At 42.7% G+C, this 72,089-nt stretch overlaps 2 long non-coding RNA genes and 1 pseudogene across 2 annotated transcripts in view; 2 read left to right on the forward strand and 1 right to left on the reverse strand.

Moving 5' to 3' along the window:
- Gm42136 overlaps window positions 1-148 on the reverse strand; it is a 2,174-nt gene extending 2,026 nt beyond the window's left edge. Inside the window, exon 1 of the long non-coding RNA XR_880494.1 lies at window positions 64-148. This is a non-coding gene — a long non-coding RNA (predicted gene, 42136). The remainder of the gene's footprint in view (window positions 1-63) is intronic.
- Gm17978 (predicted gene, 17978) lies at window positions 37,885-38,647 on the forward strand (annotated as a pseudogene).
- Gm46947 (predicted gene, 46947) lies at window positions 53,683-56,588 on the forward strand. The gene is made up of 2 exons (NR_168518.1): window positions 53,683-53,759; window positions 55,941-56,588. It is a non-coding gene; the product is annotated as a predicted gene, 46947 (long non-coding RNA).
- The last annotated feature ends 15,501 nt before the right edge of the window (window positions 56,589-72,089 follow it).

Raw genomic sequence — 72,089 nt, forward strand, 5'->3', positions numbered from 1 at the left:
CCACTTCTGATCCTCCGGCCACCATTTCCAGAGTTCTGGGCTTTCAGGCATGTACCTACTCACCTGATTTATGTGATCTGGGGATAGAACCCAGAGCTTCACACATGCTACACAAATACTCTTCTGAGCTACATCCTCAGCCCCTTGTCCACATTTTAATTATTTGACAAACTAGAATGTAATGTGTTAAACATGTTCTTAGAACTTAGAAGGCATCGAGTCATTACATTCTGATACCCAGCGTTCTTTACACGACCCCAAATGTTCTAACCATGTGGGATCTCTTTCCTTAGTTTCCTTGGATTCATGAGGATTCCCAATTCTAGGGATGCTAGGAAGCAGAACCAGAGGCACGACTATCCATCAGCACAGCTTCAATTTTCTTGGGGCTCAGATGTCCTTTGTGCTGGTTGCTTTTCTTATCATTGTGACAGAATAAATACACAGCAGAAGCAGCTCAAGGGAAGAAAGGCTTATTATGAATCACAGTTCATAAGGAATAGCCACCGTGATAGGGAAGGCCTGGCGCTGGGGCTTGCTTCTGTATATGGTGGAAGTGTGGGGTAGTTGGTCATATCATGGCAGCAGTGAAGAAGACAGACTAACCTGGAAGTGGGTCTGACTGTAGTCTGATAGGGAAGGCCCATTTCTGTAGCCTATAATAGCTAGCTAGATTTCCTGTTTCGATATTTCAATAGCCTCTCAAGACAAGGTCACAATCTGGGGACTAAGTGTGTGCACACATGAGCCTATGCAGGCATCTCACATCCAGCTAGTAACACTCTCTTGTTTCCTGTGCTTCATAAGTAACTACTCTCCATTTTCTGTCCCTTACAGTTTGGTTGTATCTCATGTGCACTGGCTCCTGTGATAGACATTCTCTATTAGTCTCTCCAGATCTTTCTCCCCGTTTCTTTCTTCTTTAGCCTGTGTCAGGATGGGAAGATGTTTTAACTACTACAGTAATGAGCTTCTGCACTCTCTGGTCTTCAGTTGAGTTTGGCCAATGAATGACATCAGTGGGATATGAGGATGTGGAAGGAAGACAATGTGCCCCATGGTTCATTCTGAAGGCTTCCTGTTTGGACACAAATGGGCAACGATTTTGTTTCCTATGTAGAACCCTAGCTGCTTCTAGGCCTAACAGGTGTTGGTTCATGGACTTATTCAAGGAACTCATTCATTTCATACACTGTTGCATGGTTCCTTGTTGCAGTTCCCTTTTGCAACTGTCCATATGTTAATCTCCCCTTTCCATGTGTTTTAGGTGGGTATGAGGAACTTGGATGGTGTAGTTGCCCATGCCAGTTTCTTCCTTGTACGTGGATGTATTTATTGGGAGAAAAGAAGGTTATTTGGATAATCACATTGGAGAGATATAGACAAGGCAGAGCCTTCTGGGGGCTGGGAACCTCACCTTTTGCTGCTCTTCCATGATGTCACTACGTGTTCTAACTCTCCAAATTGTCTTTACTATAGTCATCACCTTGGTGGGACAATGTTGGAAGGGAGACGAGAGAAGGAAGAGCTTACGTGGTATCTGCCAATTCCAAGATTCTTAAGTCCACCGTTAGTCAGTAGAAGCTATAAAAGCTTGAAAGAAAGCTGTCTCTTCACTGACAGAGACTAAGGAAACTGTTGTGTTAGACCACAGGCATCCGATGAGAGTCTTCCGGCTTCGTTGTTAGGAAGCCCTAGAAATGCATCCTTCCCTCTCAGACACCCACAGCCATGCTGCATCTGCCTCCAGTCTTCTGTGTCTGCTCCATTATTCCACTGGTATCTATTTCTGTCAGCTCTCAAAGAAGCCCCAGATATCCAGGTCAGCCTTCCTCTTGTGTTCTCTAACCCCCACAGAGCACCATATGCTTGCATTCTGTTCTCTCTCCCGCTTCACTAATCCCTGCAAGCCTGCATTTCCCTGAAGTCTCCCAGCTCAGTTAGATGCAGTCTCCTGCCTGTTCAACCTATTGCCTGGAAATCCTTTCCCCGTCTCTCCAGTCGGAGGGAAACCTGGTTCCTTCAGTCTTCCTGTTCCCAGCTGTCTCAAACACTGGATCATTTCCCCCCTCCCCCTCCCCCTCCTCGCCCACCCCTCAGTGGAGACTTTACTGATGCTTCCATACAGCCCTTCCTCCCCAGAGGTTCAACATTGACTCTTCCGTTGTCATTTATTTCTTGTTATCTCTTATTTGCAATCACGTGACTCTCCATTCATTTCCTCTTACATAACTCCACTTTTATTTCCATCCAATATACTTTGACACCCAATATACTCATGATTCTTGCTAGTTTTAATGTGGACGCAAAGCCTTCCAAGAAACTGGTCCTAATTAGTTCTCCGAACATCTCAGTGATTGTTTCTTGATTGTCACAGGGTTTTGTATCCTAGACTTTGTGATGACCACTGAACCTGTAAAGCCTCCGTAATCTTAACTCTTTGCTCTTGAGTTCTCCAACCCAAACCCTATTCCAACTCACATCCAGCCTTTGACACCTCCCTCCTACTGCTATGGGATCAGCGCCTGTAAATATCAACCCTACCTCTGACATCTTCATTACACCAATAATTTCCTTCTCTCAGCCTACAGCTGTCTACCTCGATATTTCTGGAGGAAAACTTGACAGCACACAGTGACCATTCTCATGTTACGCTCGGGGTAAACCCCACAGGAGCAATCTGTGTGGACCAGCCTCATTTCCCATCCTCCTAGGCATCCATTTCATATTTCATACCGTCTCCCTTTCAACCTCTTCATCAGGAGAGCAGAAGCAAAAGGAACTTCTGTTACATTCTCACCCCATGTCTACCCATATCTAAACCCTCATGCTCTGCTTTGAAGTTTACACTTATAGATCACGATCTTCCATTGTCTTCTCCATATTTCGCCTTACACGTCACTAGGCTACTCCTGCCAATAGGCAGACAAAATGCTATTTCTCGAGTGCAAAGTCAAGTCTTTGCTTCCCTCTCTCACTGGTGACTACCTTTAGTCATGAATGTTCTTTGCTGCAGAACTTCTCAGAAGAGCTGTCATTGGGTCCTTGAAAGTTTTCCCTCCCCGGGCCATGTTCAGCTGGTCAGTTGTAGACTCCGAGAAGGAAATACTTGGCCCTGTTTTCCTGCGTCGCTGTGATGAAAGGCGAGGTGAATGAAAGCTGTCAAAGAAAAGATGAGACTGGAAACTGTTGTGAATGGTCATGAAATCAAGATAATGAGAAACACAGGGTAGATGTCAAAAGAAGAGGGGCTGTTGACAGGTGCCGCACGGCCCTGTCACGGTCTTGGCTTCTCTTCCGTTTATTATCCGGAGTCCAACCAGGGTGGTTCTCATGGCACACCAAAGAATTGATTCCTGTCAAGGTACAGTTAGTGTCACGACGCTAAATTTAGCGGTCCAGTCTGTATCCTTGCTTTATCTATCTTGTTTTGTCTATTAGGGAGATGGATGAAGGTGATCACAGGGGTTCCTCTGATCCACTTTCTTCATGGCATGCCATTACACAATACCCTGGGGCTCCTCCCACCTCTCTGGTGTTCCCAGTCTTCTCTGCCTCCTATCATATTATCAGTCATGCTGGACTGCTCCGAGACTGAGTTCTTTATTTCTTGATTCCTTTCTTTTCTTCATGTTCACTCACCATAAAGTAGTGCCTTCCTTTACACAGGACGAACAGGGTGTGAACATTAATTAGTCTGCCTGAGCAGTCAGCTAATAAACAGTAAGGCTGGGATGAATTCAGATCTTGTGATGTCTTTCCCTTTAACCACAACTCTATCCTCTCAAACTTGTTTTGAATTATGTTCATTTGCATCACAGTTAATGTGAAATGGTATATCACATAACCGTGAAGAAAGCCTTAGGTGGTTTTACTATGTTGGTTAGCTATCTTACAATCAGAGAAATTATTTGCCAATGGTCATGTGGGTGTTAGGTGATGTGGCTGGAGCTTGGACATCAGGAAACTGGGACCCCAGTACTGAGATTCTTAAACTTTAGAATGTCTGTTTGGAGTTCCCGAAGTCTGCAGGAAACACAGCACAAATCTAAGCAGCTCATATGTGAGTCATTTTTCTTTGAAAAATATGAAGGCTCAATTATCATACTGCTCGGTGCTATTTTGAGTAAGAAAGCCCCGCACACTACCCTGACGCTGCTACTTACTAGTTTTACTAAATGGTAAAATCAAGCCAAGGGGGGGGGGATATCCAGGTAAGGTTGTTCCTTAATACAAGAAGAACAATGTCTGCAAATACCTGGGTAAGGTATGGTGAAGAAGGCGCTGGGGAGAGGTTGTTACTGTCTCCTGGGATGGCAACGAAGGACAGCAGCATCTTTCCTGGTACAGATCAGAGGAGGTAGAGCCACACTGACGGCTTCATTCCTCAGTAGACATTATTACAAGTGCTGTGTGTTTCTTTTATCGCCTTCTAACACAGAAGCAGAAATTACCACAAAAGAAGCAGGCGCTCTCAAGAGTGCCTTTCACTTCCTTTGTTAATGACATGGCAAAGAGCTACTAAGCTTAGTGGAAGACTGAATTCCATTTCCTGGAAAAATCTCTGCCAACAGAAGACTGTAGGAGTCCATGATTTGAAAGTTCTAGAGGGACAGGAAGTGGCGATGGTGGGCAGAATCTGCTCCATTTTCTTGTAAAAGCTTCTGAAAAAAAAAAAAACGACACGCTATTGTGTTCTAGTTCTGTCTTAACATCTTCCCCTCTCCCCCTCCCTTCCTCGCTCTCTCTTGGCTCTCTTTTTGGCTTTTGTCTCTTTCGTCTACCTTCCTTCTCTTTCTTCATCATTTAACAGCGTGTATCTATTGAATTCCTGCTTTGAGTGATGCGCTGATCGATGGCTGGATATATGCATGCCGTGGAGGACAAAATAAGACCTGGTCTCCCATCCGTCATGAAGTCATTTGAATAAGTTTACAAATAAATGAACAAATACGTGGCTAGATAGGTGACGGTTGTGGTGGCGGCGGTGATAAATCATAAGAGAAATGGAGATTCAGGAGGCTGTGAGTGATAGCGTAGGTAGGGGGGTTAGCATCAATGCGAAAGGTGAGATCTGAGTGCAGAGCTGAGTACAGGAGCAAGAGGGCAAAGACTTGGTGTCCTGACTGTGCTTGGGAATGAAGAAGGGCAGAGTTGCTGCTACCATGGTGGGGCATGGGAGCAGGCTTTGGGAGCAGGTTGGAGGGTAGCTAGTCACTAGGACACACACCTTTTTATTCCAAGAGCCACAGGGTTCTAAACATCTGATCCCCATTTCCCGAAGGCCCTCTGGTGGCGGGATGGGGAAAGACACCCAAGGAGGAGGAGGAGAAGGAGGGAGAAGAGAGTAAGGACCACCAGAGCACCAAGTCCCCTTTTTAAGTATATTTATATTTTATTGCATCCATAACAACTTTCACTGGAGTGTACGAAGGGACTATGGACATTGAAAGAAGGGAGTTGTGGGAGAACCAAAACTGGCAGGGCCAAGAAAAGCAGGAAAATTAACGACTAAACGAACGCCGTAGGGTTAAATTTAAAGCCTCACAAAAATCTTTGCATTTTTAGATATCCGAAATGGCGCTCCACTGAGATTTTTTGATTGGGGGGGGGGGACACAGCACATGAAGCATAGAAGTTCTAAGGTGTGGGATTTAACTTTTTGGCTTCTCTGGGCCTTATCAGAAACAGAGGAATTGTCTTGGTTATCTATTAAACGTGCTAATGAAAGCTGATGGAAAATAAAGGTTTGTGAATAGTTTCTACGATACCCACAATCACACATAAGCTCCTTAGACAGTCATCATGCTCTGTGTCTGGCATCGCATCCAGTCTCCTAAAATCGTCAGCATGTTCCAAGGTTGTGATCTTGGACAGAATGAATTATATGTATATGTATATGTGCATGTGTATGTGTATGTGTATGTGTATGTGTATGTGTATGTGTATGTGTATGTGTATGTGTATGTGTATGTGTATATGTATATGTATATATTCTTGGTCTACTGGCATAGCATTGGGAACCAGTGCACCGACATTGGGTTGCGGAGAAGAAGCTGCGGTGCTTGGTGGGTTCGCCAGTGGCTCATCAGGCATTTTGTTTTTAGTTATAATCTCTCTCTGTGCTTCCTTCTTGAAAACAACCTTTGGCAAGCGTGGGCACTGCCAGAAAGCAACCGTGGGAAGATGGAATGGCGCAACTGTGAACTGAGGGACTTTTGTCTCTGGGAAGCTAGGGCCCCAGGTAGTAAAGACAATGTGACCAACGTTTTTGTTTTTTTTTCAAGTTAAATGCCAGCCTGGAGCCCTATGTGTTCCATTTGAAAAGAAGCGGGTAACAAGTTTACATCAACCCAAAGTGGAGTCTCAAATAATTCAGAATATTGTTTTCACTGAAATCTTGAGGTTTGTTTGCAAATTCTTATACTGAATGGAAAGATAACACTACTTTTTTCCCCCCTCCTGATGGGTGTGTTTGGTCCGTGTGTCAAGATGCATATCTGTGCCTTCTTTTGATTTTGCATAATTTTGGTTTCAGCTGGAATACTGTAATGATTTGAGACACTGTACTGAAGACTCAATTTAGTTAATGGAAATGAGCAGTTTCGGTTACTACACACGAGATATGCAAGCTGATTTTCATCATCAAGTTAATTTTGGTTTGGGCACCATTAATGATTTGATGGGCCATAAACCAAAAAATCTTTTCATAATTTGGTCTGGACTTAGCCATCTTCATGTGCCAATAATGTGGTCGTATTAAGCATCAATACTTTAAGGAATTCCTGGAACTGGAATCACATGGTCCTTAGGAAATTCAGCCTTGATGGAATTTTCTCAATGGCGTCAGTTTTTATTGTGTGGGTGCATGCTTTTTTTTTTTTTTTTTTTTTTTTGAAGTACTGTGCAGTAACATTTCCTTAGGTCTGAGTCTGGGGTTGCAGCTGCATTGTCTTCCGTTAATTTTGCAAGTCTCTCTTAGTTATCATCTTTGGGACACCACGTAGCTGTACCGGGCATGTTGATAACAGACAGAGAAAAGCCACTTTCACGGACCTCCTGCTGCTTCGTATAAACTTTTGATCTAGTTCTATCTTTTGATGGATGGGAGAAGCCATTTCTTCAGGGATGTTGGACTTGTAACCAGTACCTCTACTGTAAATGTCAGTGGAGCCACAGATGTCAATATATGCTGGCTTCTATCACTGAAGCAAGACAGCTAAAATTAGCAGCTCCCCTCTCCAGATTGATTGGATAGATTTTCCAGCTTCTTCACTTTGCCTGGCTCTAGCCTGCTGAGACAAACTGATTTTAAAAACATCCTCCCCCACCCTTTGTAGGGCATATTATATCTGTGGCAGCCTCTATATTTTCTCGACAAACTTACAGTCGATAAGCAGCTTTGATTTTGAGGGAGGATATTAAATATGGAAGTACACAACTGGCTTTTTACATTAGACACCATCTTTTAAAAAAGGGCCTTTTATTCTTGTGGCTAAGACCACCAGGTCATTCAAACAGCATCATGAGACACTGCTGTATAACATTGCCATCTACAAAACCCCCCAAAAACCAAAAACCCACTTTTGAAAGATCTACTCTTTTGTTCTATGACATATATTTGATGTGCACTGAATTTGCCAGCATGTTTATTGGTGACCTGTTGCATGTAGCTTTTGCTACCCCACCTAAGCTCCAGGATTGGGATTGGGCTGCGGTACTAGTCCCCACCCAGCTTCCCTTGAATACATGGATAAAAGACACACACACACACACACACACACACACACACACACACACACACACACACACAGGTTGTTCATTTTCAACTTGCCTTCTGATACAATTGCTGGGGCTACTATCTCCGACTTGGAAAAGCTTGCCCTTATCAATACTCTTATCTCTGCACCTCTCCACTTGTCTTAAACTTTAGTTGCTCAGTTACACCTGATCTCTGCTAAACTCCCTGACCACCCACCTGTAGGAGTAGCCTGTGTAGCCACTCCATTTTGCCATCTCACATGACTGGTCAGCTTTTCTCCATCTAAAACATGGGGAACACTCTTCTCCTCTCCTGGAGTCTCTCTGCTTGCCTCCAGCGATCCAGAAGTCCCACCTATTCCTTCTACCCAGCAATTGGCCCCTGGCTTCTTTACTAACAGGTCAAGAACCAATTGAGGAATAGCAGCTCAGTATCACTGCACCCACAGTGATTAGCAGGCACATGGCACCTTTGACACTATGGGCTTTGCATGCTTGCATGTGTCATTGACTTACTATTTACCTTGACAAAAAAGTAAAGTTACTGTATGTTCACTTGTTGAACATTCTTGCTTCACATGTAACTTTTATTTTCTATATTTTTTTTCCCTTTGAGATGTTGCAGAAGCCACATTGGGGGTTAGGAAAATAGCAAGAGAAAAGAGACTATGCTTCTTTCCGTTATGGAAGTCAATAGGAGAAAAAGAGAGAGCAGGGTTTGGCTCTTCCACATTGCATCCACTGGTGCAATGTGAAGTGAGAGGCAGACTGTAAAGCACAGTGGGCAGTGCTGAGGTATGGCTGACGTGTGGAAGTACCCTTAGCAATGGAATAAGAATGCACCCTGTTGGGCTGGAGAGATGGCTCAGCAGTGAAGAACACTGGCTGCTCTTCCCAGGGACCCAAGTTCAACTCCCAGCACCCACATGGCAGAAAAAAAAAGAAAGAAAAGAATACAACCTATTTCTGTTTACTAAATTACGTTTAGTACCTCTTATTTGCAACACCAGGCTGAAATATTATTGATAATCATGGGTTTTACTTTCTAAGCCATCATAAAAGCATAAAAATTCTTATGGTATCAACTTGATGTTTTGCACTTGGAAGATCACGTACTAGAAGCCACATACCACTATAGAGCTGGAGTTGCGTGTCTTAGTTAACTTTCTATTGCTGTGAAGAGACACCACAACCAAGGCTACTTATAGAAGACAGAGTTTACTGGGCTTTTTGTTTAAGGGGATGGGTCCATGGCTGTGATGGTTTGTATATTCTTGGACCAGGGAGTGCACCATTTGGAGGTGTGGCCTTGTTGGAATATGTGTGACCTTGTTGGAGTAGGTGTGTCACTGTGGGTGTGGGCATAAGATCCTCACCCTAGTTGCCCGGAAGTCAGTCTTCCACTAGCAACCTTTGGATGAAGATGTAGAACTCTCAGCTCTGCCTGCGCCATGCCTGCCTGGATGCTGCCATGTTCCCACCTTGATGATAATGGATTGAACCTCTGAAACTGTAAGCCAGCCCCAATTAAATGTGGTTTTTATAAGACTTGCCTTGGTCATGGTGTCTGTTCACAGCAGTAAAACCCTAGCTAAGACAATGGCTATCATGGTGGGGAACATGGCAGTAGGTGGGCAGGCATAGTGCCGCAGAAGTAACTGAGAGCTTGCAATCTTAATTCACATGCATGAAAGAGAGAGAGAGAGAGAGAGAGAGAGAGAGAGAGAGAGAGAGAGAGAGAGAGAATGCTATAATCCTTAAAGTCCACCCCCACCCCTGACATACCTCCTTAAACAAGGCCACATCTTCTAATCCTTTCCAGTTCCTGAAACTGGGGACCAAATATTCAAATATATGAGTTCTTGGGGGGGTCATTCTCGTTCAAGGCACCATACCACACAGGCACATAAATAGTATAAACACTGTCATTTACAAAGTTTATTCTCAAGAACAGCACAAGGAAATTCCAGAAACGATATCACAATGCTTAAGTAAGTTTATGCCTTGGTGTTGGACTGTTACACTAGGCTGCATGCAGGCTGAATATTCCTGAACAATAGTACTTAATGTGTTTATAGAAAGATAAAGATATATAAGGTATGTTCTATGGAGGTGTGGTGAGGTATGGGGGAAGGAGATGTCTCAGTGGGCCCATGTTGACACATCCCTTCCCCCTGAGGGACAGCCACATGATGGTATAATATAGAGTTTATTCAGGGCATGGGGAGGAGAGTTAAGACTGTAGTAGAGGTAGAGAAAGGCAGAGAGAGAGAGAAGTAGACAAGTAGAGGCCGGTCATGGCCATGAGCATATGAAGAGAGGGGTGGGGGAAGGGAAGAAGAAGGGGAGAGGAAGAGCAAGAGAGAAGGAAGAGGGAAGCAAGAGTAAGAGAGGCAAGAGAGAGAGAGAGAGGAGGGGGCAAGCAGCCTTTTATAGTGGGCCAGGTCTACTTGGCTGTTGCCAGGTAACTGTGGGGAGGAGCATACCCAGGTAAATGTGGGGTGGAATTTATATATAATGCTAACAGTGCTCAGAAATTCAGTTGGTCTTTTGGGGGTGAGTGAGGACTGTTATATGATAATGAAGAACGCTAGCACACCATGGTCTTGTGACAAGCACACATTTGCCATCTGATTTCTTATACAGCATGCTAGACCTGCTACCTTAGGCATTGAGCACAGGTGGATGGGCAGGAGATGGCAGCATCAGTGTCAGGCCCCTTGGTGATTCTTCACCACTGACATGTCCAGGAAAATGGTGGGAACCCATGTTCATGTCCTTGCCCTCTCTCCACCAAGATTCCCAGTGTGCTGTGTTGTGTGCAGACACAGAGCTCCTGCGTGTTTTGTGACATGAAAACGTCAAATAGCATCTTTGAATCAAGTTATCTGAGCGTGATTTCAGTGCATATTTTATCCTGGAGTGCTTGTGCCCCATGGCGGCATTTCCCAGGAGGGGACCACTGCTCTCACAGTGATTAATCAATGACTCACTCTGTAATTGGAAATACAGCATGTCTGCGAGCCATCATACAGCTTCATGCTTCTTTGCTTATTAAAAGCGGTCCATCATCATTTGAAAACGCTCCTCGTTCTGATGGGGACAAGGCCAGTGATGGCCACCGTTGTTCTAGAGGTAAGCAAGTAGAGATTGACTCACTCCTACAAGGTCACATCAGAAGTTATTGGCTTAGTCAGGATAGGGATCCAAAGTCTTTGTTTGCACAGACTAGTGACGTTCAAGTCACATAGTTATGATGACAAATGGAAGCTAGAGATACTGTGTTGAGAAGTGAGGTAGGAATAGAAATAATCGGTGCAGAAGGTGTGAAGACAAAAGGGAGTTGCCATGTGAGCGTAAAATACTCTACGCGGTGATGCGAAGCCACTGAAGACAAGTAAAGCAAGCTGTATCTCTGCTTCTTTTGCTGCTGTTATGTGCTAGGTCATTTCTCCGAAGCCTGTCTTTGCTTTTTCAGGTGTCAAGTGATTCTGAATTGACTCTGGTCCTTGGTAGGAGGCACCAAAGCAAGGCATGATGCTCCCATAAGCAGGGAGATAGTTCTGTAATGCAAAGTCAGAGGCAAAAGGAGAACGCATGATCAGCCAGCTAAAAGAAGATCAAATGCAACACCCTAGCCGTCTCCCAGCCTCCCATTGTGTTCTTTTCAGAATCTCAGGAAATACGGTCTGGTCTTCCGCAGAAAGGGAAGCCAATGAAAGAAACTAGCTTATTCGCTTACTTGGTTTTCTGGTTGGCAATAACAAAATGTGTCTTTGTATTTTAGGCTCACAGATTGAAGATGAAACTGAAGTGCAGTTAGAGCACGGGTTGGGCAAATCTAGAGAAGGAACTTGTCCGAGGATTTTTCCCTGTCCAATTACATTAGTGCAGAGGAGGTCTGATTGGACAGGGAAAAGGGGGCGGAGCTAAGAGTTGCAGAGACCAGGAGGTCACAGGAGGAGGGAAGAGGCTGACAGTGGTGTTATCAAAGGTTAGAATAATTGGGTTAAAGCTTTACCATTATTAATTGGCTCTGAAATTATTGTATTGGCATCTTGTAAATTGTGATTTTATTGATACACAAATCTAACTGGTTAACTATAAGCTTAAGAGTCTTGATTCTACCAGGTAATTAGGTGTTGAGATGGCTAACCAGGAGTGTGTGTGGCGTTACATGGAAGAGAGAGGAACATAGGGCCCCCATCTTAGAGATGGCTCACTGGGAGCCTTGTGGCCTCGGAGAGCCGGTGAGTTGGTGGGCCAAGAGACTGAGTGAGTGGGATCATTTTTTTTAATATTTCCCACAACAGGAACTTATTGTTGCTGGGTTCATGCAGAAAAAGTAGAAGGGATGGCCAGCCTCACTGTGTTAGTTCAACTGCCATCCTGCCCAGGAGTGCCAAGCGTGAACAAGGGCACTGACTCATTACAGAGTGGACTCAGAGATATGGTGCCCAGGGCTGAGAGTAGCAGGCCTGTGGGCAGACACAGGAGGGACTAATTGTAGGGATGATAACGGGAGGATAGGCTTTGCCTCTATGTCAGGAGTATAAGCGAGGTGAAGGATGGATGCATACTGAACATCAAGAGTCTTAAGTTGCAAGGTGCCATCGTGTGGTTCCCCCCCCCCCCCACTCCCAGAGGAGAAAAACATCTGTTAGATGATTCAGAAACAGCAGCCCAGTTTCCTGGAGTACTTTTCTGTATGTCTTGATAATTAGTCAAGTTTTTTAGAGGAAATCAGAAAACTGGTACGGCAGCTGTCTTCTTTGTTTTCCCACGGTGTCTCTTGTATCATCTACATAATGGTGTTTCTCCTACAGGCACAGTCTGTATGCATAGATACCTCTGTTTCCCTGAAGAAGTGAGTTTCTCTGAAGGCAAGGAAGGATATTGCTAAGCTTCTTGGTGTGTTGTCTCATTGGTACAGTATGTTGCAAGTCTAAAGGAAGGAATAGTCCAGTGGGGTAAGACTATGAATATAGGAGAAAAAGAACTGTACCTCAATCAAATTCCATTGGTATTCTTTTAAGATACAAATACTATGTAATTAAACATGCTTGCTTAGACACCATACCCTCTGCTGAGCTGCGCCATTACTTGGTGTCTCTAACATTTATGTGTGACTGGGGACAGTGAAACCCATTGTACTGGCTGTTTTGTGTGTCAGTCAACTTGACACAAGCTGGAGTTATCACAGAGAAAGGAGCCTCCCTTGACAGAATGCCTCCATGAGATCCAGCTGTAAGGCATTTTCTCAATTGGTGATCAAGCCTGGGAGGGCCCATTGTGGGTGGCACCATTACTCGGCTGGTAGTCCTGGGTTCTATAAGAAAGCAAGCTGAGCAAGCCGTGAGGAGCAAGTCAATAAGCAGCACCCCTCCATGGACTCTGCATCAGCTCCGGCCTCCAAGTTCCTGCCCTGTGTGAGTTCCTGTCCTGACTTCCTCTGGTGGTGAACAGCAATGTGGAAGTGTAAGCTGAATAAACCCTTCCCTCCCTAACTTGCATCTTTGTCATAATGTTTGTGCAGGAACAAAAACCCTTTCTAAGACCTATATATATGAGTTAGGCACTGAGTTTAGCTGAATGCATGAAAACCCTAAGAATAGTATAAATAGAGAAGAGCTTGACTGTAACTTGCTAATGTTAAGAGAGCAGGGAGAGGTGTTCCAAATATGTAAAGCATGCCTCTATGCAATCCTGACACTTTCTGCTCTTCCTGGGAACTGTCCTTGAGAGGTGTGAAGTAAGGTGTGTGTGTGTGTGTGTGTGCATGTATGTGCATGCATTTGTGTGTGTGTATGTATGTATGTATGTATGTATGTATGTATGTATATGTCTGCAGAGCCCAGAGATCAACATCAGACTTCTTTCTCAATTATTCCCTGCATTTCATTTGTTGAGATAGGATCTCTCACTGAACCTGAGGCTTACCAGTTGGCTAGCCTGGCTGGGCACCAGACTCCAGGAATTCCCCTCTCTGCTCCCTCTTTCATGTGTACTGTAACCAGTGCCAAAGCCCACACCAGCACAATCCTCCTCCTTCCAAGGAGATTCCTGTCTTTACCAAAACCTTCCATTTACAGCTCATTGGCCAGAATTTTGTCCCATGGATATCTCTTATCTGATTTGTATTCTTGGAAATGAGTTTCCTCTGGACATATCGCTAGCATCACACTTTTAGCATGATTTTGTTGGTGAATGGAGAAATGGAGACACTAGTCGGTGGGTAATTATCAAGACCAGAGCAGGTAAAGGTACATGGTGGCTCTCAGCAAGAATGGCTGTACTGACAGCTGTACTGACTGTACAGAGGAAGGTAATATAGCCCTGGAACTGGTGTGACAGGGAGTTGTTATCTGCCATGTGGGTGCTGGGAGCTGAACCAGAGTCCTCCGGAAGCCGCTAGTGCTCTTGACCACTGAACTGTCTCTCCAGCCCCATGACTTGATATAGAGGGAAGAGGTGCAGTCCTTAAACCTATCTGCTTCTTGATTCCCAGACTGTTAATCCAACCAAGATTGGGTCCAGGAACCCCATTTCGTGATTTCTCCTATTCTTGGAGTTTGGGAAGGGTTGTATGGTTTTTGACTTTCCAGTTACAGAAGACAGGGTGGAGAAGGAAGAGAAAACATCCGTGGCTCTGTATTCTAGCACCTCCTCTCCATGCCCACTGAGTTCTCTTTAACCCGCAAAGAGACAGGCCTCATGCAACTGGGGTGACAGGGGGAGCATCACACTGAGCCGTTAGGCGGTGCCAATGAAGACAGGGGCAGTGTCTTGCTGGATGCAGAAGCTGGCCATAGATAGAGCACAGCAGGAGTGATGCTGAGGATGTGTGGGAAGAAGGAACCTGGCCATCGTAGCCCATCTGATTCCAGTGTGTTGAAAGCCAGTCTTTCCTAGGATTCATCTCAGGCTATTCTTTCCTAGGATGTACCACAGGCTACCCCTCTCACTGTATGTGGGGAGACATGCATCCTCTTTTGCTCTGTCATTTGTTTGCCATGCTTCTCATGATTTTGGAACACCAGCAGCTAGCAACATCATTTCTTCTCTGGCGTGTGGGTCACTTCTGATGCCTCTATCTATCTATCTATCTATCTATCTATCTATCTATCTATCTATCATCTATCTATATATTATCTATCTATCTATCATCTATCTATATATTATCTATCTATCTATCTATCTATCTATCTATCTATCTATCTATCTATCTATCTACATACCTACCTACCTATCATTTTTGAGAAATGGTCTCATGTAGCCTAGGCTAGCCTTAGTTTCTGTATTACTGGAAGATAGCCTTGAACTTTTACTCTTTATGCCTCTACTTCCTGATCCTATAGGCATGCGTCACTGTATGTGGTCTATGAACAGCTGGAGTTCCAACCCAAGGCTTCATCCATGGAAGATTTGTCTCTGCCAACCTAGCAATATCCCCAAGCCATACTGACATTTCAGTTATCTCAACTGTGACTGAGACATGTATGGATAGATATAAACAGTGCCGAGGTAGATTGAACACTGGGGCGCTGGCAGGCAGCTTTGGGCTGTACCCCAGCTCACACACCATGATTCCTGTGCCATGATGGTTGCGTGGATGCTGCTCTTCATATGTAGCCTCTCATTTCATCTTTAAACACAACTCTAGGGATGGCCGTTGGTTTCATTTTGTACATGGGGAAATTAAGAGTTATCTGAGCCTAAGCTCAGTTCCTCTCTAGCTGGGAGGTCTTCACCACACCTGTCTTCTGAGTCTCTTCCGTCCCTCACAAGTGTAAGTGGAAGAGACTCACTGAGAGGAAAGAACTCGTCTCCCCTAAAACTCCCCCAGCTCACCAGATGGAATCTATAAACCATGGAGTCTTACAAACTCAACTAGACTTGTTGTGTCTCTGTGGAGCTGTGTTCAAAATAAGGAGAATAAAGAGCAGATGGTGATATTTCTAGACTAAAACCCAATGAGAGAGAGAGAGAGAGAGAGAGAGAGAGAGAGAGAGAGAGAGAGTATTGCCATTTTTCTGGCTGCAGGAAGTGCCTATTTGGGTGTCTCAAATACTATGACCATACTTGGCAAATGATATTTGTGAGTGAAGCATATGACATTCCATTCAAATATGCTTTAATTTAAGACTTCCTTCACAGAGAAAACTAACATTTTTATCATTCCTCAAAATTAGAATATGCTGCTTAAAGCCACATGTAAAACCAAATGATCACCAATAAGTCTGCATTTACTCAAGAAGACATAAATTATAATTGGACAGCATATATGTCTTAGTCAGGGTTTCTATTCCTACACAAAACATCATAACCAAGAAGCAAGTTGGGGAGGAAAGGGTTTATTCAGCTCATACTTCCACATTGCTGTTCACCACCAAAGGAAGCCAGGACAGGAACTCACACAGGGCAGGAAACAGGAGCTGATACAGAGGCCATGGAGGGATGTTACTTCCTGGCTTGCTTTTCCTGGCTTACTCAGTTTGTTTTCTTATAGAACCCAAGACTACCAGTTCAGGGATGGCACCACCCACACTGGGCCCTCCCAGCGATGATCACTAATTGAGAAAAATGCCCCACAGCTGGATCTCATGGAGGCATTTCCTCAACTGAGGCTCCTTTCTCTGTGATGCCTCCAGCTTATGTAAGCTGAATAAACCCTTTCCTCCCCAACTTGCTTCTTGGTCATGATGTTTTGTGCAGGAATAAAAACCCTGACTAAGCCAAATACTTACCAGCATGGTATGGCTCTTCTAGCACAAAGTTCCAAAGTCCTTGGATATTGGATATTTTAAAAGGATTGAACTTTTAATATGTAATAATTTGTAAAGACTGTGGGACATTTAAAGTTTAGATCTTGGGGATGAATAAGAACGTAAGAGTTGAGGCTTAATAGTGATGTGATGGTGTGTCAAGTTGACAAGGGGTCAATTGTACTGGCTTGTTTTGTGTGTCAACTTGACAAAATCTGGAGATATAACAGAGAAAGGAACCTCGGTTGAGGAAATGCCTCCATGAGATCCAGCTGATGCAGAGGCCATGGAGGGATGTTACTTACTGGCTTGCTTCCCCTGGCTGGTTCAGATTGCTTTCTTATAAAACCCAGGACCACCAGCACAGGGATGACACCACCCACAATGGGCCCTCCTACCCTTGATTACTAATTGAGAGAATGTCTTATTGCTGGATCTCATAAAGGCATTTTCACAACTGAAGCAATTTTCTCTGTGATAACTCCAGCTTGTGTCAAGTTGACACAGAAAACTAGCCAGTACAATACATATGTGTTTACATGTGTGTATTGTAACCACTTATGCTTATAAAAAACCCCTATCACCTTGGCTTTGGAAATCAGCAGGTAGAGAGTGAATGTCATGGTGGCACCCTCAAGGAAGACAGAGATGGTTCACACTGAGTGCTTATGAGGTCCTGAAAGGTAACTCTGCAAAGTCAGTCCAAAGAAAGCTAGGAGCCTCCTTAGAGATTTGATGCAGGTGACCCTAACACTAACCCTAACCCTAACACTAGTCTTAGCCCTAGCCCTAACCCTAGCCCTAGGCCTACTCCTAACCCTAACTCTAACCCTAACCCTAACCTTAACCCTAACCCTAATTCTAACCTTAACCCTAACGCTAACCATAATTCAATCTCTAACCCTAACTAGTTAACTAGGTCAGTCCAAAGCAAGTTGAGAGCCACCTAAGGGTTTAGGTGCAGGTAATTTAAGTGCAAACATGAACTTGAATGTGGAGGGAACAGTATTAACAGCTGGACTTAATAGCCAGTGGCTAAAAACCCATCAATATCGATCCTGTCTGTAAAGGCCAGAAGAGGTGGCGCCCACCTCCTTTTGACTCTCTCTTATCAACTTGCAAACAAATTAGCAGCAAGGTGAGAGGCACCTTCACTTGCTTCTGATTGGCTGCCTTTCCAGCCATGAAAGGAGAAGGAAGGGGACTCTCAGGTGGGCTATCATAGTGTTAATCTCCCCAGAGGAGCTCTAGGGGTCCTGCTTTTGGTTGCTCTCTCCTCCTGTGTGCTTGTGCGGTTCCTTAATGTGAACACACTGTGATTCCCTCTGTCCTTAGAGGCCTCAGAGGCCTTTTGTTGGGGTTGGTAGTGACAGCATTCAACTACATACACACACACACACACACACACACACACACACACACACACACACACACAGAGACAGAGGAAACAGTTTTCCTTGACTAGTTTGCTGTCTTAGGTGTAGGGCTCCACTTTTCTTTGTGTGTGGTCACACTGCCAGGAAAGTTAAGGCTGCCAAGCCCCACTCCCAACCCTCCATTACCCCTGTGTCATCTCCAGCATGTACTTTATGTGGCCTGGGGATCATTTGTTTCTTGTGGGATAGGGAAAACCCTATGAGGAAACAAACTCCCATTCACAAGCAGTGTTGTGTTATTAATGTTGTTGTTATGGGTGAATTATTACGGTCATACTCTTAGCTGGACGTACTCTTAGCTTAGGACAGAATCCACACTCATAGGATATTGACTTCATCTTCATTAGCGGAAGAGAGGGATGTCTTTCACCCTGTTCTTGTCATTGCTTTGTTGGTTTTGGAAAATGTGTGTGATGTCGTGAAGGTTTGTGCTTCCCAAAGCTAGCTGTGATGTACAAAAGAAGCCCAATGATCCTGTTCATTTATGCCTCTTAATTGAAGTTTTACTTGGTAGGCTATTTTTTTTTTATATTGTACAAAAGATATTCACTGATGATTTGAAATTTTAAAACTTCTGCTTTTAAAACTATAAACATTTATTGTCACTGCAGTGGGATTTTTGTCTAAGGGGATTCACATGCATTTCCATGGTAACAGAAAGAAAAATGCTAAATAGTTTCGAGGTGTCTGCTTTTCTGATGGCCAAATGCAAACAGTTTTTACACATCTTTGGACATTTCAATTCTTAATATTCATTTTACCCTGAGAAAACACACACACCTCATTAATTTGGATGATATTAATAAGCAATTTGTCATTGCTTAGGCTGTGCACAGCTCCCTACTCTGCCATTTAATCAATGAGAGAGTAAATGGGCTGAAAAGAACCTCAAAGATTATAGACAGAATGCTTGAAAGAGAAACGTGACTGCACTGTTGGAAAATAGGGTTCGTAATTGATCTCCCAATATTTTGGAAACGTATTTGTACTCAAACAAGTTGGTGGTTATAAAGCTTTCTCCTTGCTACCCTTCATTAGCAAATCTACACAAAGAAATCTAACTTGTGTCAAGAACTGTGCTCATTACAAGAAATCTACCATAAATTGAAGAGGTTTCTCCTTTCTGGGAGCTCAAAGTCTAGTGATGTACTAGAGAGAAAACAAAGAATTCACAGTAGACATATACAGGGCCAGCAACAGAGGGCCACCAACAGAGGGCTACCCACAGAGGGCCACCAACAAAGGAGGCTTTACTCAAGTGGCCATTGTCATCCTCATTTCTGTGGCAGGTCACATGGCTTTAGCGGATTTTTATAAACTATGTTTCTCTACTGCCTGTTCTGCATTCTCTCCACCAACAGCAAGCACCTCGGCAGGTCTTGGGTCTCTATCCAGGAGGGTGACCAATGCCTTCCTTCATTCTTGGGCCATTTATCATCTGGCCTGGATTGGGTTGTTGTACTTTTCCAATGATATTAATCACAGGACACAGTAACACAGACACCCATTCCCCCCACCCCCAAACAAAAGGAAACAAAAACCAAATGCCTAATAGGATGTCCTGCATTCCAGATACACTCCTTTTTTTTTTTTTTTTTTTTTTTTTTTTTACTTCCATTGAAGAGTCCAGTTTCTCCCTGGTAGTTTGGACAAATCAAACTCCGGGAACATATTTGCTCTCTTCTTATGTTGACTCCAGGGAGTCAGGAGCCCAATGTGGCCAGAAGAAGTCTTACATCACTTTTTAATGAGACATTTCTTTTGCCTCTTGGCAGAAGGATTATTCCACCCTTGAGACCAATTTCTGTTCCACTTTCAGGTCATAGTTACCACTGAGCAAAGTCAGGACAGGAACTCAAATAAGAATCAGAATCAGAAATCATGGAGGGATACTGGCTTCCTTGCAGAGCTAGCTTCCTTCCTTAGCTAGCTCTCGTAGGTAGCTCAAACTCTAGCCCAGTCCACCTGCCCAAGACATGGCATCTCCCAAAGTGGGTTGGGCTCTCCTATATCAACTGACAATCAAGCAAATTCTCATAGCCAGGCTCATGGGTCAAATGCATGCAAATAATCTCTTGATTGAGACTCAGGCTGTGTCAGGTTGTTAATTAAAGCTAATGACGATATTCCAATCATGGTTGATGTAAACTAAAAACTTCATGAAAATTCTACCTTTCAGGTTTTTTGGTTTTTTGTTGTTGTTGTTGTTTTTTTTTTTTTTTTTTTTTTTTTTTTTTTACTAGAAGCAAAAATAGCCTTTTCCTATGGAAGTCACATGGGATCTTTGAAGGAAAGATACAGAACGCAAAAGTGACTGAAAAAGACCCGTGTGAAAGCAACGATGGCAATGTCTTGCAACCCCCCCCCTAACCAAGTGAAGATGGGTTATTCAAAACAGCCTAACAGTTTTTGATAGTCTTTTGTTAGGTTAGAAAAAACAGTCCACGTTTCTAGGGACTCGGGATGGCTCAGTGAAGTGCTTGAGGCACAAGCATGAAGACCTGAGTTCAGAGTGTTCTGAGTTCACAGGAAAACAGACAAGGAGAAGCTCCAGCGCTGAAAGGCAGCAGGAAGTAGAGACAAGCAGATCCCTGCAACTCGTTGGTCTAGACCCCTAGCTGAACTGACAAACTCCAGTTTAGCTAGAGATCCTGTTTTTTTTTTTTTAAAGATGAATACCAAAGATGCTGAATAGTTTTGTGTTAACGCGACACAGGCTAAAGTCATCTGAGAGGAGAGAGCCTCACTTAAAATGCCACCATAATATAGCTGTAGGCAAGCCTGTATTTCATTTTCTTAATTGGTGATCAATGGGGGAGGGCCACGCCCATTGTGGGCGTGGCTACCCCTAAACTGGTGGTTCTGGGTCCTATAAGAAAGCAGGGTGAGCAAGCCTTGATGAGCAAGCCACTAAGCAGCACTCCTCCATGGCCTCTGCATCAGCTCCTGCCTCCGGGTTCCTGCCCTTACTGATTTTGATGAGTTATTCTATAGGACTGTGAATGAAATAAACCCTTTCCTCCCCAAGTTGCTTTTGGTCATGGTGTTTCGTCACAGTAGTAGTAACTGTAACTAAGACAATACCTCACATGTACCACAGTCATACATGAACACACCCATACAAGTATGCACACCACACACACACACACACACACACACACACACACACACACACACATACTTTAAACGTTTAAAAGTCTGAGAATTTCCTTTAACGTGATGAATAATTCCAGACTGAGTCTGGAGATCTTTTTCTTTCTGTTTGCTTGTGCTAACCGTGTCATGTGGTAGAGACAGAATAATGCTTTCTAAGGTTATTTCCTAAATCTCACAGCACTTAGTATTTTGGTATGAACCACTAGTTCTGTAGTAACCAGTTCATTATAGATTTGCTAACTTTAAAACAGGTCTAAGTTCCCAGAGAACTGTATTAATGGTTAGCCCGATACTTAAGGTTAAGGGCTGGCTTTGTCGTCTTTAACATACAAAGGAGGACTGACAGAGTCCACAGGACATAGGATGGGTCGTTCCCTGATGTTTCATGTATCTATGTGCCTTTCTTAGTTGTTTATCTCACGATTTCCCAGCAACTCTTTCCTTTCTGTGCATGATTCTAGTGGGGAATCCTTTGTCTTTAATTGCTGCCTGTGCTGATGTAAGTCGGGCCATGATGTGTATGGTTTTCAGTATCTATTTTAACCTGTAAGTAGATAATTACACCTAGAGACCAATTGAGGAAGTTGCGCTGTTGTTTGGACCATAGGTGTCCCTAAAAAGCCATTCGCTAAAGACTTGATTGCCAGCTGTCCTCACAGCAATATGCTGTGAAGCAATTGGGAAGTGGAGCCTAGAGGAAGTCATGCTACTGAGAACTTGGCTTCCTCTAGTCACTTCGGGTTTGCTCTGAGATGAGCGGTTTTTTGTTTTTTTTTGTTTTTGGCCACTTTTCTCCAGCAGTATGTCACAAAAAGTGAAGTAGCTAAGAGACCATGATCCCAAGGCTATCCTAGCTACACCTTTACTCTTGTAAATCCTCAGTGTTTTGTTCTGGAGACAGAGAACTGACCATCATTGGTTATAGTCATATTTTACAATGCTAATTCCTCAATTCCATGAGCACATGGATCTTTCCATCCACCGTCTAGCAGTTTCTTCAATTGCTTTCTTGTATTTTAGTTCTCATCGTAGAGTCGTTTGTCTTTTCTGTCCTTGGTTAGGATTATGCCAAGATTTTTATTTTGTTTGTGTGGATTTTCTTTTAGGTCATTATGAATGGGATTTTTTTTCCCTGATTTTTTTCTGAGCATATATGTTATTGGTATATAGGAAGGCTAACAGTTGTTGTATATTAATTTGGTGCCTTGACACTTTGCTTAAAGCATTTATCTGCTTTTACAGTTTTCTATGGATTTTTAGGGTCTCTTGTATAGAAGCATATCCTTTACAACATCTGACTTCTTTTCCTGTTTGTATTCTTCTCTTGACTTCCCTTTCTTGTCTTGCTGCTGTGAGACTTCAAGCATTATATTGAATGAAAATGGGACACAGACATTCTGCTCTCATTCTTTATCTTAGTAGAAAAGTCGCCGGCTTCTTCCCGTTTAGTGCATTGTTTGTGGTAGGTGAGCTGTGCACAGCCTTCATTGTGTTAAGGTGCATTCTTTCTATTCCCACTTTCTTCACTATTTTTATGATGAAGAAATATTGGTGACCTCATGGCTTCTGTTCTTGAGTTCATTTACTACACATATTGGCCTAGATATGTTGAACCATCTCTACAACTCTGGATACTAGTATGACTATGGGAAATGTTGTTTTTGATGTGTCCTTGACTTCAGTTTGTAAGTATTTTATTGACTTAAATTTTCTATCTATCAGGGGATTGGTCTTTTGTTGTTGTATGCTTATGTGGTTCTTGATGTATGTTTTGAGCTATTTTACTGGGATCTTGAGGTTCATTCTCAGATTGTACAATTTGTACTTTTTTTAAATATAGGCACTTTTAGCTACAAGCTCACCGTTCCTACCGCTTTTATTGTTTCCCATGGGTGTTGGTATGTTGTGATTTCATTTTTATTCACTGATCGGAATTGAAAAGTTTTCTCTTTAATTTCCTCGATGATCTGTTCATCAACCAGCAGTGTATTGCTCAGTGTCCCTGAGTGATGTATGTTCTGTTTTTCTCTTGTTGACTTCTACCTTTGTTCCACTGTGACCAGACAGAAGAGAAGAACTGGTTGAAAATGCCCTGCATTTGTTACGACTTGCTTTGTTCTGCTGTATGATCTATTTTAGAGAAGATCGTATGAGCTCCCAAAAGGAATGTGTAGTTTGTATTGTCTGTATGGAATTTTCTCTTTGGTCTATGATGTCATTTAATTCAAATGTTCTTCTACTTTTGTTGGAACGACCTGTCAGTTTGTGAAAGCAGGGTACTGAAATCACTCACTGATATTGTGTTATTGTTATTGTGTATTGTGTAGACATATTTATATCTAGTATTGCTTGTTTTACAAAATTGAGCACAGCAGTTTTGCGTGTAAATGCTTGTAGTAGCTTCTTGAATCATTCCTTTCCTAAGTAGAAGAGACCTTCTTTCTCTCTCTTCACCAAATTTGGTTCCAAGTCTCTTCTATTCAGTTACCAGTGCAGACCCCCACCTCCATCTGATTTCTGGTTTCATTTGCTTGGAGTGTGTTTCCCAAGTCTCTGTTTTTCTTTTTTTAGGCTCTCTGGCTGGGTAAGCCTGAAGGCTAGGAAGCCCTGGGGATGGCCAACCTGACATCTTACTGTGAAATCTCACCATTGTTTTAGTCAAAGAGAGATAAAGGGTGCAGGGAACTAAAAAGGGGGGCCTGGGGGAAGAAGGGGAAGGGAAAACTCACACCCCGCCAGAGTTTTACCTATTCTCTGGTCTGTCAGGCATGGGAGGTCTGCTATCTACCTTCCACTCATCCCCGGGTGGGCATCTAAGCCTCTGACCCACTCTTTGGAAGGTGGCAAGGGGTGGCCCTACCTGGGATTCTCAGAGCTACTTTGCTAAAGCCACCGGGGCTATGAGAGAGAGGGATGAGGGAAGAGGTTCCCAACACCTGTGAGAGTGAGTGCAGCGGATCTTGATGGAGCAGAGACTCTCTATGGTTTTAGAGCTTTATTGTAGAAAGGCAGGGAAAAAGAGAGAAGGTAGGAGAGAGAGAGAGAGAGAGAGAGAGAGAGCTAGAGAGAAAGTAAGAGGGGGAGAAAAGAGGAGAGAGGAAAGGAGAAGACAAAGAGAGGAGAGGGGAGAGGAGACAAAGAGAGAGGAGAGAGGGGGTGAGAGTGAGGGGTAAAAGGTAAGAGAGTGAGAAGTAAGAGAGACAAGTAAGAGAGCAAGGAGGGACTGAACAGCCCCCTTTAAAGTATGCTGTCTTATCTTATTGGCTAGGTAACTGGAGAGGAGTTTAGCCTGAAGGTCAGAAGTTTGGGCCATTGCCTACATGACTACTGACCATGCTTCTCTTGTGGGGGCTGTGGGGGGCGGTAACGTAGGCAGGAGCCATAGTTCCAGGAGCATGAGGGAACACCTACTATGTCATGAAGGTTAATTATCACCCTTTTCGGGGTTCAGTCCTCAGCTCAACTGAAGACCAGCCTGCGATTCTCCACAAAAGGGAGAAATAATAAAAATGGATCTTATTGGTACATTTGCCATGATAATTGATAATTATCTGTGTCCTTACCTCCTGTGTCATCTGGCCTTGCTACATGTTTTGCCCCACGAGAGTGACGACATTTACGGTTTGCAGAGTCAAGTGAGCCCATCAGTTCTTTACGCATTCGTGTTAGAGTGATGAGTTAGAGTCCTTGCAGTTGCACGATGCACCCTGTTGGTACTTAGTACTTAGCAGCCTTCAGACTTTAATTCTGGGAATTACACACCTTCTATGTCACACACCCACAGGACATGTACACACAACTGTACGGTTTATACATCTGTCAGCATGATCGCTGTAGACTGAATTGTGGTTTTCCAGAGTGCCCCTGTGGAGGAAACTGTATTCGGAGTAAAGAAGCAAGTTTAGGCCAAACAAAGTCATGACTGTGACTTTGAAGTGACACACACACAAGACAGCTCTGCCAATTGGGTCACAGGAAGTACGCAACCAGGTCAGCAGGTGAGAAAGAGCTCCCAGCCGGAACTACATTAGCTGCATCTAGAATTTGGGACTTCCTGGGTTTCAGATCTGTGCGGATTAAATTTGGTTGTTTAACTCTCCCAGTCTGTGATACTTTGCGGTAGCGACTTGCTAATCTGTAAAAGATTTCAAACTTGCCCACCATGCTCGAGAGCAGGAAAATATGTGGTTTTGCATTATTCTAAGAAGCAGCAGTGGCTTGTGGAGGGCCTGTCACCTGTTTATGCTGGGAGATGGCTTGGGAGAGCCTATGACTCCTGAGAGCAACCTTGCTAAACACACATCTGTCCGTTAGAGGCACAGCCGTCAAGTAGAAACGAAAGGGGACGTAATAACACGGCTGGACAAGAGACTGCAAATTAACTGTGCCTGATGGCATGGTCGACACTAGGCAATTAGACACCAGCTCTCGATATAGAATTTGCTTAAGTTTTTGTGATATCTCACATACGAATTCCCAGTGACTGCCCGTGGTGAAATGACTTAAAAAATTAGACAGTCAGCTGCCAACTTTTCATGGAGACTTACTAGCGGGAAAGAAAGGCGAATGGTTATTTGAATTCTTTGTGTTTTCTCCCGTTCTTCCTTACGCTGCGTTACTCGCTGGTACACACTCTCTTGTACCTCTTTTTAGACAGCGGAGCACCCAAAACCCAACCCCCAGAGTGCTTGCTCTTCACGACTCACGGGCCTCGCGGTGTTAAGTATAACCTCCGTCGTCGTGGTAATGGCTTGTAAACTCCCGTCTTGCTCTTTCATCTCTGACTGATTCTCATTGGCCTTCCTAACCGGTTCTCCAACCTTGCTCTGCACTTTAAAAATGAAATTGATTTCACTAATGTTTTACTCAAAAATTTTACTTTGCTTTATTGTGGGCACACGGGTCCATGCGTGCCACGGCACGCGTAGAGAGGAAAACTGCATGGAATCAGATCTTTCTTTCCTCTTTTATGTGCCTTCTGGGGATCCAGGGACCGAACTCAGGAGGGAAGGCTTGCAGGCAAGTCCTTTTATACACAGCCATCTCACTGGCCTCTTAGTTTGGTTTTGAACAGACTTTGCTTGTAGCAGTCTTAGGTTTGCAGCATGATTGACAGGATACTTTACAGAATGGCTCCACTCCCTGGTGGGCACCACAGATCACCCTAGTTGACTCATTGGCCATTCTCAGGTCCCCTTCCGGCTCTGCATTCTCATGCCATATTCAGAGTCCTTGCTGCTCTTCCCCTTTCAAGGCTCTCCTGAGGTAAAGTTCCCAAAGTTCTGTTTTATTATTGTTCCCCCCCACCCCCCTTTTTGGCTAAGCCCGTCAGCCACTTCTCAAACATGCTTATGTTGTGGATTGGTTCTAATGCTGTTTGTGTTACATCTGCCTGAAAGACTCTGAGAGTCCCCGCCCCCACTTGGCTTTGATTGGTGAATAAAGCTGCCCGCAGCCTATGACTGGGCAGGGAGACAGAGGTGGGACTTTTAGGATTCCTGGGAAGGGACAGAGGAGGAGGAAGAGGAGATTCTGCCCTGATGAGGGCCTAGGAGACAGGCCACCACCACCATGTAGGTACAGGGGGAAGCGACCCCAGGAGGGATGCCCAGCAAGGTTCAGGGCAGCAAAGATAAAAATAGAGATCTTAGTAAGTAACAACTCAGGAGTATCGGAGGGGAGTGTGCTTGCCACGTGGAGTTAGGAAGTGGCTCAGCCGGTGCACTGCTTAGGATATTTTAAAAATAAGGCTGCATGTCTTATGTCTTTCATCCGGGGATTCCAGAGCATTGGGTGGTAGCGAGAAGCACTCCAGTCATTAGCCGGGAGTCCAGAGTGGGCTAACTATTCACCGCGTCATGCTTAGCCAGTCTCCACTTTTAAATACCCGGGCTACCTGTTCGTTCTGCACAGGATACTGTTTTTCTCACTCTTAACCCCTTACTTACGTATTTTCTCATTTGTCAGTGCAGGGGAAAGTTTCCGCTACTTTCTTGGATGCAGTTCTCAGGGCAGACCTCTGGAGTGCGCTCTGCCTGATGGGGTAACATATTTGCTTCGTGATTATTATTTGTCAGCGGCCCTGTAGTACCAGCCCTATGGAATCAGGGACAAGCAACGCTTGTTTTCTATTGTGTCATCAGTTGCTCGCTTGGGTGCTTTGCACATAGTATGTCCACTCATCCAATTAGGATTTGGGTAACACCTGGCTTCAAATTACATAGACTGAAAATGGGAGCGAGCTGGGACCACAACATCCACCCCAAAGAAATGCTAACATCTCTTATATTGTGCCCCAGGCACTTTATGGCTAATGTACACTTGAACTATTGTATGTATGTATGCTGATACTTTGTAAATGTTTTTCTGTATAAGATGCAGAAGGTGAATGCTAACTCTTAGACTGGAATCCTAGACTGTCCTTACCTCACGCCTGTAATCTCAGCACACAGGGGCTGAGGGAGGAGGAGGGTTGCTGTAAATTCAAGGCCGGTTTGGGCTCCATAGTGAGTGAGACCTATTTCCAAACAAGAACAAGAACAAGACAACAACAACATCAAATAAACAAATAGGAAAGAAAAGGAAAAACTCTGTGATTGCAGTAGATTAAAGGCATTCCTAATGCTAATTTTTACGAAAGTCTGGTTTCGATCACTTAGATGGAGTTGCTCTTACCTTGAAGAGAGAAAAGAATTAGAGTCCTAACATAGTTAGGTTTTGATATTTGTTTTGATTGGCTCTAACCATCAAAATGAACCTTTCATCTAATATCATGCTATGAAAGACTCGCTACACAATAGCACTAGAGATGATCTCAGAATAATTGATTTATGTAGGGGACCAATCATTTCAAGAGCTGAAACCACAGGATGCTTGTCGAGCTGTCATACCACAGTACGTCACTAGGTGGCAGGAGCTGCCAGTTTACAGGCAAAGAGTGTGGCTTTAGCAAAGGATACAGGCTTCCTTTTGCATGAGCTCTTGTAAGCTATCAGTCAAAGAAGATGAAATCCATGTGGGTCTTTATTCGGGTTGTATGCGACAGAGAAAAAAGAAAAGACATTACGGGTTTAACGAGTGGAAAGGAACTGTTCGCTGAGAACGGTAGCAGCGTTCTGTATATGCAGCCGTGCATGTTGAATCCAAGCATCAGAGCACATCTGGGGAAAGTAACCTGAAAAGCAGTGCTCTAATCCTTGTCTCTCCTCTGGGAGTCAAAATGGCCTCCCCTCACTTTTTGAAAGCCCGTTGTGCCTTCTGCTCTCTCCGTGTTCCCAGCTGCCCCTTAGTGTACTCACTAAACACGCTTGTACATGCATTTCAACATGCCTATCCCATGGCTTGTTCTGATGCAGTTAGAGCTCTGAGTTCTTACTCTCATTGTCTACTGGCTATTTGTGACACAAACCCATTTTCATTTGCTAGCGATGGGCTAGAATTTAATGGGAGAACTTGCTCAAAGTGGTTGTGTTGTTTTTGGTGTTTGTGTTCCTCTCTCAGATACACAAAGTGCATCTTTATAGATGTATGGAAATGGTCGGGTAAGAAACCCTTCCTTCCCCAGGTTGCTTTTGGTCATGATGTTTTTATCACAGCAAATGAAACCTAAGTAATACATGTGATATTGTACTGTCTGGTTTTGTGTGTCAAACTGATACAAGCTGGACTTATCACAGAGAAAGGAGCCTCCCTTGAGGAAATGCCTCCATGAGATCCAGCTGTAAGGTATTTTCTCAATTAGTGATCAAGGGTGGGAGGGTCCATTGTTGGTGGTGCCATCCCTGGGCTGATAGTCCTGGGTTCCATAAGAAAGCACGCTGAGCAAGCCAGGGGAAGCAAGCCAGTAAGTAACATCCCTCCATGGTCTCTGCATCAGCTCCTGCTTCCTGCCCTGTGTGAGTTCCTGTCCTGACTTCCTTTGGTGATGAACAGAAATGTGGAAATGTAAGCTGAATAAACCCTTTTTTTCCTAACCTGCTTCTTGGTCATGATGTTATGTGGAGGAATAGACTAAGACAGATCTTATGATGAGGTAAAATATTTACATAAATTCGCTTAGTTAGGAGAATAGTATTGTTTGAGAACATAATAATTTTAAATTTTTTGTCATTTGTGTTTGCGTTAATATGTTTGTATGTGTGTATATGTGTGTGTGTACATGCTCACATGCGTGTGTGTGCTCATGTGCATATTTGCATGTGCAAATGTGTATCTAGGTCAGAAGTTAATTTAGATGTCTTTCTCAATAGTATTGTACCTTATTATTATTTTTTATTTATTTATTTTTAAAAATGATTTATTTATTACATATACAACATTCTGCAGCATGTACACCTGCTTGCTAGAAGAGGGCATCAGATCTCATTATCAATGATTGTGAGCCACCATGTGACTGCTGGGAATTGAACTTAGGACCTCTGGAAGAGCACCCAGTGCTCTCAACTGCTGAGCCATCTCTCCAGCCCCTGTGTACCTTATTTCTGAAGCAGGATTTCTTGCTGACCCTGCAGTCTGCCTGGCTAATAGTTGAGCTCCAGGGATCTTCTCGCTGCTTTGCCAGGATGGCTTTACAGACATGAGCTGCCACACCCAGCTCTTTTTTTTTTCTTTCCGAGACAGGGTTTCTCCATATAGCCCTGGCTGTCCTGGAACTCACTTTGTAGGCCAGGCTGTCCTCGAAGGGCATGCGCCACCACCGCCCGGCTCACACCCAGCTCTTAATGTGCGAGCCTGGGTCTGAACTCAGGACCTCATATGTCCGAAGCCAGCACTTTAATTATGAAGCCATTCTCCTTTCCCCTTTAATTGCTTTTATTAATTAAGGAGAGTATAGTTGTCATTGTAGAGAAGAAGTTTAGTAAAATGGTGAAAAGAAATAAGTCAGAGCCTGAAAAAAAATCTATAAAAATAACCACCCCCAAGTGAGCATTATCAGCAGAGTTAATAGGTGAGATGAAGCCACGCAGAACCATATTCATCAGGAACACTAATGTGTCTCCCAAGCACATTATTATAAAAGCATGTCAGAGGGCCTGGAGGCCACCCGGCTTAGAACTCCCAGTGACCCCAGCCTTCTGTGACAGTAAGGGGGCATTGTTAAAGACAGCCACAAAGATAAAAGGCCTGTGTCATAGCTCCTTGTGGAGACTAAAGACACAAGGCCAATGCTTACTCTTGAGAAAGAAGTGGAAGGTGAATATGGCTGTGCAGATAAAGTGCAGAGCCTAGAGAAGGTATGGGGAGCAAAGCCCTCCAGGGATGTAACTGTTCAGATGCAAGAGGCATGAAATAGGGCACAAAGGGCCTTAGGGAACGTCATTAAAACAGTGCAGCTCAGGTGTGGGAAGAGTGACTGAAACTGGCTGTGGAAAAGCTGCTGTTGAGGAGGAAGAAATTTATTAGGCACTTTGGTAAAATCACAGAACACAGAGGGCGCTGAAAGTCTGAACTGATTGTGTTTTGTAAAGAGATTCTGTTTTCTACCCTCCCATGAGTATACCCCGCAGATGGTCGCACAGCTAGGAGGCAGGTGATAGGTGCTACACGCGGTTGTTATTTCCTTCCTGGCAGTCAGTGGATATGCAATTATTCGTTGAAGTTCTAATTTATAAATGTGCATTGTAAGTACCTCCTCCCACACCAAGATAGATACCCGTCAAAGGGGAAAGCTGTCTTTTGCTGACTACATAATGACCAGAAAGGCACCAATAGGCACCACTTTGGTAGATCTGGGGAGAGACCATCAGCCAACATGTTTCAGTCCAGAACTCTGTTAGGCAAAAGCAGGCCCCACCCAGTACATGAGACCTGCATTCTGCTGCCTGTGGGTAGATAGTGTATGTGTGTGTGTGTGTGTATGTATTTACATATAAATGAGGATGGAAATGTGTGCCAGTGGGTCAAAACAGTGGCTCTTCTGTCCTTTCTGCCCATGACTCAGGTCTCTGCATCTGTTTCCATCAACTGCTGATGAAGTCTCTCAGGAGATGCTTACGCATGGCTCCTGTCTTCAAGCATAGCAGAGTATCATTAGTAGTGATAAAAAGTCAGGGGTTGGCTCTTATCAATGGGTTGGGTCTCAAGTTGGCCTTTCTACCAATCTCCACTCTGTCTTTATCATTGCACATCTTGTGGGCAGGACAAATCGTGGGTTGAAGGTTTTGTGGGTGGGTTGATGTGTGCTTCCCTCCACTGGAAGTCCCTTCTGGCTATAAGAGGTGGCCACTTCAGTCTCCATATCACCAACTGCTAGGAGTTTCAGTTAGGGCCACACCCATAGACTCCTGGGAGCCTCCTCTGTCCCAGGTCTAGTCCCAGAGATTTTCCAGAATGGTTTTCCTTCTCACTCCCAGTCCTCTCCCACCCCCTCCTCACACCTGATTCCCATTCCAGTTCCCCTCCCTACCCCCTCTCTCACCCGTTCCCTCCCTCCCTCCACCTCCAATGGCTGTTTTATTTCCCCTTCTGAGTGAGATTCATGCATCTTTCCCTGGGCCCTGGTTACTTAGTTTCTTTGCGTCTGTGGCTTGTAGCATGATTATCTTGTACTTTATGGCTAATGTTCACTTATACGTAAGTACACATGTATGTCTTTTTGAGCCTGGGTTACCTCACTCAGGATGGTATTTTCTAGTTTCATCCATTTGCCTGCAAATTTCATGATGCCTTTGTTTTTAATAGATGAACAGTATTCCATTGTGTAGATGTACCACATTTTCTTTATCCATTCTTCAGTTGAGGGACATCTAGGTTGTTTCCAGATTCTGGCCATTACAATTAGAGCGGCTATGAACATAGTTGAGCAAGTGTCCTTGTCGTATAGTGGAGCAAATTTTGGGTAGATGCCCAGGAGTGGTATACTTGGGTCTTGAGGTAGAACTATTCCTAGTTCTCTGAGAAACCACCAGATTGATTCCCAACTCTTAAAATTAAAAGCACATAGAGAAGAGTAGTTGGTGAAGGAACAGTTGGAGGAGCTGAAGAAAATCCAGAATGATTCAAAGATCCCTCCCTCCCTCCCACCAGGGTTCTCTTCAGTGTCTAGTCTCTTCACATTCTAAGTTGATTATTCAGCATTTCTATTCTATTCATCCCACAGTCTGGTATTTCCTGTCAAGTGGGATCAGTTATATTCTCTCTCTCTCTCTCTCTCTCTCTCTCTCTCTCTCTCTCTCTCTCTCTCTCTCTCCCTCTCTACCCCTCTCTCTCTGTGTGCATGCGTGTGTGTGTGTGTGTGTGTCTGTCTGTCTGTTTCTTTCTCTCTGTGTATGTATGTATGTATGTATGTATGTATGTATGTATATTAACACCTTAGATAGCAAATGAAATTTCTTTTTATTTTTGGGGCAGTGATGAAAGTGGAACGTTTTTACTGAGGAAGAGGAAGAGAAAGAGGAAGAAATCTTTGTAGCCCCTCTGGTTCTCTTTCTGTCCAGCTTTATGTCCCGATATTTTGTTGGTGGTTGCCTGTGTCTTTATAAGTTTTCATGGTATGATTTCCCCCATGGGCTATCACTGGCCGTTTTAGCCTCATTAAACAGACTGCTTCCACAGATGGTTCAGTGATGTCAACCAGCGTGTGATCCATGGAACATTAGAGAGCCTCTGTGTCAACTTCAGTTTCTTTGCTCTCTGGAAACCAGGACTACGTAGCCTCACAAGGCAAGGTGAGGCACGCCCCAGCTGCCAAGGACACCAGACAGTTTTCAAGGTTTGAATAGCTTTCTGTTCTTAGAGAGAAACTTTCCCCTGTGAATGTCGGTGGCCTAGGCTGCTGTGTCAACATTGGCTCTAAGGACCAACATTAAGAAGGCTATGCCTTCGCTTTTCTCACCATTAAAATCAACTGGAGAACCATCTGTGGATTTAATGGAAAGCCTACCAGATGTCTAAGGGCACTTTCAACAGGAAAAAGCAACCCTAAAATTAATATGGAACAATGGGTGACTCCAAATAGCCAGAGCAATGTCAAGAAAGAACAGTTTGTTGATACAAAATCAGCCAATTTCAACGTTGTGTGTATTAGAAAGCAATAGTCATTCAAAAAGCAAGCAGCAAAACAGACAGGTAGATTAACAGAAGAATACAGACCAGGCATGGAGCCATGCATTTTCAGTCAACAAAGGTACCAAGAACACCCAATATGAAAAGCAGTCTCGAGCTGAGGTGACGGCTTAGTGGTTAAGAACATTGCTCTTCCAGAAGACTGGGTTCAGTTCCCAGCACCCACATCACAGCTCACGATAGTCTATCACTCCAGAATCTCTCACAGACACACATGCAGGCAAAACACCGAGGCACATAAAATCAAAATAAATAAATTAGTAAAGGAGAAGAAAAGGAAAGCAGCCTCTTGGGTCAATGGTGCCGGGAGGATCAGAGATGCACAATCGCAAGGATGAAACTGGATGCTTGCCCCACACCCCTATGTAAAATGACTCACAGTACTTTAAAGCTTGCTGGAGGATTTTAGGGCATTCCTTAATGACACTCGGTATTGCAGCTGTAGTGAGTGTCAGAGAAATTGCTTGTATGGGTTGTCCAGCTTTGCGCCTGTGTAACGGCTCTCTAGTGCTCTCTGTCAGGATGCCGATGCTGATGAGGAGGTCCGTCAGATCCTAGTCAGAGTTCAGTTTCATGTTTTACTGTGTACGTGGATCTGTCTTAGGTAGTCTTAACATCTTGTAGAAAAGAAATTGAAGAATTTCAACGCAAGGAGTGCTCTCTTGCAGTTTTATACCCGTGTTCACCTCCTTCCTCCCCACCCCCTTAGCTAGATCTTCTCTTCTTTCCTGCCTTGCGCCTTTCTAACAAAGGTGTGAGGGAATGTGCTCAAAGGTTATGCATATTATGAAAATGAACTTGCATAAACTTGCATAATAAAAACTTTAAAAATACAATTGGATCATTATAATTTGCATTTATTTTTGTTCTTAATGAGATTAAATATCTTTCCACATGTTGAAAATATTCCCTTTTGAGCTGTGGAGATGGCTTAGCCTGTAAAGTGTTGATCAAAGTAGTATAAGGACTTGAATTTGATTCCCAGAACCCTTGCAAGTGTTCGGAGTAGTAGTGGACAAATATATCCCCAGCACTGGGGAGGTGGAGACAGGAGAATTGCTGGGGGTTATGGCCAACCAGTCTTAATCTAAATAGAAAGTTCCCAGTTCAGATACTATTTTTAGAAATCAGGCAGATAGGGGCTGGAGACATGGCTCATCAGTTAAGAGCACTATCTACTCTTCCAGAGGTCCTGAGTTCAATTCCCAGCAACCACATGGTGGCTCACAATCATCTGTAACGGGATCTGATGCTGTCTTCTGCCATTGAGTGTAAATGCAGATAGAATACCCATATACATAAAAAAAATCAGGCAGACCATGACAGAGGAAGACATTTGGTATTCCCCAGACTCTACATGCATGCACACACTCATACACACACCCTGTATATATACATGTCTATTAGGGTACAAATCCAGAAAAAGAAGTGCTTATATTTTTCAAACTAATTTACTAATTTTCTTATGCATACTTAAGCTATACAACATGATTTTTTCAGTTATAGATAAGGAAGCAAGTTAATATCTGTGACCTCATGTGGCTATTTGCATTTTGTGGCACCTAAGATGTCCCAAGTATGAATATATACAAAGACAATTAAGGAAAAAAAGAGCCCTTTGCTCTCTAGTCATTTACCATCAGTCCCTAATGCAGTCTGATTCCCTCATGCTGTACATTCCATGTCTAGAACTGTCTGCCATATGTATCTAGTTGATGTCTTTGGCTTGTGCAATGATGGAATGTAAAGACAAAAATGAGACCACGCGAAAGCTCACAGAATTTTCTCCAAGACATCGTTGAAGGACCTTGTATTAGTCAGGGTTCTTTAGAGTCACAGAACTTATGGAGTGGATATGTATCTATCTATCTATCTATCTATCTATCTATCTATCTATCTATCTATCTATCTATCTATCTATTATCTATCTTCAAAAGGAATTTACTGGAATGACTTACAGTGTGCCATCCAATTAATCTAACAATGGTCAGATGTGAATGGAAAGTCCAAGATCCAGTAGTTGCTCAGTCCCACAGGCAGGGTGTCTCAGCTGGTCTCTGTAGATGCTGGAATCAATAAGAACTAGGCTCTGATGCCAGTGAAGGAATGGATGTGCTAGCAAGGTGAGAGCAAGCAGGCAAAGAACAAAGCCTTCCTTCGTCCATGTCCTTATATAGGTTTCCAGTAGACGGTGTGGCCCAGATTAGAGGTGTGTCATCCTGAATCAAGATCTGGATCACAGGTGTGTCCTCCACTTATGGCTTTTAATTTATTCTAGATATAGTCAGGTACATAACCAACAATAGCCATCACAGACCTTTAAAGAAGTTTCTTTCTTTTTTTAAAATTTGATAAACTTTACTTTGATAAGATGTACCTTATTTTATATTAATTATCCCAGATATTTATCTACTGTTATTTCCCCATGGTTTCATACACTATATACATAGAATTGCTGTATTGATCTTTTCATAACTGAGTTCACATTTGTTAAATAGTGAAAATTCAAAAGTATTTTTCCAATGCATTTGTTTCACATGTATGTTTCAGAGTGATCCACAAAGAGCTCGCTCACAGAGCTTTCAAAATACATTACTGTAAAGTGCCTTTGTCCTTCTGAAACTGGTGCTTTCAAATGATTGTTTAAATGCTTGTTTGGTCACAGGAGTTTCTTTCCGCATTGCTAGTGTAGTTTTCCTTCATTTTCACGGTTACATTCATATTCAGCATGGTTGCGTACTATACAGCATTTTATGGTATATTATTCCTCCTTGTATGGTTTATTACTAATTGCAGGAAGCTGACTATGGTCCCATGCTGTTCCCTGTGGAATGGTGAGTATTACTTCCCGTGGTAAAGGGGGTTTGCAGGTATCACAAGGCTCATGTCTAGAGGTGGAAGTGTTCTCTGGACCCCACAGATGAAAGCAGGACATCGGCTCCAGATGGGGCGAGAGGCTGAAGTAACCCTGGGAAGGGATGGGATTGAACATGGAAACAAACCCATGACAGGCTCCAGATAGAGGAAGTTGGCCCTGCAGTACTTGTCTACACCTGAAAAGCTCATCTCAGGCACCAGGCCTCTAGAACTCTACAACAACATATTTATGTCGTTTCATCTCATCAAACTGTGACCTCAGCAATCAGAGGCAGCTATGTAGGCAGAAAAGTGGGAATGGTAGTCATGATCTGATTTGAAGCATACAGCGATCAGACTTTCCTTAAATGTAGTTGATCGGATAATAGCTCTGCCAGGAATGCGGCCTTAGGAGAGTTTCACCAAGGCTGGGAAGCTGGGTGAGAAGAGAAATTGGGGGATGTCGTCACGTGGAAAAGTGGCCTGGCGGTCCCCACTGAAGAGTGCAAAGGGAATCTAAGCCCATATTTCAGGGGGTAAAAATCATATTTGACTCCTCAAAATCTTAAGAAGAAAAGGCAGTTAAAGGGAAAGGTGGGGTGGAGCAGAAAATAAATACCAAAGGCCACTGTGCAGAGAAGCTGGCAAGCTCTGAAGGTTGGTTTCAGTTAAAGACGATGATGGTAATGGTTCAAGGTCATGTCCACTGTGGTGGCAGGGAAAATATTCATGTAATTATGTCTGTCAGGAAAGTATGCAGAAAGAAAGAAAGGAAGAGAGAAAGAAAGAGAAAGGAAAGAGAAAGTATACAAATTTATATGCACAAGAGGGAATTTAAACACAGGTAGTCCACAGGAGAAGAGAGACTCAATCAGTTTGGCACCCCTATCTCTGCTAAAGTGACATAAGGATGTCCTGTGTTTGGCTGTGTGTCTTCTTTGTAGCTAACCCGGTTATAACTTACCACACAAGCTTTCCACATGTTAAAAATGCTACCCAATTATTAAGAGTCACTTCATAGTCTCACTCTCATAGACAGTTCTTATGCTCTGGCCTTTCTCCTTTATTTTCCAATGAAGAGCGGGGACCCACTCACCTGTGGACATTTTATTGTATATTTCATGTAGACTGTCTTCCTTTGTAGCAGGAGTGGATGAAGGGGAGGTGGGGAAGACTGTTGTTCACTGGAGAAAGGATGAGAGAGCAAGGGGCACTGGAGTAGGTGTCTGGACCTTGAAATCAAAGCACACACACACACACACACACACACACACACACACACACACAGTGTGTGTTTTAGCACTGCATTTTAGCACTGTATTTTAGCACTGCAGGAGACACAGGCAACCATGTGAAGTGATGGATGTTTTCACAAAGGGGATGAGGATCCAAAGATCAGGGGCGGGAGGCCAGGAAACCTCCCTCACCCTGGTGCTAGGATGGCAAGCATGGTCTCAAGCGTTTCCGTCATCAAGAAGGAGAATCTTAGGGAGTGGCTCCAAGATTAGACCTCCCAAAGACTAATCTGAAGTAGCTTTAAAGATGCCTCAGTGGGAACAGATGCCTAGGAGGCAGATAGCAAACTGGGCAGTGCCAACAAGATGTATGAGACTGTTGACAAATTTATTAGGGCATCTTGAAAATTCCCCATGAAGATTTCCGATGACCCTAAAAGCCTAGGGTTCTCTATCTGAAGGTCCCAGGGAAAGGAATCTCTGCTTGAGGATTTGATTCTCTTGTGAGAAGTGGGCACAGTTCACCGAGCCAGCCCTCTCAAAACACTGATGGTAAATCTTCTGGACTTATATTTATTCTTTGTCATTCTCAATGAAGGAGAACCTTTACATACTCAAGTTCACTGGGACCAAACAGTTTGGAATGTTTTTTTCAGATGGATAAAGGACCAGATGACATTATTTGGCCTTCTTGCTATGGAACAATTCAGAGGTTCACTTAATGAAAATTCTTCAGAAATTTTCTCACTGTGAGAATCAGATTGAGAGGTACTGGGAAGGGTGCAATCTGAACACAGTTGCCCAAGGAATACAATTTTCAAAAGCAGACCAGTCCAAACCTGCTTCTGTGGTCTATTGTCCCCAGACTCCATATGCCTTCTTTCCCAACGCCACCCCATTGAGCACAGACAATGACCAGCAAACAGAGAAGGAACAGAGAAGCCAACACCTAGACTCTCAAGGCTGCTACTCTCAAAGAACACAATCAGTCCTTTGAAAACCACAACCCTATAAATACTTCTACCAAAAAAAAAAAAAAAAAGAATCCGTGGACTAAATACTTTATGGATTCAAGGATCATTCACAGTGACACAATAGAAAGAGCTGCTGCAGAGCATCTCAAGAAACTTCTGGAGAGGATTTTCAACTACAATAAAAATTTGCACAATGTAAGCTTGAAAAGCAAACTTCAACAGGGACCTAAGTGGGGCATCTTAGCTGGTAGGGAGTCCCCAGTGCATAGCGAAGGTCTCTAGCCCACAGTTCCTAAAGCCTTGGAATGTCAGCACCAGATGATGTAGCAGCTGCACTACTTTCTCCATAGCTCACCTGCACACCTAGCAAAGGAATGAATTGTTTTAAGATTAGAGACAAATGAATCATGGGTGGTTTTCATCAGCCCAGTGCCTCACTGGTGTGGATTATACTTAATGGCTAGCTGGGCAGCTTCTGTTTTGTAAATTTGTGTATTGGGAATTAAACATTGATGAAACCAAGGAGAAGTTACAATGTAAAGGTTGGGAGTGAGTCTTTCCTCATCCCGCTGGGTTCCCTCTTGTTCTGCTAACCACAGCAGCTGTAGGCCTTTGAGATGTGATAGGGAATGCTGGAATGGATACAGTTGACTCAGCTCCTGTGTGTTCTGAGGTCAAGCATGTGGCTAGGTGTGTGAACCTGTTGGCACTGTGCTGGTGTCCTTGGCCATACTTCTCCTCCTTAGTCCTTGAAGATCCAGTTTCAATTACTGATTGCTGTGGATTTTCTGCTCAACCCAATGGAAACTTCTAATAGAATTATAAAATCAGCCCATTAAAATATTTACATTTTATTATTTGTGTGTGTGTGTATGTGTGTGTGTGTGTGTGTGGGTGGGTGGGTGTGTGGGTGGGTGTCCGTCCAGGGAAGCCAGAAGAGGACATCAGATCCTCTGGACCTGAAGTTACAGGAATTGGAGTCTATCAGAGGCAGGTACTAGGAACTGAACTCTGATCCTCTGAAAGAACAGCAAGCACTCAAAATCCTTGAGCCATTTCTGTAGCCTTCGCATATTTTTAATAGTCTTTGTTTATTATCCATGAACTGTTCAAACTCACACCATTATTATATTGACTCACTTGGACTCAAAGCAGGACGTGGTTATAAAAACAAACTTACCTTAAAAGTTACTTTGACATATTATTTCATTTATTTATTTATTTATTTATTTATTTATTTATTTATTACTTTGACATAAGTAGATGTGTGCATATTTTGACCTTCATGAATCACTCAGTCCTTTGACCTGTACCCTTAAGTACACTGTAGTTAGCCCAAGGATTGGTCATCATTGTCTTCACACTTACTGTATTTGACAAATGTGATTTAAAGAAGAAAAGGTCTTACTTAGCTTTTTGTTTATGGGGATAGCCCACTTTAGTGGAGGAGGCACACTGGTGGGAATAGCAGGCCGCTAGCTGGCCAGGAAGCCTCCCTCTTTGTCTGCCTACAAATCCAGCCCCACGGAAGGCGCCAGAAGAAAACCGTCAAACTAAAGAGGTTAAGCACAGGAAACACAAGAATAAACAATCCCAGATAAGCAAATCACAAGAGAGGAAACACACACACACACACACACACACACACACACACACACACACACTCACTCTACAACAACAAAATACAAAACATTGCTCATTGATATCTGCCAGCATTAATTCCCTAATAAAAGGATGCCGACTAACAGAATGGGTTTAGAAAGAGGATCTATCATTCTACTGCATCGAAGACATACCACCTTACCACCGAGGTCAGACATCACCTCAGGATAAAAGGATAAAAAGGGTATTCCAAGCAAATGGACCTACGAAGAAAAGCAGTTATGTCCTTTTTAATAAAGACTAAATAGACTTCAAACCCAAGCTAATCAGAAGAGATAGGGAAGGACACTACATTCTCATCAAAGGGAAAACCTACCAAGAGGACATTGCAATCTTAACATCTGTACACCAACCACGAGGGACCCAAGTTAGTAAAAGAAACACTGCTACAGCTTAAGTCACATACAGACCCTCACATACTGATAGTAGGAGGGAGACTTCAGTCCTCCATTCTTGCCAATAAACGGATCATCCAGACACAATCCAGAGATATTCTGAAGCTAACTGACATTATAAACCATATGGACCTAACAGATATTTACGAAACATTTCATACAGACACAAAAGAATATACTTTCTCCTCAGCCCCTCACACAGCTTTCTACAAAACTGACCACATACTCAGGCACCAAGAAAGTCTCAACAGGTTATATAAAAAAAATTGAAATAAAACCTTGAATCCTATCTGACCACCATGGCTTAAAGTTGGGTATTAACAACAATAGAAAATTTACACTCCCATCAGTGTGTACTTTCTGTGCACAACCTGTCCCTTCAGCCACACTGTGCATGTCCAGAGTTACAGGCCTAGATGACTGAATGAATGTACATGTGTTCATATTATCTTCTTTGTACAGTGTATATAATGTGTGTACATAGGTGTACATTATGTATACAGTCATGTAGCCACATATTCAAACTTCTGTGTTGTCAAGAGTTGATTGTAGTGTTGCTAATGTGAATAGATATTGGGGTTGCAAGGTTCCCTTAACAGGAATGTTGTGCAGGTGAGTTTCTTACCAACTTCATTTTCCTTAGATAGGGAGCTGCCTGGGTCAGGTGGCACTAATTCCTGCACAAGGAAGCCTCGAGCCAGAAAAGTCCTGATAGGAGGGCAGTTCTCTAAATTTACAAGGGCCCAGAAGCTGCAAGAGATGTTAGCCTAATATCCAAAACTAAGGATAAACTTGCTTTTCACAAACCAGTTTAGCATAACTGGAAGGAGCTTGGTGACTGAGACCCTTGGTCTTCTCCAAAGGCTCCAAAGCTGGAGCTTCGTGTGGCTCAGACACGGGCATTTGGGATCCAGGGGCTGCAGCAGTCTCCCTTGTTTACCCTGGGCTCTGTCAGCAAGACATGGGGGCTCTCTGGTGGTAAAAACAAAATACCAGTCTACCAAACATTCTATGAAAACAGTGCAGATAGCTAGAAACCGCAATCAGTAAATTATCCTAACTTAACTACATTCTGTAGAAGTTGTATTTAATAGAACGAAAGCTAAGGCTGACATTTTCCTCATCTACCAGGTCTTTGCTGATATTTGTCCCCTATGATTGGGATTTTTAGGCTGAGATGTGGACTTGGGAGACAGGGCCCAGCTTGGCAGAGACTGCTAGTGGCCACAGTGAGCAGGCATTGGCTTGGATGAAGCCAAGTGCAAAAATTTGACTGACCCACGGGTTGCTCTTTGTGTTTTTGAAGTAAATTACTGGAGTGTTTTAAGAAATAATTGTTAAGACTATAGTCCTCAGTGTCTTTGGTGAGACATGGGTCTTTTGGCTTCAGCTTCCCACTCGTGTCCCTGGCCTCACCCTTTGTGGTTGTTCAATCTTGCCTGTGTCATTGCCTGTTGTGACAATCACACTATTAAAAGTGGCTTTCCAAGTAAAACACAGGGAAGCTTGGCAGTCCCTAAATGAATCCTTCCATTTTCTCTTTGGGGGCTATTGTCTTAGCAGCAACCTAACAGTAAACTTAAAAGTGGCTTAGGAAGGGGAAACCATCAGACATTTCTAATGCTCAGCAATATGCACTTTTAGTTAATTTTCAATATTGATATTTATACATGGAATGTAGGAAAATGCTCAACATTACCACTCTTAAGTTTTAGTGTTTGGGTAACATTTGGTATAGACTGCACATTAAAAATGGCCTTTCTTCAGGAAAGTACCACCAGTTGTCATCCCAACAGCCTACTCATTCACGGACGCTAATGCTGCTGCACACACAACTCAAGTGCTGGAATATTTTTCTAGTCTGTTTTCCCAATTAACTTGTAAATCAGTGTTCAACTAGTTTTATAACTGAAAAGCTGCACATTTTTGTCACAGTACCAACTAGTTTGTACCTGTAGTTTGAATTTCTCTGTTAAGATACAAACTTATCACCCCCCACCCTCAACTCCCTTTTTAGAGGACATCTACTAAAAGAAAGTCCAGTGTGGCATTTTCTTGGGTAATGACTGGTTGTGTAATTTCTGCCCTTCACACTGTAGAAAACACCATGGATGCCATTACCTTCTGATTCCAGGTTAAAAACCTGCAGAGAGCTGCCATTTTGTACAGCTTTTCTCCCCATGTAAATGAGCTATGTGATGGCATTTAAAACCCGCATGTTCTTTTTAAACTGAATTTTCTAACTAATCACTGTCTTCAGTCCTGAAGGAGAATCTGCATTGTTGTCTGTATAGAGAGTTGCTGTGCATGGTTATGAGCGCCTTTTACTAAATGCTGTTCAATGTGGCTTTGTTGTTGTGGCTTAATACTACCTACACGAGGTTTATACTATTAAAGTAAATTCAAGACTAAAAAAAAAAAGGAAATTTACAAACTCATGGAAGCTGAACAACTCACTACTGAATGAAAAAATAGGTCAAGATGGAAATTAAGAAAGAAATTAAAATCTTTCTAGAATAGAATGAAAATGAAAACACAACATACACAGACTTAAGGGACAAAACAAGGGCTCTTCTAAGAGGCAAGTTTACAGAACCACAGGTCTGCATAAAGAAATTGGAAAGATTGCATACTAGTAAATTTAGCAGCACAGCTGAAAGCTCTAGAACAACAAGAAGAAACCACACCCAAAAGGAGTGGACAGCAAGAAATAATCAAACTCAAGGCTGAAATCATTAAAATAGAAACAAAACCAAACAAACAAACAATTACAAAGAATCAATGAAACAAAGACCTGGGCTTAAGAAAAATCAGTAAGATTGACAAGCCCTTAACCAAATTAACTAAAAGGCAGAGAGAAAAAAATTCAAATTAACAAAATAGGAGGCGAAAAGGGGATCATAACAACAGACACGAAGGAAATCCAGACAATCATAAGGACACACTTTTAAAACCAGTATTTCACCAAGTTGGAAAAATCTAAAGGAAATGATAATTTTCTTGATACATATCAGCTACCAAAGTTGAATCAAGATCAGACATACAATTTAAACAGACCTTATAACCTCTAGTGACACCGAAGCAGTCATTAAAAATCTGCCAACCAAAAAAAAAAAAAAAAAAAAAAAGCCCAGGGCTAGATAGATTGAATATATAATTCTACCAGACCATCAAAGAAGAATTAATACCAACATTCCTCAAATTATTTCACAAGATAGAAACAGAAGGGACATTCCCTGATTTATTTTATGAAGCCACAGTTACCCTGATACCTAAACCACATAAAGACTCAAAAAAAAAAGAGAGAGAGAATTACAGATCAGTCTCTCGTATGAACATAGTTACAAAATTTCTCAAGAAAAATCCTTGCAGACCATATCCAAGTACACATAAAAAGATCATCCACAGCGATCAAGTAGGCTTCATCTCAAAGATGCAGGGATAGTTCAGCATATGTAAATTGGTAAGGAGAGTCCACCATATAAACAAACTGAAAGACAAAAATCACAGGGTCATCTCATTAGATGCAGAAAAGAGCTTTGACAAAATCCAACACCCCATCATGATAAAAGTCCAGGAGAGATTAGGGGTACAAGGTACATACCTTAACAAAATAAAGGCAATTCACAATAATCCCACAGTCAATATCAACCTAAATGGGGAAAAAAATAAACCTCACAGCAATTCCAATAAAATCAGGAAGAAGACAAAGTTGTCTATGCTCTTCATACCTATGCGATATAGTATTTAAAGAGCAATAAGACAACTGAAGGAGATCAAAGAGATATAAATAAGAGAGAAGTCAAAGCATCTTTATTTGCAGATGATATGATGTCATATTAAAGTGGTTCTAAAAACTCCAATGGAAAATGTCTACAGATGATAAACACTTTCAGCAAAGTAGCTGGATAGAAAACTAACCATCAGAACTCAGTAGCTTTCCTATGTACAAATGACAGACGAAGACATAAATCATGGGAATAACACTTTGCAATAGCCTGAAAATATTAAATATCTTGGGATAACTCTAAGAAAGCAAGTGAAAGACTTATATGATAAAAACTTTAAGAACTGAAGAAGTTGAGAAAGATGTTAGATAGAAAGATCTTCCATGATAATGGATTGGTAGGACTAATATAATGAAAAAGGCCATCCTACTTGTGGTGGTTTGAAAGTTTGAATATTCTTGGCCCATGGGTAGTGAGTGGCCCTATTAGGAGGTCTGGCCTTGGTTGAGTAGGTATAGCCTTGCTTGAGTGGGTGTGGCCTTATTTGAGTAGGTGTGGCCTTGCTTGAGTGGGTGTGGCCTTGTTTGAGTAGGTGTGGCCTTGCTTGAGTGGGTGTGGCCTTATTTGAGTAGGTGTGGCCTTGCTTGAGTGGGTGTGGCCTTGTTTAAGTAGGTGTGGCCTTGTTGAGGAATTGTGTCTTTTTGGGGGTGTGTATTGAGTTCCATTGCTTTAGCTTGCCCAGGGCAGAAGAGAGTCTCCTCCTGGCTGCCTTCAGATCAAGATGCAGAACTCTTGGCTCCTCCAGCACCATGTCTACCTGCAGGCTGCCATGTTTCCCATCATGATGATAATGGACTGAACCTCTGAAACTGTAAGCCAGCACTAACTAAATGTTTAGCTTAGTAAAAGTTGCCTGGGTCACGGTGTCTCTTCACAGCAATAAGACCCAAACTAAGACACTACCAAAAGCAACCTACAGATTCAATACAGACCTTCAAAACATGATATTTCAGAGATCTTGAAAAGTTAATTTTCAGCTTCATATGGAAACATGAAAACCCAGGATAGCTAAAACAATCCTGAATATTAAAAGAAATGTTGGAGCTGCATTCCCAGAGCCCCACCAGCACCAAGGACAATCAGGCTTGCCTGCACCAAGGACAAACAGGTCGGACTCTGCCCCAGGTCCTTTGTCCACCAGGTCTCCTTACCCAGAGCCAACAGTGGTGAACCACACCCTAACCCCTGCACTACATTTCCAGCCCACAATGCTGTCTGTGTTCCCTGAGGCCTGCCAGAAATAAGAACAACCACATTAGATGCTTCCCCACCAACCCCCTGGTCTGGTAAATCTCCCTAAAGCACACCCAACAGCAGTGAACTGCACCTGCTCCCCTGAGCTCCATTATCTGGCTCACAACCTTTCCTGCATCCCTGGTGGCCTGCAAGCCCTAGGGATAGCCAGATAGCTAAAGGCCAGCCTAAGAACACAATTGAGAAGAGGCACAGTCATGTGACACAGGAGCCCAGCCCTCCTATTACAGCCAGCCCTGTAGATCTTAACACAGCCAAAGCACAAGGGAAATAGCCTGGAGTCCAGCCTTATAAAGAGAGTTAGAGGCCTTTGAAGAGGGAATGAATAAACCCCTTAAGGGAATGCAGGAAAATACAAACAGATGACAGAAGTGAATAAAACAGTTCAAGACCTGAAAATGGAAGTAGAAGCAAAAAACAAAACCAACCCAAAAAACCCAAACAAAACAAATGAAACAAACAAACAAACAAACAAACATAACAAACAAAAACCCCCCACAAACTGAGGGAATCCTAGAGAGAGATACAACTGTCCAAAGTTAAATCTAGACCAGGTAAGCAATTTAAATAGTCCTATAACCTATAAAGAAATAAAAGCAGTCATTAAAAGTCTCTTAATACCCACCTCCAAAACCCTCAGAGCCATTAAAAGTCTCTTAACACACCCCCCTCAAAAAAAAAAAAAAAACCCTCAGGGTCAGATTATTTTAGCACATAATTCTACCAGACCTTCAAAGAAGAATGAGGCCAAAGTTACTCTGCTACCTAAACCGCACAAAGACTCCACAAAAAAAATGGTCATCTTACCGAAAACAATCTACATACCCCACACAATTTCCATCCAAAATTCCAACACAATTCTTTACTGACATTGAAAGAACAAGACTCAACTTCATATGGCAAAAAAGAAAATCCAGGAGGATTTCTTTGCACTTTCTTCTTTCATCTGACCCTGGGGTCGGTGGCTTTGATTAATATGAGTCACACATTTCTCCCTCTGTAATCTTAAATGGTTCTATAGTCCTATTATAAAACCATCAGTAAGAGACAGTCTGATCCTACTAAATACCCCGAACTCTAACTGAAAAATCCAACTTCAGCTTTGTTATTTGCATAAATCCTGCCCCATTCCCAAACCCCCCACCCCCGACCCAAGTGGTCTCAGAGGACAAAGAGTCACATCTGTTTCTGTTTCAGCCAGGCTGACATTCTTTGGAGCCCCTTCACCTTTGCTTTTTAGATATGTGTGATCTCATTTAGGACAGAAGTGCTGAGCTGGGGGAAATAGAAGCCTGGAATGTACGCAAATGTGATGTGCAAATTTTATCACGGTTGTGTTATTTGCTAAAGTTCATTTTGAAGCACTCTGGGATGTGATTGATTTTAAGGGCAATACAGGATGCTATATACTGAATTTACAGGTCTCGTGGGATAAATAATCCTGCCTATTTTCTTATTACCAAGAGGATTTTGAACATAAAATGGAAGTATAAGAGTCACAGTAGAATGTTAGAGTATCTTATTTGTCTGAGGCATTTGCTATGCTATGTGTACTGTAGGGTAAATGGGGCTATTGTATCACAGGTCAGACTAATGAAGTAAACACATTCAATTCTATTTATGTGCTCCCATGCAGCAGACGAAAGAATATGTGCACCTTTTGAGGGAAAGATTTTATCATCTACCTATTCTACCCACATATCAGACTGCTTATCTGTCCACCCACTGCATGGCACCAAGGCATAGAGAGACAGATTCATCCATCTGCCCTACATCATCCCTCCCTCTATCTATCCATTGATCAATATCTCTATCTCTCTACCCTTCCTTGTATCCCCCATCCATCCACTCATTCTTTTTCTTTCTCTTTCCTTCTCTTTCTCTTTCTCTTTCACTTTCTTTCTTTCTTTCTTTCTTTCTTTCTTTCTTTCTTTCTTTCTTTCTTTCTTTCTTTCTTCCTTTCTCTCTCTTTCTCTCTTTCTTTCCTTACTTCCTTCCATCAATTTTTCTATCCACACATCCATCCATTTTTCTATCCATCCATCCATCCATCCATCCATCCATCTTTCTATCCACCCATCATCCATCCATCCATCCATCCATCCATCCATCCATTTTCCATTCATCCTCCCCCTCCTTTCCTCTATGTCTCCTCCCCACCCTTCCCTCCTTTCTTCCCTCTCTACCTCCATTCCACTATCAGTCCATCTATCCACTCACCCATCCTTCTACTTATTATCTTTCCAGACTTTTCCAGATTCCTCTAGCTATAATTCCTACATCCTTATTTGGGTGTACTCTACCATCTGCAACAATTGTTTGGGTATTGATCTGATCATAATGGCTTAAAAGTTGATATTTAAATTCGCTATGGCACAACTAATATCCTGCTTTCCTAACTGGTTATATACCTTCAGATGAAAGGGACTATGGTGTCCTTATTGTATTGCTCAAATGTTCTCAGTGGAGATTTCATTAAGTTGTTTCAATCATGTAGCTATAGTAAAAATAGAATTTCAAAAATATTTAGCATTTACTCAAGGAGTCAGATGTATGTGGTCAGATTGTTTTCCTCTTCATTGGGTACGGTTTCTCTTAATTCCACCCATGGACATTATCAAGAATTTGCTTTTGACATAGTGTTAGGAAGCAGTTGTGGAAGGGAATGTGGATAAATTCTTAATTTAATGAGAGAAGACAGACTCACTGATAAGTGGATATTAGCCCAGAAGCTCAGAATACCCAAGATACAATGTGCAAAAAACACATGGAACTCAAGAAGAAGGAAGACCAAAGTGTGGATACTTCAATCCTTCTTAGAAGGGGAAACAAAATACCCATGGAAGGAGTTACAGAGACAAAGTTCAGAGCAGAGACTGAAAGCATGACCATCCAGAGACTGTTGCACCTGGGGATCCATACCATATGCAACCACCAAACCCAGACACTATTGCAGATGCCAACAAGAGCTTGCTGACAGGAGACTGATATAGCTGTCTCCTGAGAGGCTCTGCTAGTGCCTGACTAATACAGATGGATGCTCACAGTCATCTATTAGATGGAGCACAGGGTCCCCAATGAAGGAGCTAGAGAAAGTACCCAAGGAGCTGAAGGGGTTTGCAGCCCCTTGGGAGGAACAATATGAACTAACCAGTAACTCTAGAGCTCCCTGGGACTAAACCACCAAGCAAAGAAAACACATGGAGAGATTCATGGCTCTAGCTGCATATGTAGCTGAGGATGGCCTAGTTGGTCATCAATAGGAGGAGAAGTCCTAGGTCCTATGAAGGTTCTATGTCCCAGTATAGGGAACTGTCAGGGCCTGGAAGTGAGAGTGGATGGGTTGGTGAGCAGGGGGTGGGGGGTGGGGAGGGAGGATAGGAGATTTTCGGAGGGGAAACTAGGAAAGAAGATAATATTTGAAATGCAAATAAAGAAAATATCTAATAAAAAAGAAGAAAAAACTTTTTAAAAGTTTATTCATCTACATAATTACAATGATTTTCTCTTGGTGGAGAGAGAGAAGGAGAGAGAGAGAGAGAGAGAGAGAGAGAGAGAGAGAGAGAGAGAGAGAGAAGAGAGAGACTGACATAAACAGCTAGCTATAACTTTTTTATTAATATGTATTCTGATGACCAGCAATTTCAGCACCACAGAGATCTTATTAAATAGGCAAAGTGTAGGCCACCAGTGAGGTCCAATGAAGCAGACCTAGCATTCGAACAGGTGGAAGTTGACTCATGTGCATGCTAAAGCATGAGAACAGCTGTGCTCCTCCACCCCAAATCATTCTCTCCTTCTTCCAAACTGGCTTCCCCTAATGGTGTTCAATAGTCCACAAAGGGTCAAGGAACTCTGCATGACTTATCTTTATACCTCTAGATCAGTGCATCTCTCACCCCCTCATCAGAGGAGCTTCTTGCAATAGGTGACAATTAATACAGAGACCACACAGATCAAGGGACAGAGAGTAAGTATGAAAATACTGGGTACTCAGCCATAAGTAGGGCATTTATATTCCACCTCTCTTCTGTCAAGGCTTATGGGTCATTGTGAAAAGGTGGGGAGGAAAGAGTGTTGAGGTTGTGTTTGACTACGAGGGACTGGGATCTTCTGGACATAACACTACAGCTGAACTCACAGTGGTTGTGACAGCACACACACACACCCTAAAACCTGTTCAAGCTCAAGCCAGACCAGTTCCCAGCATGCAGAGGTGAGGTGGGCACACAGTCTCACCCACAGCTCAGGAACGATTGGCAGCTGTTAGCTACTTGGAGGGAACAGTTGGTTTTCTTTAAGAGCTTAGCATGGTAAGTTGACCATGGTTTATTGGAAGGCACATAGCCAAGAATATATGGGTAACATCAATTGGACTTCATTGGTGTAAAAGAAGACACAACGTTGGATGGGTATCAAAGGCATGGTGTATGCTGCAGGGTTGGGGGGAGGTGAATATGATCAAAGTGCTTTGTACAGAGCTTTTAACAAATTAATAAAAACATCCAAGCACATGTTGGGTATAGTGATAGACTCTAACTCACACCAGCACTCAGGAGGAAGGAGCAGGCAGAGCTCTGTGAGTGCAGGGGCAATCTTGATCTAAATAGGTAGTTCTAGGCCAGCCATGGTTACATATTGAGACCCTGTTTCAGAGAAAGAGAAGGAGAGAGGGTGAGAGGGTGAGAGGGGGAGAGGGGGAGAGGGGGAGAGGGGGAGAGGGTGAGAGGGTGAGAGGGGGAGAGGGGGAGAAGGGGAGAGGGGGAGAGCGGGAGAGGGGGAGAGGGGGAGAGGGGGAGAGGGGGAGAAGGGGAGAGGGGGAGAGCGGGAGAGGGGGAGAGGGGGAGAGGGGGAGAGGGAGAGAGGGAGAGGAATCACCTTCCTCCCTCTTTCAGATCCTCTGTTATAATGAGAGCCTCAGTAACAGGAGTTACAAACTCATACACATCTCTCAGTCACTGTAATTGATATTTAGCCATATGTCGGGGCTGACTGTTGGAGAAATTACAGTCACGTGTATGGCTTTGAGATGGCACACTAGTGTGCTGCCTCCATCTGTCTATGATGCTCCATGTATTTTAAACACTAATGAATGACCTCATTGACTGTTACCACATGTTAGAAAGCATTAATTTAATTCAGATTTGCTGATTACTGATGGTCCCTGTCAGAAACTAGGGGAAAAGATGAGATTAGATGTTCCTTTAACTAGATTTTTGAAAAGGACAGTATCTTTGGTTCTACGCAGAAAAGCTGACATGTGACATGAAATCCTTGCTGTTCTCTATCTGACATTCTTCTCGAAGGAATAACGAATTCTAAACTTTATTAGAACTATAACTCAATATCATAAATGTGTTGGTAGACCGTAAGGAACGTCATTGTTTTGTTAGGATGACTTTGGTGCATGGAGAGAGATAATTAATGGAGGAGAATGCTCATGCTATCAAAAATTTTTCATTTAGTCTTGGAAAATATAACAAACCTAATAATAAAATACACCCAACGTGACTCATAGTTCAGACTGTAGTAGAGATTAAGGCATGGATGAAGCGATTTCTCATGAAGCAAGACGGATAGCACACATGAGCTCACTGCCCCTGTCACTGAATGCTCCCTAGAATGGCAAGGCACAGATTTAATAAAAGCTGTGAAGTCTCAGAGATGTGGGGAAGATACAGTGTAATTTGCAATTTGCAAGGGAAAGCCAGCTTGTTTTGTTGGTTTGTGGCCATGCAACTATCCCCAAGGATAGTGCATTAACACAACAATTATATCACATCTCACAATATTTTTTGTTATATTAGTTATGTTTTTTAACTGAGCTACATGGCACCAGGCTCCAGAAATAAGTTTTATATGCAAGTATAACATGTGCTTTGAGCATATTCCAATTGTGGGTCTCTGACCCCCAGGCACCCTGCCCATTTGCTGTTTGCCTTTCTGCAGTTGGGTTATTGCCCTCAAGTTTCCCCCTGTTTTATTCATTTACCTGCAAATTGCATCATTTATTTATTTATTTATTTATTTATTTATTTATTTTTACCACCGAATAAAATTCTACATTTTCTTTGGACACCTAGGCCGATTCCATTGCCTAGCTATAGTGAATATAGCTGCAAGGAAAATGAATGTGTGCGTTGTTCCCAGCAGGATGCAGAGCTATTTGGGCTGTGGCTGGAGTGTTCTATCTGGGCCATTTGTTAGTCCTATTTCTAGTTTTTTTTTTTTTCCTGATAATCCTCCAGACCAGTTCTAAAGTGGCTATACCAACTGAGATTCCCAACAGTGGATTAGGTATACTGGCTGGTTTTGTGTGTCAACTTGACACAAGCTGGAGTTATCACAGAGAAAGCAGCCTCCCTTGAGGAAATGCCTCCATGAGATCCAGCTGTAAGGTATTTTCTCAATTAGTGATGAAGGGTGGGAGGGTCCACTGTGGGTGGTGGGTTCTATAAGAAAGCAAGCTGAGCAAGCCAGGGGAAGCAATCCAGTAAGCAGCACCCTCCATGGCCTCTGCATCAGCTCCTGCCTCCAAGTTCCTGCCCTGGGTGAGTTCCTGTCCTGACTTCCTTTGGTGATGAACAGCAATGTGGAAGTGTAAGCTGAATAAACCCTTTCCTCCCCAGCTTGCTTCTTGGTCATGATGTTTATGCAGGAATAGAAACCCTGACTAAGATATAAGGGTTCATCATGCCCCACATTCATGCCGACGTTTGCTGTTCTTTGTTATTGATGGTGTCCTTCTTGTCTTCTTCTTCTTCTTCTTCTTCTTCTTCTTCTTCTTCTTCTTCTTCTTCTTCTTCTTCTTCTTCTTCTTCTTCTTCTTTTTTTTAATGACTTTTGGTTGACAGTTGATTTTATTCGATTCTAGAATGGCTACTCCAGCTTGTTTCTTGGAACCATTTGCTTGGAAAATTATTTTCTAACCTTTTACTCTGAGGTAGTGTCTGCCTTTGTCATGGAGGTGCGTTTCCTGTATGCAGCAAAATGCTGGGTCCAGACTGTTAGTCTATGTCTTTTGGTGGTGGTGGTGGGGGGGAGTTGAGTTCATTGATGTTAAGAGTTATTAAGGAAAAGTGATTGTTACTTCCTTTTATTTTTGTTGTTAGAGGTGGAATTGTGTTTGTGTGGCTGTCTTCTTTTAGGTTTGTTGGAAGATCACTTTCTTGCTTTTTCTAGGGTGTAGTTTCCCTCCTTGTGTTGGTGTTTTCCATCTATTATCCTTTGCAGGGATGGATTTATAGAATGATATTGTGTAAATTTGGTTTTGACATGGAATATTTTGGTTCCTCCCTCTATGGTAATTGAGAGTTTTGCAGGGTGTAGTAGCCTGGGCTGGCATTTGTGTTCTCTTAGGGTCTGTATGACATCTGCCCAGGATCTTCTAGCTTTCATAGTCTCTGATGAGAAGTCTGGTGTAATTCTGATAGGTCTGCCTTTATATGTTACTTGACCTTTTTCCCTTACTGCTTTTAATATTCTTTCTTTGTTTAGTGCATTTGGTGTTTTGATTATTATGTGACAAGAGGAATTTCTTTTCGGGTCCAGTCTATTTGGAGTTCTGTAGGCTTCTTGTATGTTCATGGACATCTCTTTCTTTAGGTTAGGGAAGTTTTCTTCTATAATTTTGTTGAAGATATTTACTGGCCCTTTAAGTTGGGAATCTTTGCTCTCTTCTATACCTATTATCTTTAGGTTTCATCTTCTCATTGTGTCCTGGATTTCCTGATGTTTTGGGTTAGGAGCTTTTTGCATTTTCTTTGACTGTTGTGTCAATGTTTTCTATGGTATCTTCTGCACCTGAGATTCTCTTTTCCATCTCTTGTATTCTGTTGGTGATGCTTGCATATATGACTCCTGATCTCTTTCCTAGGTTTTCTAACCCAGGGTTTGTGATTGTGTTTTCCAGTAATTCACTAAAGGATTTTTGTGTGTCCTCTTTTTGTATTTCTAGCTGTTTACCTGTGTTCACCTATATTTCTTTAAGGGAGTTACCTATGTCCTAAAAGTCCTCTATCACAATCATGAGACGTGATTTTAGATCCGAATCTTGCTTTGCTGGTATGATGGTGTATCCAGGACTTGCTATGGTGGGAGAATTGGGTTCTGATGATGCCAAGTAACCGTGGTTTCTGTTGCTTCTGTTCTTATGCTTGTCTCCCACCATCTGGTTATCTCTAGTGCTACCTGCCTTTGGTTATGTCTGACTGGAGCCTGTCCTTCCTGTGATCCTTGTTGTGTCAGAACTCCTCAGAGTCCAGGTGTCTTTGTGATCCTGTGATTCTGGAATCCTGTGATCCGGAGATCCTGGGTGTGTCAGAGCTCCTGAAAATCAAGCTGCCTCCATGCCTCTGAGATCCTGGTGTGACCAAGCTCCTGGGATCTGGGATCCTGTGATCATGTGGACCTGGGTATGTTAGAGTGCCAGGGAGTGGAGTATTTTCTGGGTGTTGTGGGACTGGCTATGAAGTTAGCACCGAAGGTCTGCTCAGGGCACTGACCCAGACCGGAAGGAACCCATGCCACTGGTCTGGCAGAGTTCCTGGGTGCCTAGGTCCCACTGGTCCCAGTTACTTCTTGTGCTGGGGCAGATACTGTGTCCCCCTCACCTCTGATCCTATGATCCTGGCAGTGGTAGGGCGCCTGGGAGTAGATCTTCCTCTGGGTGTTGTGGGACTGGCTGCAGAGTTTGTGCTCAAGGTCTTTGTTTATTAGTTTTTTAAGACAGGGTTTCTCTGTGTAGCCCTGGTGATCCTAGAACTCACTCTGTAGGCCAGACTGGCCTACAGTCACTGAGATCTGACTGCCTCTGCCTCCTGGGTTCTGGGATTAAAGGCACTCCACCAGTGTAATCTCTAACTGTGTCCTAATATACTGGTCCTTAAGCCACACATGAATACAGCACTGATCCTGAAAGGTGTCCAACTTATGTTACCTAAACGCAGCACTTTAGAGTCCATACTTTCAAAGTTCCGTGTTATAACTGTGTTTGTTTCTAGTGTTCCAAGGAAACCAGCCCTCTTAAATAAATAAAATGTAGTAGGTCAGGTCTGCATAGTAATATGGATAACCCAAAGATTAGGTCAAGAGGGGGCAGTTCTGTGGCAGAATTGGTGTTTTGGAGATTAATGGGAATTTAGAATTTGGACCATGTGCTAGAGTAAGCAAAATTAAATTCTAATGGGTTAATTTTAAGGTCATGGCTGGTGTCCAGAAGATGAGCTGAAATTTGAGGCAAAGACATAGGTTAGCAACCCTGTAAGACAAAAGTGTAGGACAGGCTCACCCCAACCTAAGCTACTAATGAGATTTTAGTTTCAGGGGGCATAATTTAGCCTCTGCATATAAAGTCGATCCTTGGCTTAGGATGGGCTATGTCCCAACCAACCCTCTGTACAGATAAAATGCAGTAAGTTATAAATGCATTTAATATAGTTGGCCCAGGAAGCATCTCAGCTTAGCAACATTGTATACTGTGCAGTACTACATCTTTCCCCTCATAGCAATGACCATGGCTGGAAGCTGAAACAGTATTGTGTTCTATGTCATGAGAAATCAACTAGAAGGTGAGACTTCTATGGAATGTATATGGCTCTCACTGAAGTGGAAAAATCAATAGTTATATCAACTATTATAAATCAGAAAGTTATAAATTGTCCATCAGGGATTCTCAGCATATGGTGTTTTAAGCTAGCGTCTGAGGTAACAGATTGCTTCATGTAATTTTCAGACATTTCTGTGCCTGGTCCTCCTTTTCTGGTCCCTTTCCTCATCTTCCCAGCCTGCCTGTTCATAACCTTCAGTCTCCAGTGTTTTCATTTCTACCGCCTGTCTACACGCCACGTTCTACTACTTTCTCTTATGGGTCCCTTTCTGTTTTCCTTCTTCCTATCCATGCTCACTTCCACACAGAAATAAACATACAAAAATTAGAAGCTGTGCAATAGAACACGAGGCCTTTGTCTTTCTGACTCCGGGACAATCTTGCTTGCTACAATAGTTTATAAATAAAACTATTTTCCCACAAACTTTCTTTTTCTTTTTCTTTTTTTTAGACTTTTTTGTTTTTATTATTTATTATTTTTTTATTAATTATTTCTTCCAATGCTATCCCAAAAGTCCTCCATACCCTCCCTCCCCACTCCTCTACCCAACCACTCCCAATTCTTGGCCCTGGCGTTCCCCTGTACTGAGGCAGATAAAGTTTGCAAGACCAATGGGCCTCTTTCCAATGATGGCTGACTAGGCCATCTTCTGATACATATGCAGCTAGAGACACGAGCTCTGGGGGGTACTGTGTAGTTCATATTGTTGTTCCACCTATAGGGTTGCAGACCCCTTTAGCTCCTTGGGTGCTTTCTCTAGCTCCTCCATTGGGGGCTCTGTGATTCATCCAATAGCTGACTGTGAGCATCCACTTTTGTGTTTGCTAGGCCCTGGCATAGCCTCACAAGAGACAGCTATATCTGGGTCCTTTTAGCAAAATCTTGCTAGTGTATGCAATGGTGTCAGCATTTGGAGGCTGATTATGGGATGGATCCCCTGGTATGACAGTCTCTAGATGGTCCATCCTTTTGTATTTTTCTTTACAGATTAATAAAATCCCATTCTGATTGTGTTGGTTAAAGAATTGTGACTTGGATCAGCTGACCATTCTTCAGTGACTGGTTCCTGAATGCCGAACCTGAGAATGGACTAGGGGTCCTGAGACTAGAGCAGGGGATGAGGAGACACAGAAGACAGAAGGCAGAGAAGAGAAAGCTGAGGGATGGAGGTCTTGCACAAACTTTGTGGAATGCCAAGCAAGGTTACTAAGCAGAGCACCTTCTGTACTATCTTAAAGGGGATCAATGGGTGAAGCTGGCAGAAACTATCCTACAATGAGACGAAGTGTGTGGGAGGCCAATCAAGCGATGCTAAACAAGGGGACACATGCTGTCTCAAGAGCATGACAAACTGAACATGAACATACAGCTAGCTGTCTCCCAGGCCCCTCAGGGAGGAAAGCCTGCACAAGGTCTCAGAACTTGGTTGGTTCCCTTTGTCTGAGAAAGTCTTGATTGGTCCAGCTCTCAACAGAATTGTAAACCGTGATATCATCCTAGTTGCTCTTCAGCGACACAAAGGTAGAAAGCCAAGTTTCACTTTATACATTGTCTTGTTAACATAGGGAGTCTTGACATATTTTTTCTCTTTACAGCTTGTTTTTAAAATTTGAAAAAAAATATTGTAGAAAATTCATTTGCATTGCTTTTCTTTTGCGTTGTAGTAAAGAGCACTTCTGGTATGCACACATTTTTGTAAAAAAGTAGTTTCATGGATTTGTGTGCCAAGTTAGTAGTGCACACTCACGTGCTTGCTCTCGAACACACCTGTCCACACACAGTTTTATCAATGTTCATCACTTTGATAATGTTTCAAGCTAGGAACAGAAGCTATTTTAAAAATAAGCTCTAGACAGTGCTATTACTACTAATGGCCTCTCCAAGTCTTACAGTTAAAATAAAAGTAATTACTCACAACACAGTGATTCATCTCATAGCTTTAATGAAATTCACATATGTTGCAAATGCCTAGAATTCAGAAAAGTGAGTTTTACTGCTCAGTTGCAGCTTAGGGAGAGATTTAAAGATGTGGAGATAATTGGCTAATTTTTATTTTCTTCATCTATTTAAGAATTCACATTCTATTTTAATTTGTGTTTTCATTCAAGGCTTGCTACTGTATAATGTCTGTAGAAAATGTAGGGGATGCAATAGAAAAAAACACCCCAGGCTCCACATCTCATGCTTCTGTATGGACAGTGGGAGCCAGCTGCTTCTGGCAAGCTCTTAATTCTTCAGAAAGTTGTGTAGTGGCCACTGGATGGATACATCTGCAGTGTGAGATACTATGTATCTTTTGTGATGCTCTTTTCCAACAGAGAGACAAGCAAAGGTGTGAGCCCAGCTGAAGAGTAGCTTCCATGCCCTTCTTGGTTCAGTCTTCTTGGGTGGTCTTCACACTGGTGGGTTCTAGAAATCCCGAGATTTGTCAGCACCCGGAAAAGTGCCTCTCACACTTTGCGGTGTTGTCCACCCAAATCACCCTAATCTAGAAAATCTCTCATAGACATGTCCACAGTCAGAGGTTTCTTTCTAGGATGAGTACAAATCCCACCAAATCCAGAATGAGGATTAACCACCACAAAGTCCCCGGCTGAAGAGGTAACAATGTCTGTGCTGCTGCAGAACTATGAGCAGTAAAGACAGGTGCTCATGTCCAATATAAGTGAGGTAGCCTTTGCTTTAATCTAGTCTGTAACGATGCCTACAGCCGACCTATCTGGCTATCTTAGATGATTTATCAGGTACTCTGTGATTCTGCCCTCTCTGATCCAGAGAAGAGCTGGTTCTTCTAGAATATATTCCTTCCACAAGAAACTCATTGATATTGTGGGAGAGTGAAAACCCGTCTCAGGCCTATGAGATGTGCGTCTCAGAATAAGATGCTATGGGTCAGCTTTTAATTTTTCTCTGGAAAATGACTGGGAAGGCATGCAAATCCCAGGGCTATCTAGAACATCCGGCAAGGTACAGAGAATTCTTTTGCATGCAAGAGAGGCTTCTTGACTGTGAGTATTTTCTTTTACTATCATGTTTACCTTTCTGAAAAATCAATATAAAGGCCAGACACATTATCTACAGAGAGTTCCCCTGGGCTGGGGTAGGGTATCCACGCTCGATGGTTTTCATTTTGTCAATTTTAGCTTACAGAGAGCTCGGAGGAAGAAACATTTTAATGAACGTTTTCTTCTCATCCAGGAGGAGGTTCTTTTAATTGGTGTTTTTAAATTGCCACCCTCTTAACAACAAAACCACGGTGCAGCAATAACAAAAGTGCTCGTTCTTTTTCTGGCCACATTAAGCACAAGGCCTTAGGAAACTGAGGATAATGCCACTTAGTAGGAGCTAAATGTTTCCCTAAAATTCATGTGTTGCAAATTTAATCCCCAGTGCAACTGTTCTGAGATGGTATTTGTGGGTGGTATTTAGGTCATGAACGCCATTAACGAGGGGGTAACAGAGGGATTTGGCTCTTTGCCTTTTTTCGGTAGTCAAGATCCCATCTTGGCATCAGAGAGTAGCCCCCTGCAGACAGCTGTACCTGCTAGTGTTCTGATCTTGGACTCAGCCTCTGAACTGTAAAGATGAATTTCCATTTTTTAAAAAAAATCAGCTTTCCGAGCCTTAGTATTTTGTTATAGTAACAAAAATGGAGTAAGTCAGAGATGTGTAGGCGGTAACTTTTGTTGTGTTAGGAGGAGGCTCATATCTGGACAGAGCACACCAGGCTAGCACAGTCCCACGAGAAGAGGTTTATTGGGGGAAGTGGTGAAGAGAAGAAGTAAGAATGAGGGGGAGCCAAGAAGACACCCAGGTAAAGAGTGCAGGTGAGGTGCACACTGGGAATATGTGGCGGTTGCCATGGCAACAGACACATGAGGGTCCTTGTTGCCTAGGGATGACGTCATCGCTGGATTCAGAGGCGACCAGCTTCTGATACCGACAACTTTAATAAATAGCTTGCAGTATGAAAGCTGCTCCAGGATTGGTTACTGAGTAGAAGCTGGAATGGTTTTGAAGTGAGTGTTGGGAAAAGCCTCTGATTCCGTGAACAGAGCAGGAAGGGGGCATTTCAGACATCCTGCTACCCCTATCTCAGGCCTCGGCTTCTGGATTCAGGCCAGGGCATGGTGGGACTGGATTTCTTGTCCTTCAAAACTCTGCCTCCCACATTCCTACAGGACACTTCTCAGCAACTACCACACTGCTCGGTGAGCTATGGGAGATTTTAGGTTTTGGATTCAAGGGGAACACTGAAACATTTTGCTATTTGAATAAGAGATTTACTATACTAAAAGTTAGTAATGACGTAGACAGACAGCAATATGGCAGGCATTTGAGGGCAGGGTAGGCTTACAGGGCATTGTAAGGAGCCTTTCTGCTATACCGTAGAGGAAGTGAGATGTTCTATAGCATGCTGTTGACCAGTCATCTATCATATCCGCTTGTAGTCCAGGTGTCTCCAGTTCCTGACTGCCATGGGATCTGTGGCTTGCCACAGGACCTAGCCGAGGAGAGCCATGGAGGTAGAATGCTCTCAGTCTTACTGAATCCTCACCCCGTGTTATCTGGAAGTCATCACACGGATTCAGATAATGTTCTCTAACTTGGTTTAATGCTGTGAAAATCGAAGTAAAATTGTCTATGAAGACAATAAGGACTATCAACAGAAGGGGTTGTGGTGGGAAATGAGGGTAGGGGGGTACAGGTGAAAGGACAATATAGTCCCCATTTGTCTCCATTTTGAGGACCAGGCCTGAGTTTAAAAAAAGGCCCTAAGGCACCAGCTTCAGGAATAGACCATAAGTCCCAGAAACTAAGTCATAAGACACCAGGTCTAGAAACAGACCATAAAATCCAGAACAAGATGATAAAGCCCCCTCCCTAAGAACAGCCTATTCTGGTAATGGGAGACCGCAGCATGCTGGACTTCTACAGAATAAAACACTCTTTGCATTTACATACTACTTGAGTCTGGGGTATCATTCTTCCGTGAATCATGGGCCTATACAATGTATGAAAACTAAAGATAAAGTAAAGATGTAATGTTATTTAGCTCATTGGGTTTAGACTGGTGTCCTGCTAATCCCTTGCCTCTAGTTTATGTCTTCTTTAGCTTCTATCTCATCATCGTAGTTTAGAGGCATATGTGTGCTTGCTGTCACTGGTTCACAGTCAGGCAGCAATTTGCCTCAGGGGGAAAGGTATTTTTGTGCCTTACCCATGTCTAATTTAGATAAAGCACTGGACTGCATTAGGCCTGAGAGTTGATGTGGGAATCATGCTCTACTCCTTCGAGGGCAGAACATCTGCCTCATTCATAGGGCAGATCTGTCTCTTCTCCCCAATTCACTTATTAAGTCATTGATTTTTTTAAGAGTATGAAATTGTGGAGGTTATTTTTTTTAATGATCAGAAAATGAAAGATCCAGGCAATGCAAGAAAGAAGTATTTGCAAATTCATTCTCTCTGTCAGTGGTAGTGAGCAGAAACTCAGCAGAGAGTCTGTTTTTCCTTAGATATTTGGTATCAAAGTCTAATGATCCTTTGGTTTTAGCTTAACAAGTCCAGTACATAATTTTGAACATTGCAAGGCCTGGAGCATATTACTAAGGAGGGAATTTGCTTGATTACGCTAGAAAAAAGAAGACAGGTCAGCAATTGTTTCACCATCCCCCTTAAAGTTATTTTTCTTTTTGAAAGGGAAGCTTATTGTTCTGAATTTCATGTTTTCCCTCTCAGTCTCATGCTCTTCTGATTCCACAATGAACCAAGGGTGATTCTCTTTGTTCCTGCACCCACTTCTGCTGGCCATGCCTGAGTTTCAAATCATATTCTTTACTCATACATCATGGAAGCCTGTGAAGATAGAGCTTAATATTGAGAGTATGAAGTACCTGGCCAATGTACGCCACGTGCATGGAGATGGGTCAACGATTGAAAGTAAAATGAAGTCTGTAGTTCTGGCAACCTGGACTACCTAGCAAGTCCTTAACTTTTTACTTTCGTTAAAAATGGAAACACTCAGGTAGCATTCACAGACATCACACCCTAGGTGGATGACTGTATACCCTGGGCTGTCTGACATTTACAATTCAAGGTCTGGCGTTGATTTAACTTACCATTTTTGACTGTAGTGAGATATTATTATCATTTCACTAAGTAGACTGGGATGGGCTAACCTTCTCTGCTGCATGTCACCTGCCATAGCATCTTTATTTGTGTGTAAGAGGCATGAATAAAGGATGGAGATAACTTCTTTCACACATCCTGTGTCACAAAAGTACTTGCCAGAGAGTTGATCTCAATGTAAGAATGGAATACTCTGAAAACACTGAGTTCCTTCGAAAAGTCCTGATTGGAAAAAAAAAATTCTTTTTAGAGTGAGACTATTTTCCTAATTAAAACCACCACCCTTCATCAGAACATTTCTCTTAGTGGAGATCATGACAGAAAACCACAGCTGCTCAAATGCAGGAGCAAGTGATGGAGTGAGATGCCCCAAGGGACACACCCACAACACAATGCCTGCACCTAAGGCTTAAGGATCATGGGAAAGAAAAGGTAGGGAGATTTCACAAAAGCGAGAGGAACAGGAAGTCTTCTGTGAGATTGCATCTACTAGAAATGTCAGAGAAGTCACACCCATGAAGTCTCAACAACATGGCTGCCCAAACCAGCCCTCAACAGGCAACACCAATAACTGTGCTAACCTGAGAGGGGCTCTCACAGGGCTCCATCCTTAGGTGCTATATGAAATGAGTAGGTAGTATTTATTTATTAAGAAGTGTGTGTGTGTGTGCTTGTGTGTGTGTGAGTGTATTTGTGTGATAATGAAGATAAAAGCAGGAATTTGACAGAGAGCAGGGGTGGGTACACATAGGAAGGGTTGGAGAGAGAAAAGAAAAGGAGGAAATTATATAATTATATTTTACTTGAAAAATTATAAAAAATAAAACTAGAAAGAAAAAACTCATTAAGTATGTCTTCACTCAGAAATAAAATCTGTCAAGTCTGAAAAAGCAAATTCCAAGGCAGATGCAGGCACATTTGAGAAAAGGGAAGGAAAAAAGAAACATGCAGTGAAAAGCAAATCGGAATGAGTGTGCCAGAGACACACGGATGAGGCAGACGCTGCGCATGCACACCCAGACAGCCCAGTGTGCTCACTTTCTTTTGAAACAGTCAAATAATATCAATATCAATTTTTTAGTCATTTGTGTTAAGATACAAAATATACAATTTAACTTTTAGGAAGAATTTAAATGTTGAGAACAATTTTGAAATAGAGTCAATTGCTCTTCAAGGAATGCTTCTAAAGTTATGTAACTTTAATTATATGTATAATTTTAGCCATCAGAGTAGTGATTCAGCCAGAATCTAAGTGTGGGACTTGAGTTAGAGAGTCAAGTCCTCAGCCCTCAATTTACAAATTGGTCAAAGGCTCTCTGGTTCTATTTCTAAACAAAACACAAATGTACTTCTCTTGTATATAACATGTTAATGTACCCAAGTGGGATTAATTTAAATTATATAGAAAAGCCAGAGAGATGAAACTAGATAGGTATTTATCTCTATTCCAATGTAAATTCAGTAAATGGGGAACTAGGCTCTGCTCCAACATCTGTGCTCCAACATCTGTCCTCTAATTCTGTGTATGTATAGCATGACCTTACTTGGAGCAAGTTCTGGATGTAGTAAGGATGACATAATATGACTGTCCTTGTACACAAGGTATGACTCCCTAGATTATGGGAAGACAGGAGTTAGGTAAGTTTCAGTGTTGGTTGATGAGTTAACTCTATAATGTCTTTAAGGACCTTTGTGTGTGTGTGCTTTATAGTAATGTGTGATGCTTGTATGAGTGAATGTATATGAAAGGGAGGTCAGAGGTCAATTTTGGGTGTCATTTCTCCAGAGCAGTCTACTTTGTTTCTTGAGACAGGGTCTCTGATTGACTTGGAGCTTGCTAATAAGGCTAAAATTGCTTGCCTGGGGGAACCTAAGGACTCTCTCTTCCTCAAAAGATCTGGTGTGACAAGCATGTATCACCATGCCTGGTTGATCTAAACATGGGTTTGGGGGCTGGAACTCAAGGTTCTTGTGATTCATGGGAAATACTTTATTGACAGCCATAATGCAAGCCTTAAGACCCAGGTTTTTAAAAATTTAAATCCTTGAAATGATACCAATACTTTCCTACTGCAAGCACCACATACACAATAATACTAGATAAATAGGTAGAGAGATGATAGGTAGAGAGATAGATAATAGATGATAGATAGATGGATGATAGATGACAGACAGATGACAGATAGATAATATATTGATAATAGATAGATAAGTAGACAGAAAGACAGACAGATAAGAGCAACCATTAAAAAGAAGAGGGTGCAGTTTTCTCTTGCATTATTGTTACCAGAGGGAACTGTTTGTAGAAATGCAGATTTACCTGCTGATCTCATCCATGTGAATTTGGTCACATTCCCATCTGAACCAACTGCTTCCCAGGGGACTGAGACACCACTATTGGATGATTCAGTTCCAGTTCGTCCCTTGAGCATGAACCTTTCTCTCAGAACTCCAGTGCCAATGACACATAAGGTCCTTTGTCATCAAGGCCTGTTGTGTGCAAAATTAGCGATGTTTGCTTGGTTATATCGTGTCTTCTTTGTTAAAATACTTTTACAACAGGAAACATATGGGAATTCTTGTAATTACAACTGGCAGACATATTGTCCCGATGTGCAAAATGCATCTTCAAGAGCAGCATCTGTAATTGGTATGAGCTGATTTTACTTGACAGTGTCCTCAATTCTCTTAGTTAAGTTGGATACACACTGTGGAGCTATAGTAATAAATAAGCATTATTAAATACCTCCATGATTTTCAGTGAGCTATATGGGGAGAGGCTTGTCCTATCCTGTAACTTAAACATCACTTAAGTTCCTCACACAATTTTTCTCTCCAAGTTTAATGAATCTCAAGAAGCACACAGACCTCCTAGGGAGCAATGTAGCATCGATCTCAAAACTAAATAAAACAAAAACAAAAACAAATTCCAATTCCCCTGTTCACATCTGCACAAAAGTTCTAGCCTGGGTTTACAACTGAAAGAGCAGTCCCAAGGGTCACAGCTGGGGCTCTGTTCTAATACAGACCAAGTTCTATGCATGTGATAACACCCATCCACACCAATATTGTACTGAAGGTCCTCAGCATATTGTTGTACTATTTACAAAATCTAAATTAGTTAAGTGGTAAAATTTTAGCAATGCTATATCTGATTCTCTGTTACAGTAGGGAAATGACTTAGTTTCCTTTAAATGTTTTTAATAATAGTTATCTGTTCTTTGAAAACTTCATACCTATGTTTATGATACATGAATTCTCTCTTCCAATCTCCCTGGGAGGTTCCAATATCCCAACAGATGTCCCTCCTAAGTTTATGACCTCTTTATAATTATTATTACTATTATTATTGTCCAATAATAATACTGAGTCCAATAAGCACTGCTCTTATGTGCATGAGTATATGGCTGTGCAATCATCCACTGGGGCAGGAACAGCTTATCAGTGGCCACCTTCATAAAGAAAAGTGACTCTCCTTCCACCAGTGGTCATCAACTGCCAGCAGATACTTAGCTAAGAATGGGGTATTGGTAGTTCCTCTCCACTCAAGTTGGTATTTTAACCTGGCTTGATCTGGTGTGGACACGGGCAGCTTTTGTGGGTTCATACATACAACCACCATGTCCAGAAGATAACAGAGAACATTCCAGCAACTTCTCTCCATCCTACGGTGGGTGCAGTCTTACCTCCTGTGTGTGATGTTTCCTGAACCTTGGGGAGTCAGCCTTGGAACAGGTGTCTCATTTACTGGTGAACATTTTTAGACATAGACTATCCTTAATGAATTCATTCTTTAAAGTTTTATTCTTCTAGGGAAATTTAGACTTAACTATTGAGTCTCAGTGTAACGGTTTGTTTCCTTAGTAAGTCTGTAACAACTAATGCAATTTTCTTTTCTTTTTTTAGAGGGGTGCCTATTCTTTTGTTTTAGCTTAAAAAAACAATAAACCTGAAATTCTCTCTCTCTCTCTCTCTCTCTAAAACTGCAAGAGGACTTTTTATTCCAAGAGCACTCTGGGACCCACAGTCGTACACCACACGGGGTAGAGGACTGTGGGTCCCGAGTAGCTAGGTAAGGGGGTATTTAAAAGAAGAAACCACAACTCAAGGGGGTGGGGAGGGCGTTGTTGGAAAATACCAAAAATACCAGTTAAGAGTCACAAGGAAGTCACAAGTCACAAGGAAAAATACCTGGTAATTGTGTGGTTATTTCTCAAGACAGTTTCTATGAGCCTCTAACAATTGCACATTTGCATAGTGGGTTCAATGAATGGTCAGGGTGGTCCTTTTTGAACAAATACTCCCTGAACCCAGGAAGTGGGTGGGTGGAGGAATGTCACTATCTGTTTTATGATTAGCATGCCTTGGAGCATTGAGTCACAAAGGTCACGTTCTCAAGCTTGGGCCTAATTAAAGGCCTAGAATTTTTGTTTTTATGTTATAGTTTTTCATTCCCCACTTCTACTTGTTAGTAGTTCTAATCTTAGAACTAGACACTATCTTCTCCCTGATGCACTTGATCCTTTAGGGCATGGTACTGTTGTCTCAAAACTAAAAGCTGCACTGTACTAAGTCTTGCTCTCTAACACACATGGACCTATAATTAAAAGCAGAATCAAAATCAAAAGGGGTCCCATAAGGGTAGAAAGTAGGGTGGTCAAGAATACAAGGTAAGTGCCTTTCCACCGAGTCTCAAGGTTTTCTGTGCGGTGGCATCTAATGTAGACCAAATCTCTAACTTGGAAGCAATGTGGGGCTTGCAGGTCTCCTTCTCTTGAGTAGGCTTTCTGGAGCTTCTTCTATGCTCACTGTCTCACTCACTTGAGCGCCTTGAGCCTAGAGAACAAAGGCTGGGAAAGCAGCATGCTAGCACTATGTACAGAGGCTATTTTTACCAGTGGAGGCCCCCCACCCCGGTAGAGTAATTTATAGGGGGTCAGTCCAAACTGTCCAGGGGTGTTTCTAACCCTGAAGATCAGAAAGGGTAGGAGAGCTATCCAATCATTAGCACCAGTCTCTGCTGTCAATTTGGTAAGGGTCTCTTTAATGGTTTTATTCATCCTCTCTACCTGTCCTGAGCTTTAAGGCCTGTATACACAATGTAACTTCTAATCAATCCCCAGTATCTTGGCCAGTCCCTGACTTACCTGGGCAACAAAGGCAGGTCCATTATCAGACCTGATTACCTTGGATATCCCAAACCTTGGGAAGATTTCTTTTAGGATCTTCTTGGCTACCATATTGGCCATCTCAGTCCTGGTAGGAAAAGCTTCTACCTAGCTTGAAAAGGTGTCTATAAAAACTAATAAATACTTGTTACCGTACTTGGCTGGCTTCACTTCAGTCTTCTCTCAGGAGGCATTCCGGAGGGATTAGCATTAACCAGCTGGCAAGACACACAAAGTTTGACCACTGAGTCAGCCACTCCCGGTAATCTCAGAACATGATAAGGGGATGTTCTAACCAGTCTCTGCAGATGTTTAGCTCCTAGGTGGGTTGGACGATGTATCTGTTGGACATATTCTAGTCCTTTTTGTAGGGTAGGATCTCCTTCCCTTCTGAGGTTTAGCAAGTCCCCTCTGGGATCCTAGAGAACTGGTCTATCTTTTTATTTCTTGCCAGTCTTCCAGGGTGTACTGTTCCTTGTGTCCTGGAGTTTCGGAATTTACTACTACAGGCAGAAGGTGGGCTGCCTGCTTGGCGGTTAGGTCTGCCATCTGATTCTTTTTAGCTACAACATCTTATGTCTTTCTCTGGAGATGTCAACAGCCCTCTTTGTCTGTATATTGCTCCGTGCAGTGACAAAAGCATACCTGCTGTCAGTATAAATGTTGATAGACTTCCCCTTTGCCATTCGTAGAGCTTGTATCAAAGCCACAAGTTTGGCTTTCTGGGCCGACATCCCTTCAGGGAGGCTGCTGGCCCAGATCACTTGCTTTCTGTCCACCACTGCTGCCCCCGCCTTCCACTTACCTTCAACCACAAAGCTACTGCCATCCGTGTACCAGCTCGGATTCCCAGGCCAAGGCTAATCCTTCAGATAATTTTGAGTACCAGTTTATTCTGCCAGAATGTCAGTGCAGTGATGAGTAGATGAAGAGTCTTCAGTCTCAGGTAGTAGGGTAGTGGGATTGAGGACAGCAGGGGGAGCAAAGGTCACTTGTTCAGTCAACAAAAGGTTCTGATAATGTGTCATATGAGCATTGTTCATCCATCGGTCAGGGGGCTGTCAGATAATGCTTTCAAGAGCGTGGGGTACCACTACAGTTATTTGCTATCCCAGAGTGAGCTTATCAACATCCTTGACAAGCAGAGCTATGGCAGCAATAGCTTTCAGGCAAGAAAATCACCCGCTGGTAACAGGGTCTAACTTCTTGGATAGATAAGCCACTGGCCTTTTCCAAGGTCCCAAAGTCTGAGTAAGAACTCCTCTGGCAACCCCTGCTCTCTCATTCACATAAAGAGTGAAAGGCTTGGTTAGGTCAGGCAAGGCCAAGGCTGGGGCTGTCAGTAGGGCCTTTTTAATTTCTTCAAAGGCTTTCTGGTGATCTGGGGTCCACACAAACACCTCCTATTCCTTGGTTAGGGGGTACAACGCGGCAGCTAAGGTCACAAACCCAGGTATCCAGAGCCTGCAGAAGCCAGCGGTGTCCAAGAATTCTCTTACTTGCCTTGGTATAGTTGGGGTGGGGATCTGAGTTTCAGTCTTTTTTCTGGCTTCCTTTAGCCACTGCTTCTCATCTTGAAGAGTGTATCCCATATAAGTAACTTCAGTCTGACACAGCTGAGCCTTTTTAGCTGAGGGTCGGTACCCCAACTCACCTAATTCTGTTAAGCACATTGGTCTTCTGTTGTCCAGGTTCCCTATCTGTCTAAGTCCTGTCTTTTTTCTCTCTTACCACTGCAGCCAAGATTCTAGTCAAATTTCTCTCTTGTCTACGATCCCTCCCATTCTCCTTCTGCTTCCCCCTCTCTCTTTCTTCTGCCTCCTCTCTCTCTCTCTCTCTCTCTCTCTCTCTCTCTCTCTCTCTCAATACACCTTCTCTGCCTCTTTCACTAAATCACATAACTGTCTCCCTCTTGTAATACACCTTCTCTTACCTTAGCCAAATTAGTGGGCTGTTTTGAGGTGCCTTGGAGACCAGAGCCTGGCGACAGGATTTCAAGCTCTCCCTACCTTTAGCCATGTTGTAGTCCCAACCGGGGCGAGTCAAAGGGAATTCCATGTTGATCTCATTTGCAGCCGTGTAGGCCGCCTGTCGGCTCCCGGGATATTTTTTTTTTTTTTTTTTTTTAGTCTCTAACAGAACTCTCTCTTCTTTGGTTGTGAAGAGCATCTGCAGCAGCTGCTGCCAATCATCCCAAGTAGGCTGATGAGAGAACATTAGGGACTCCACCAACCCTGTGAGGTGTTGGGGAATCCTCTGAAAAAGGGGGGGTGGTTAGTTTTCCAGTTATAAATGGCCAGTACTGAAGGGGTTGAAGGTTGGGCGGGTCCACTGGAGTCCATCTGGACTCTGCACTCTCCAGCTCCGTGTACCCACAGCAGGTCCACCTCCTGCCACCTTGAGGAGTTCGGGGTTCCCCAGTGGCGGGGTTGAGGCTGTGGATAAGGGAGAGGTAGTGGACTAGGCCACTCTGGAGGCTTCTCAATCTCGGGGTAGATTTTGGAGGAGCGGATGGATTAGCTGGTGGCTCTGATTCAGGAGAAGCCTTCACTATAGATTTCTCTTGTAACACCAGAGCACAACCACAATTTTGGGAAGCAAAACCCAATGTAAACAATCTATTCTCTTTAAAAATCAACACCAAAAACATTACTTGTTCCAAAGTTTGGCTGCCTGTTGTTGCATACAAATGCAAGAAGGTGCAGCCCACAATACCTCAAAGAGACACTGCCCTAAATCCTATCTTTTATAAGTCTGGTTTCTAGGATAAGAATTACATAGAATATTACCCAATTCAGGTGTATCTTTAGAGACCTGTTTCCATGGGTTGGCTCATGCCGAATGTTGTAGTTCGGAATTACTCCAACCCAGAGTTACCAGTTTTTTTTTTTTTTTTTTTTTTTTTTTTTCCATTTTTTATTAGGTATTTAGCTCATTTACATTTCCAATGCTATACCAAAAGTCCCCCTTACCCACCCACCCCCACTCCCCTACCCACCCACTCCCCCCCTTTGGCCCTGGCGTTCCCCTGTACCGGGGCACACAAAGTCTGCGTGTCCAATGGGCCTCTCTTTCCAGTGATGGCCGACTAGGCCATCTTTTGATACATATGCAGCTAGAGTCAAGAGCTCAGGGGTACTGGTTAGTTCATAATGTTGTTCCACCTATAGGGTTGAAGATCCCTTTAGCTCCTTGGGTACTTTCTCTAGCTCCTCCATTGGGAGCCCTGTGATCCATCCATTAGCTGACTGTGAGCATCCACTTCTGTGTTTGCTAGGCCCCGGCATAGTCTCACAAGAGACAGCTACATCTGGGTCCTTTCGATAAAATCTTGCTAGTATATGCAATGGTGTCAGCGTTTGGATGCTGATTATGGGGTGGATCCCTGGATATGGCAGTCTCTACATGGTCCATCCTTTCATCTCAGCTCCAAACTTTGTTTCTGTAACTCCTTCCATGGGTGTTTTGTTCCCACTTCTAAGGAGGGGCATAGTGTCCACACTTCAGTCTTCATTTTTCTTGAGTTTCATGTGTTTAGGAAATTGTATCTTATATCGTGGGTATCCTAGGTTTTGGGCTAATATCCACTTATCAGTGAGTACATATTGTGTGAGTTCCTTTGTGATTGTGTTACCTCACTCAGGATGATGCTCTCCAGGTCCATCCATTTGGCTAGGAATTTCATAAATTCATTCTTTTTAATAGCTGAGTAGTACTCCATTGTGTAGATGTACCACATTTTCTGTATCCATTCCTCTGTTGAGGGGCATCTGGGTTCTTTCCAGTTTCTGGCTATTATAAATAAGGCTGCTATGAACATAGTGGAGCATGTGTCCTTCTTACCAGTTGGGGCTTCTTCTGGATATATGCCCAGGAGAGGTATTGCTGGATCCTCCGGTAGTACTATGTCCAATTTTCTGAGGAACCGCCAGACTGATTTCCAGAGTGGTTGTACAAGCCTGCAATCCCACCAACAATGGAGGAGTGTTCCTCTTTCTCCACATCCTCGCCAGCATCTGCTGTCACCTGAATTTTTGATCTTAGCCATTCTCACTGGTGTGAGGTGGAATCTCAGGGTTGTTTTGATTTGCATTTCCCTGATGATTAAGGATGTTGAACATTTTTTCAGGTGCTTCTCTGCCATTCGGTATTCCTCAGGTGAGAATTCTTTGTTCAGTTCTGAGCCCCATTTTTTAAGGGGGTTATTTGATTTTCTGAGGTCCACCTTCTTGAGTTCTTTATATATGTTGGATATTAGTCCCCTATCTGATTTAGGATAGGTAAAGATCCTTTCCCAGTCTGTTGGTGGTCTTTTTGTCTTATAGACAGTGTCTTTTGCCTTGCAGAAACTTTGGAGTTTCATTAGGTCCCATTTGTCAATTCTCGATCTTACAGCACAAGCCATTGCTGTTCTGTTCAGGAATTTTTCCCCTGTGCCCATATCTTCAAGGCTTTTCCCCACTTTCTCCTCTATAAGTTTCAGTGTCTCTGGTTTTATGTGAAGTTCCTTGATCCACTTAGATTTGACCTTAGTACAAGGAGATAAGTATGGATCGATTCGCATTCTTCTACATGATAACAACCAGTTGTGCCAGCACCAATTGTTGAAAATGCTGTCTTTCTTCCACTGGATGGTTTTGGCTCCCTTGTCGAAGATCAAGTGACCATAGGTGTGTGGGTTCATTTCTGGGTCTTCAATTCTATTCCATTGGTCCACTTGTCTGTCTCTATACCAGTACCATGCAGTTTTTATCACAATTGCTCTGTAGTAAAGCTTTAGGTCAGGCATGGTGATTCCACCAGAGGTTCTTTTATCCTTGAGAAGAGTTTTTGCTATCCTAGGTTTTTTGTTATTCCAGATGAATTTGCAAATTGCTCCTTCTAATTCGTTGAAGAATTGAGTTGGAATTTTGATGGGGATTGCATTGAATCTGTAGATTGCTTTTGGCAAGATAGCCATTTTTACAATGTTGGTCCTGCCAATCCATGAGCATGGGAGATCTTTCCATCTTCTGAGATCTTCTTTAATTTCTTTCTTCAGGGACTTGAAGTTTTTATCATACAGATCTTTCACTTCCTTCGTTAGAGTCACGCCGAGATATTTTATATTATTTGTGGCTATTGAGAAGGGTGTTGTTTCCCTAATTTCTTTCTCAGCCTGTTTATTCTTTGTGTAGAGAAAGGCCATTGACTTGTTTGAGTTAATTTTATATCCAGCTACTTCACCGAAGCTGTTTATCAGGTTTAGGAGTTCTCTGTTGGAATTTTTAGGGTCACTTATATATACTATCATATCATCTGCAAAAAGTGATATTTTGACTTCCTCTTTTCCAATTTGTATCCCCTTGATCTCCTTTTGTTGTCGAATTGCTCTGGCTAATACTTCAAGTACTATGTTGAAAAGGTAGGGAGAAAGTGGGCAGCCTTGTCTAGTCCCTGATTTTAGTGGGATTGCTTCCAGCTTCTCTCCATTTACTTTGATGTTGGCTACTGGTTTGCTGTAGATTGCTTTTATCATGTTTAGGTATTGGCCTTGAATTCCTGATCTTTCCAGAACTTTTATCATGAATGGGTGTTGGATCTTGTCAAATGCTTTTTCTGCATCTAACGAGATGATCATGTGGTTTTTGTCTTTGAGTTTGTTTATATAATGGATTACATTGATGGATTTTCGTATATTAAACCATCCCTGCATCCCTGGAATAAAACCTACTTGGTCAGGATGGATGATTGCTTTAATGTGTTCTTGGATTCGGTTAGCGAGAATTTTATTAAGGATTTTTGCATCGATGTTCATAAGAGAAATTGGTCTGAAGTTCTCTATCTTTGTTGGATC

Source organism: Mus musculus, chromosome 5, assembly GCF_000001635.26.
Source record: "Mus musculus strain C57BL/6J chromosome 5, GRCm38.p6 C57BL/6J".
Taxonomy (NCBI): Eukaryota; Metazoa; Chordata; class Mammalia; order Rodentia; family Muridae; genus Mus; species Mus musculus.